Source organism: Camelus dromedarius, chromosome 8, assembly GCF_036321535.1.
Source record: "Camelus dromedarius isolate mCamDro1 chromosome 8, mCamDro1.pat, whole genome shotgun sequence".
Taxonomy (NCBI): domain Eukaryota; kingdom Metazoa; phylum Chordata; class Mammalia; order Artiodactyla; family Camelidae; genus Camelus; species Camelus dromedarius.
The window spans coordinates 65,852,638-65,913,585 of NC_087443.1; the positions used below are offsets into that span (position 1 = coordinate 65,852,638).

The window sequence follows — 60,948 nt, forward strand, 5'->3', positions numbered from 1 at the left end:
TGTCTTTTCATTTATTTAGGTTTTCTTTAATTTATTTCAACAATGCTTTGCAGTTTTCAGTGTACACTTCCTGCACTTCTATTGTTAAGTGTATTCCCAAGTATTTTTTTAAACCATTGCAAATGGAGTTGTTTTCTTAAGTTCATTACATGGATTGATTTTTGAGTGTTGATCAAACCTTGCATTTCTGGGATTAACCTCACTTTACCATGATGTATGATCTTTATTATATGTTGCTGGGTTTGATTTTCTAGTATTTCATTTAGGATTTTTACATCTATGTTTATGAGGGATATGGTCTCTAGTCTTTTCTTGTGTATTTGTCTGGTTTTGATATCAGGAAAATTCTGCCCTCATAAAATGATTGGGGATGAGTTCCTTCCTCTTCCAATTTCTGCAAGAGATTGTATAGAATTGGTTTATTTCTTCTCTAAATGTTTGGTAGCACTTACCAGTGAAGTCACCGGGGCCTGAGGTTTTCTTTTTGTGAAGCTTTTTAGCTACCCATTCCATTTCTTGAGTAGATATAGAGCTGTTTCAGTTACTTATTTCTTCCTGAATGAGCTTTGGTGGTTTGTGTCTTTCAAATAATTTGTTTGTTCTATCAAAGTTGCTGAATTCTTTAGCATAAAGTTGTCAATCATATTTCCTTATCATTTTAAGGCCTTGGGATCTATAATAGTGTTCCCTCTCTCATTCCTGATATTAGCAATTTTTGCCTTTTCTTGCTTTTTGCTGATCAGTCTGGTTGGAAATTTATCAACATCATTTGTATTTTCTAAGAACTAGCTTTTCATTTTCATTGATTTTTCCGTACTATTTGTCCATTTTCTACTTCATTGATTTCCACCCTTATCATTATCTTCTCTTCCTCCTGTTTACTTTGCGTTCAATTTACTTTTCTTTTTCTAGTTTCCTAAGGTGAAAATCAATCACTGATTTTATACTTCCTTCTTTTACTAATAGAAACCTTGAAAAGTATGAATTTCCCTCTAAGCATTCTACACTTCTTGATATGCTGTATTTTCATTTTCATTCAGTTCAAGATGTGTTTTGCTTTCCCTTGTAGTTTCTTTTTTTGATCTGTTTGATTAATTTCCAAAATTTGGGGGATTTTTCTAGATATCCTTCTGTGACTGATTTCTAGTTCACTTCTGTGGTAGTCAGAGAACATACTTTGTATGATTTCAGTTCCTTTAATTTATTGAGACTGATCCCAAATACAGTCTGTCTTGGAGAATGTTTCATGTGCACTTGGAAAACAAGTGTGTATTCTGCTGGTTTTGAGTGGAGTGTTCTGAAATGTCAGTTGGGTCAAGGTGATTGAAATGTTGTTCAAGTCTTCTATATCCTTAGCGATTTTCTGTCTACTCTTCTACCAGTTATTGAGAAAGGAGTGTTAAAGTCTTCAACTAAAATTGGAATTTACCTATCTCTCCTTTCAGTTCCCTTAGTTTTTGCTTCGTGTATTCTGAAGTTCTGTGAGGTGCAGCAATGTTTAGATTGGTGTGTCCTCTTGATGAATAGACCCCTTTTTTGTTATGAAATGTCCCTCTTTGTCTCTTGTTCTAGTCCTTGTTCTGTTGTCTGCATTGCCTCATATTAATACTGCTACTCTACCTTCCTTTCAATTACTGTTTGCTTGGTATCTTTCTATTTTACTTTTAACCTACCTGTGCATGTACACTTGGAGTTGTTTTCTTGTATGCAGCATGTAGTAGTGTCTTGCTTTTCTTATCCAATCTGACCATCTCAGTCTTTTAAATTACCTTTAATGTAATTACTGATATGGTTAAGGTTAAATTTACTATTTCACTGTTTGTGTTCTATTTGTTCCCTCTGTTTTTATACCTTTTTTTCTCTTTTCCTTCCTTTGAACAAATTGAATATTTTCTATAATTTCATAGTTTCTCCACTGTTGGCTTATTGGTTATACTTATTTTGTTGTTGTTGTTAATGATAGTACTGAGGTTTAAAATATACATCTTGAACTTACCATTACCTTTAAATAGTACTATTACTATTGTGTGCAGACAGGAAGAACTTCTAACAGTATATTTAGATGTCCTCTTTCCCAGTCTTTGTGTTATTGTTGTAATGACTTTAGTCCTACATTTGTCATAAACCTCATAATAACTTGTTTTTCTTTTTGCTCTAAACAGTTGATTAATTTTAAATAGATTGAAAAATGAGGAATACATTTCTTTCTAAGCCCTCTGTCCCTACAGATGCTGCAGCCAAAGATGGGTTGTGATGTACCCTTAAGCTCTTTTGAAAGTTTGCAAGGACACTGACCTTCATGCCAGAGCTCTTTATTTTACTGAGCTCTTTCCATATGCAGAACACCTTGCTAAACCCCTTGTGTGCATTCTCTCTTAAACTCTCACTGCAATCTGATGAGGTAACTACTGCTACCCTTTTTATAGATGAAGAAATGGAAGGAAGAAGACTTAAGTAAATTGCCTAAAGTTATACAGGAAGATCAACTAGGGAACCACGATTTGGTTCTCAGTGGTCTGGTATCAGAGGCAACCACCCTCAATTACTGTGCTCTACGTTTCCCCAGTGTTCTGCCCAGGGACACTTTGCTCTTAATACACATACTTCCATCAATATTATACACCTGGGTAATCACGGGTCTGGGGCCTCATATCACCTATTCCATTCTGCATGCCAGTGCTTGTGGTTGAAGAGTACATACACTGTTGATCTGTGTGGTTTAGTGGAAGAGCACTGGACTGGGAGTCAGGGCACTCTGTCCTCACTCCAGCTCTGTGGATCCCCAGTCCTGTCTCTTAAGCACATTAGTTTATGTCCCTGGGCTTGGAGTCTCTCAATACGTAGGGCAAGGGGGTTGAATTAGATCATCTCAAAGCCTCCTTCAAGAACTGACATCCTATGAGTATATGACTTGGTGGCCTTGCTGATAGAGAGATAATAATTACCTAACTTGGCAGGACATCTAAGATTTATTTACTTTAATGATATTTATCAAAACCCAGAGCTTAACTGCTCACTCACTTTATGCTCATATATCTCCTCTGGTTTCCTGTTTATCCCAAAGGTTATCTTTTCAAACTGCCCTTTGGGCTTATAAAATCTCCTTTGTGTTCAGTATGTATTATTAAGTGAACAAAAGGCAGGTTACAAAACTGTCTGTATCCCATTTAATTTTTTTTAAAACTTCGTGTATACTTGTATACATAAACTATATACACAATATATAATAAAATACATAAGTATATATAATAGATTTATATAAATATGATATGTAAGTATATATACTTGTATTTATATTGATTTTTTTTTTTGGTAGTCTGAACAGATGTGCATCAAAATGTTAGAATGACTTTTTCTGGATGCTGAGATAACTAATGATTTTCATTTTATTTTTTCTTTATGTATTTCTCTCCTTTGCAATTTTTGTCCTGTAGGATTGCTTATATTTTTAATACTTACTGCTTACACACACAGTAGCTCACAAACCAATAACTTATATCTCCTTTTGAATTTAAAGTCTCCCTACCCCTTTAACTTGGTCTCTGGCGTCTTCTCCCAGGTTGGCTACATGTCTTTCTGTTTTAAATAATAATATAATGGAGGAGGGGGTACATGACACAAGGGACTGAGTCATCTAACCTCTGAGGAGCCAGCCCTTTCCAGCCCCAGCTTTTTGGCTACCCCCCTGCATCCCCAACCCCCTCTCCACTCTCTCTCTTTTTGTGTCAATATATTAAGGACCAGCATTTTCCCCAACAGGTCTTCCTAATTCCAATTTCTTCCTCCATAACTGATCTTTAGCATTTCTAGCATTCTTTCACTCACTCACTCATTCATTCATCAAAATTGTGCATAAATCAGAACAATAATGGAATAAGTGTGTTGTCTAGAGTTGAGGACTGAGGTTCCAGTCTCAACCTGCCCCAGGTACACCACGATCATGTGAAAAGCACTTGGAAAACTGTAAAAGCTGGATCAGTGGGAATTGTCATTGCCCAGGCCCTGTGCTGACCTCCGTGGGGGAAATAAGGAGGAAGAGGAGCCTCTGTCCTCCAGAGATGTAGAATTATCTGAGAGGGTCCAGGCATAAATGCAAAGTTGAAGGGGGAGGGTGGTGAGGGGTGAAGAGATAATATCCATACACATGCAGATGAATGACCGGATTCTGCAGAGAGGAAGAAGGATGAGTCAATGGTCACCATGGGGTTTGGAGCTGGGGTGGCTGAGAAAATAGTGGTGCCATTAACTTATTTATCAATCCATCTACTCATTCATTCCACAAATACACACTGAGCATCTGCCACCAGCCTGGTACTGTCATAGTTGCTAGGAATGCAACAGCAAACAACAGATAACAATCCCCCACCTACCCCATCTCGCTGACCTTCCATGGGACAACAGAGAAAAAGGAAGTAAACAAGTCCATAAACAAGATCATTTCCAAAGGTGATAAGTGCTATGGGTAGTGTGTCAGAGAGCAACCAGGGGAGGTGACATTCATGCTAACGTGTCATTAGCCGAAATAGAAGTCAGGGGCTGGACTGCGGAGGGAGGTGGTGAATTTCATGGTAGGGCTGCTGACTCAAAGATGCTAAGATTTGCCACCTGGGTGAAAATGTTTAACCTCCTATTAAATTCTGCATTGTATCATTCTCCAGCTCAGAAACATTCAGTGGATTCCCATTGCCCTTTGGACAAAATCCTAATTCTTTAGCTTGACATTCTAGGGCCTTCACAACCTCACCCAGCCTGCCTGTCTGCCCGCCTCCATCCTCACGTGAACCTTCCATTCTGGCCTCAGTGGCTCTTTGCTGTCTCCACTTAGGCTGTGTCCCTCTGCACCTCCATACTCAGGTCACTGGAAAGTCTCCCCAGTTATCTAGTCCACAACTGTCCTGCTGTTCTTGGGGCTCAGGCCTTTTCTCTGCCTGCCTGGCTTCTTAGATTATTTAAATGTTTCATAAGCAAGGGCTGGATAAGAATTCTTTCCAATAAGAATGCAGACTCCTTGAGGGAGGGGCTGGCCCCTTCATGATCCTCTCACCATTGGATTTGCTCTGTACAGCTATCTGGAAACACATTAAGCAGCTTTACAGATCAATTATCTTTGTCTATAAAATGAAGAAGGAAAGACAGAATGAGAAGAGTCCAAAAAACTAAAGAGTTTCCCAGCCAAATTCACGGACTCATGAAAGGACAGAATTCAGCCATGGTCAAGTATTCAGAAGCAATCAACAAAGAAATGATTCAGTTTGCTAGAGAAATTAGAAGTTGGAATAAACTCCATCTACTTTGTGCATCTAGGGATGAACCTGGTTGGCACTGCATTCTCTGAGCCAGAGAATTCTGGGATTCCTCCCATCCCTCAATCCACAAGAGAGGCAGAGTCTTAGGCTCTGGGCCGGAGTCATCCATAGTTCTTTCTTTCCAAGGCTTCCTCAGTTTCCAAGGCTTTGTCATAATTTCCTCCTTTTAACCTGTGAGGGGATAGAGCACCTCAGTTTACCTATCTGAAATCAAAGATCACGGTGGGTCAGCTGTGCTCTGCTCTTCCCTCCTTCCCTTCAGCAGCATTTGATACTGATGCTCAACTTCTGTGCTTTGAGGCCGTGATGTTAGGGCAGTGGGAGGTTAGGGGAGAGACATGTGATTGTCATGACGGATGTTTGGGATGAAAGTCAGTACTGTAAACACGTATTCATCGTGACACTCTGTCTGCTGTGTCTTTCATCTGGGGAATCTCAAAGCCCTGGACAAATGGTAATTAATTTTCACAGCAGCTTCCACAGGAGGATGCATTGCTGTCTGCCAGAGGCCAGAGGGCCATGTCCCAGTTCCCCGCCCCCAACCCTCCCTGCTCACTCCCAACTGTTGCCTGTCCCAAGGTAACAATGCCAGGTGGTTAGGATGCCTAGGTCTGAGACTCCTTTGGGGGATCTCTCTGCCTAAAATATTCCAGGGGCTGATGGAGACACCCAACCAGCCCTCTGCCCCCACCCCTACCCTGCTTTCCCAGAGGATGACTAAGAGTAAACCAGGGCACGAGTGGGAGCATTTCCTGCCTCCACTGGCAAGCTGGGGCCAAACAACTAGTTAGTTGACTCAACAGGAACCACATGGCTCCAAAAATACAGCTGCCTCTGCCCAGATGCACCTCACGCTCCCTTGGCCCTTTGGACAGAGTCACCTGCTGGTGCTCCTTCCTCCCCCCACCCCAGGGGAGCTACTCAAAGCGATGCTTCCTTAACTCTGATTATAGAAGAACCATATGCTCATCATAGAACACTTGGAACACATAGAAAAGTATAAAGGAGAGAATTACTTTAATAATCTCATTAATTCCACCACTCCCCAAATAACCACTGTGGAAACCTTGTTATATTTCCTTTCTATTTTTTTCTACAGTTTTTGGCATTTATTTAAAAATTATTATATAATCATGGCATATGATCTATTCCTACCCAAGAGGAAACCACTGTTAAGAGTTTTCTTGTGTATCCTTCCAGAAATTGCCTGTTGCACATCCCAGCATGCATATGCATACTCATTTTACATGGCTGAGGTCACATGGTATGAATAATTTAGCCTTATCTTCATTTCACGTGAATACCTGAGCATTATTTCTAGTCCGTTAAAAATTACTGGTTAAACAACGTTTTTATTGACTGCCTAGCATTTTATCTTTTTGGTATGCCATAGTTTGTTTAACCTTTTCCCTATCGTTGGGTATTTACTCAGGTGAGGGGCAGGGAGGAGGAAGTGAATCAGAATGAAGTGTTGGGAGGAGGAGGCAAGATAGGAGAGACTGCGGGCCTACTGTGTGCAACTCCTTTTCCTATATATTGGGTGTGAGCATATAATGGCTTGGTATGAGACTTAGGCATTGTTCCCATACTGCAGAGGAGGAAACTGAGGTTCAGAGAGATTAAGGATGAATTTGTTTGTAGGTAAAAGAGTAAGATTTGTCAACTCCAAAGCCCAGGGCTGTTCTGTTTTGCCAAGGTGCCTCAGAAGAGCCTGAGGGTATAAGATTCCCCACTGCTTAGCATGGGGATGGGGAGAGCCCTTCATTCACTCATTCTCTCACTCATTCCAATAACCTTGATGCACCAGGCATGAGGGACTTGGGATGGGAAAGAGCCAGTCCTTATCTTCTAGAAGCCCACAGTTGCATGGGGGTGGACATGTAAACGAGTTTTCAACCTGGCCTGGGAGAGGAACCTACAAGGTGCCGTGGAGTCAAACTAGGGTTCCTCTCCCATTCTCCAAAGCTCAAAGAAGGCTTCCAGGGGGGGGAGACGGTCTGCTGAGTCAGTCCTCCGGCACCAGTCAGGAAGTGCCAGTGAGTCCTGAGATGCCTCCACTTCCTCTCCTCCCGAGTCCCAGGCACCCCAGTCACTGGAGGCTGGAGTTGGCTCCTCCCTGACCTGGCTTTTGTCTGGAGCTTCCTGCCCTTCATAAAACAGCTTGCCAGGCTCCCATGGCCATAGAGTGGGTGGTGGGCTGCCAATTTCTGAGAAGATTTTCAAAATGATGTTTCTGCTTTGTTTTTCTAGAAGTTTGGGAAATGTTTATCGTCCTCTGGGGAAGAGTGAGCAGCACAAAAGGACTAGTTAAAGGCTTGGGCTCTGGATGGATGGATCTGGATTGGAGTCCTGCTTCCACCATTTGTCCTGAGATTGCTGGAAAATCACTGATATCAGTCAGAACTCTTAGTTTTAAGCCACAGAGATGGACGCTGACTATCTTAAACAAAGAAGGGAATCCAATGCAGTAGAACTGGCAGGGGTTGAATAGGGACAGTCTCGGAAAAGGAGCAGGAATTAAGGCTGCCCTCAAGGCCCAGAGCAGCAGAAGGCACAAGACCATCCCTTGGCCTGGAAGCATCTAGTCAGGACGCTGATGCCACTGCAGCCAGAAGTCACAGCAAACAGAGTTCTAACTCTCCAGCGCTCGGGCCCAGGCCTCAGGCAGGAGCATCTGACTGGCTGGGCCTTGGTCATGTGCCCACACCCATTGCCAGCAAGCTGGAAGGGGGTGGATTTGCCCTTGAACCTCAGCAGCAGAAGGTGGGGTGCGTCCTTCCTCCAAGGGCAAGTACTGCACACTAGCCAGGGGGCTCTGGAGTTTGGACAGCCAAAAACTCAACGCCCAGGACATGCCCGAACATCTCAGAGCCTTTGTCAAATAGAGACATTAATAATGTCCACCTCACAGGATTGCTATGAGGATTTAACAACAACAAAAAAGCAAATACAGTGCTTAGCACAGTGCCAGATACCCAGTAAATGCTGTTAGATGTCAGTTTACTATTACTGTTTTTAAATTATTATTATTATTATTTACTATTACAATCCACTTTTTTTAAAGTAAAATACAGTAGTTTTGACTGTAAAGGTATATACACCATAGATAGAAAAGTTTGAAAATACTGAAAAGAAGAAAATGAAATCTCCTACCACCCACAGAAAACCACTGTCAACATCTTGGTGTTCCCTGCCAGTCTGTTTTCTATGTATTGGTTTGGGTTCTTTCGTTCGTTCTTCCTTTCTTCCTTTCGAACATCTGTGATCATCCTGTGTGTACAGTTTCGTCTCCAACCTTACAGCTTCTGCATTTCCTTATGTTATTAAAGACTCCTTGTAATCTTAAGAGCTGCAAAATACCTTGTGGAGTGGATTGAATCATTCCCCAAGTATTGTCTCCATTGTTTGTGGGGGAAGGGTGGAGGAAGGGGGTGGTATGCATTTATAAATTATGAATGTTTTTTCAAAAACTGTTTCTGATTCTGGAATGCTTTTTTGGAATACGAACTGATGCTTCATTGACATCAGTTAAGCAATTTGTTCTAAGAAACTTTCACAAGACTATTTCCTAAAATTTCCACAAATCTGATGCAGGTCAGGACACAGGACCCTACTGGATAAACACCACTTCATTGAATTTTGACAGGACATTTTCGCTGCCACCAAGAGTATGAGACCCATGGCCCCACAGCCACCTTGACAGGACTGGCCTGCCCACTGCTTTCTCACGTTCCCAATATGCTCAACCACTGATTAGACTGGAGTGGTTTGTCCTGCCTGGAAAATTATCTGCCATTAGTGCAGTGAAAAGTGCACAGCACTGCCTTTCGGCAACTTGGGACTTGGGGTGATTTTCTTACATCTCTCAACCTTTTCTGGAAAATGAAGAGAATCATGTGTAAATTCACTTAGTGTTTCTTCTTTCTTCTTCAAGAGCTCAACATTCTCCTCTTTTTCTCCCTTACACGCTGTCCCCACCCCGAATCTCCCCCCCCAGCCCTTACCAGCCTCTAGGCACTTGTGGGTCTCACTTAGGCTGGGCTCCAGAAGTGGCTAGCGCCCTAGGAGCAGATGGGGTTCACGTGATTCGGCTCCCCACCGGGGGTGACTAAAATGCCAGTGATGTTGATTATTCGGACTTCCTGGGCAGGACCAGGCATCCACCGGTGGTGGGGCTTTGGAAGCAACAATAATTAGTATTTTGCTGAGTGCAATTCTGATTGCCCCGCCAAGGAGAGTGTCCCACCCTAAGCTGGAAGCCTCCCTTGTGGGAACTGCCCTGGCCGCATTCCGGGGCAGTGATTGTGCAATGGGCACCCGCTCCCAGCCAGGTCAGGCTCCGAGGATGGGGCAGGCCAGCAGGCAGAGGATGTGCCCCAACCCACCCGGGCTCAAACACGTGCTGGCTTTGCCCTGACCACCAGTGTGAGAGTAAAGCGACCAGAAAGGGTATCTGAGGAGGGCAAAAAGAAATGAAATTGTCCTTTCCCCTCCCACTCACAACTCCCGCCCTTGAAAAACATCATTAGAATCTGAAAGAAGCAGGAGGTCCAGAGATCTTCTTGTCCAACGCTCTCCTTTCATGGGATTGGCGACCAAGGTCCAAGCAGAAGTGATTGCTCTACTTGAAGTTTCTGCAAGAAATGTCCACATGAGGAGAGTGGGGAGTATTTGGAAGTGCTTTCCATGATATTGTTTATTGGATGCGATTTCAATGATTCAGAAAGTCTCTCTGACCCCCAAAGTCTCCTTCCACTCCCCAGCACCTGAAATTCCACTTCACTTCCTTTACTTTAAGGCTTTGATGCCAGTTAAAAGTTAAGCTCCCCCTGGCAGGGATCACTTCCCGTGTTAGTAAGCAGGAGTTTCTGTTCCTTTTCTGAGAGCAGGTGTGATGGAGGGAGGGAAGGAGGACAAAAAACTTCAGTGTGGCAGGAGGAGTCCTCAGATGTCTTCCCAAATATGGTGTTTTCAGTTTTCCATGCACTTGCAATGATAATCTCTAGTCACCTTCGAGACAATGCTGCGAGGTGGGAGAACCTTGAACTATCACTCCCACTCATCAGATGAGGAACCAGAGGCTCTGAGAGGTTCAATAACTCGTCCAAGGACACGCAGATAGTAAGTGGCCAGGCAGGGCTGAAATCGTGGCACTCAGCTGCTCCCCACAGCCCAGTACCAGGGTGCAATATTAGTATTTTTGTCCACTGGTTTATAGAAAAGTATGAAACAAGTTCTGGGGCTCAAGATGGGAGAGGGCTTGGAGTAATCCAATGAAGAATGCCTGCCTTTTCTCACTTGCCTCACAACAGTCCTAGGCAAACATCTCCCCTCTTCCAGAGGAAAAACCTAAGGCTCAGAGATTTACTAAATTCATTCAACTGTGAGTACCTCCAGGGCAAGGAACTGGTCATGTCCATCTATTTATGTTTGATCCATAACTTATCTATAAAAGTTTGTTGAGTGTTTGCGTAAAGAATCCTGCCAGATCATGTAACACGGTCTGTGCATTTTACAGGTGAGAAAACTGAGGTCTGCAGTGTTAAGGAATATGCCTGGATCACATAATTAGTGGCAGAGCCTGGGCCTCAGAGCTCTCAGTCCCCCGTCTGCTGTTCTTTCCGCTTAGTTCATTAGTTCATTTGTTCATCTGTTCATTTATGCAACTGTGAGAACTGATCCCCAGGTGCTGTTCTGGGCTCTGGGGACACAAACAGGACAGGAATAGTGCAAGGAGAGCGGTGTACTTGCTTTCAATACAAAAACCTAAGGGGGGGGGTGCCAAAAAATAATATTTTAATGCAATATATTTTTTTAAATCTCACGGCAAACTATGGCCCATAGGCCCTGTATATAAATACAGTTTTGTTAAGACTAAATCGCAGCCCCAGTTTTGGGAAGCCCACAGTTTCATCACGGGAGACAGGCACAAATGGAGTATTTATTTAGTTCTCCATGAATATCCTCAGGCAGCAAGCAAAGGGTAAGGAGGAGTGTTCAGGGCAGGGAAGGAAATGTCTAGAAGTCCAGATGAGTGACAGCTGGGTTTATTGGGGTAAATTTCAGCAAAGTTGTTTGGTGTAGAAGGGCAGGACCAGGAGCCAGCGGAAGGAGTGGTGAGTGGCCAGGCCTCAGAGATAAGAGAGTGAGGACACAGCAGTGCAGGGCACACCAGGCTGACAGTGTCCTCTAAGGCTTTTTGAACTTTACAGTGTAGACCTGGCGAACTATGCTTAGGCTGACAATGGAACCGGGAGAATCGGAAACCAAACAAACCAGAGGGGACACATCTTCCCTCGGAAATATGTTCAAACCATGATGAATGTTTGGACTGTTGTTCCTAGATGTACCTGGGGGTATTTGCCCACTTCCAGTCCTTGTCCTCCATCCTGGAACTCTGCAGCCTCATCTGTGCCTGGACCTCTCCTGAGGGCAGAAGGAGCCCATAAGCTGCTACTAAGGCTGCTGGGAGCCAGGGAACACTTTGGAAGACCAGAAGCTGCCAAGGAATTCTCCTCACTTGCTGAGAATATTATAAATGCAAATTTAAAGTTATTCCATGTAAATCACACAGAAGAGAGCCTTCCATAAAATAAATACCCAAAAAAATGATGGTTATTACTATATGTTTATTATAAAAGTACTTTAGACAATTTTTCTGTCTTGAAATACCCATATTTGTCCTTCATATATTTGTCCTCCCTCATATGTTTGCATTGATTGTTGATAGTTGCAAGATATACCTGCTGGATCAGGCTGTTGGCTAACAGCTGAGAGGACAAGGTTTTTGGGAAAGACTAGAGTCCTGGGGGAAACTTAATCCAGGAGGACTTCCTGGAAGCAGAGGAGCAGGGCTTGGTGAGAGTTTTAAAGGAATTGATAAGATGGGTGGAAGCATTCTGAACGACGTGGCATCTGAATGATGGAACAATTTTGCCTACCTTCTCTGAGAATTAACTGATTTCACATATATAAAATGGTTGGCATATAACAAGGACCCAGTGAATGTGCAATGAAGAAAAAGGAGTGCGGGAGAGGGGGAAAAAAGAGCAAAACGGGCTGAGAAGCAGGAGACCTCAGTTCTAGGCACAGCTGGTTAGCAGTGTGAGACTTTGGAGAACTGCCCCTCTTGACAGCTCAGATTTCTTTTTCCCTAAAATGTATAAGGCTAAGATTTCCACCTCTGAGAGTCTCTGAGTATAATAAACATAAAATAATAACAGCTATTGTTTATTACCACCTACCTGATACCAATCTTTTTTCTAAATGATAAATATAACATCTCATTTGATTTTCAGAACAAAGCTGTTAGTGGACTCCGTTATTATTCCCATTGTATTGTGGATAAAGAAAAAGAGGCTCAGAGAAGTAAAGTAACCTGTCCAAATGGTAGCTCTAGTAAACAGAGTCTCGGTCTCCAGGAAGGCAGAGAGTTGCTCCCTCCTGGGAGCCGACCACCTTCACGGAGAAGCGTCTTCCCACGTGGCTGGGATTGGTGCTGGCCGCGGTTTCCTGGAGATGCCAATTCTGCTGGAATCTGCTCTCCTTCTTGGTTTCACTGCCCAGTTTCTGCAGCAACACCAGTCCCTAACTTGAACATCTTCCCACCCACCCACACCCCCACCTCAGCCCAGTGACTTTCCCCTAAAGCTGTGTCACTCCCAAGAGATGACACTCAGGGAGAAGCTCTGTGGCTGAATCACAGTGACCACTTCCTGTTCCAGTAAGGGTCCCCTGTTCTCCGGAGCCCTCACTCTGCCGTGTCCGGTTTAGTAATAAGAGCCATGGTATGTATGACCGCCGGGCTGCGAGGGAGGCTTACTCACCCCTTCCTCTGCCCTTATCCTACCAGGCTGAGGGGCCCCAACTCTCACCTTCAGCCCCACTCCAAAAGCCTGCCATGGAAAGCCTGGTGGGGGACACCCTGGTTGTCCTGGAGGCAAATGTACAATGACCCCATCCCTCCAGGCTGGTGATGGAAGGCTGCTGGGGACAGGTAGGCGGATGTTCGAGCTTCAGCCATGAAGTCAGGAGTAGTCACTGACCCTGTGGGTGCCTCATGGGCACCCACTCAAGGGATATTGTCTCTAAGCACATGGGTCAGGACACTGAGTGGAAACAGAAATACAACCAGGATTGTGTGTCTTGGGGAAAACCCCAGTTCTCTTCCAGTTGCTCAGAAAGGGCTTCCTGGAGGTTGGCAAACACCAAAAAACATTGAGTGTGAGAGCAGAAGAAGTCATCAGATATTTGAGGGGCTGTCTGGAGAGGGACACTTCCTCTGAGGAAAGGCAGAGAGCAGACTCTAGGAACACTGTTTAAGATCTTTAAAGTCTTAAGCCTACTCTCCCACCATAGTTGATAAAAGTAAAGCACTCTAATTCCTAAAACAAGTATAAGGAAATCCAATAAAGTTCTGATTTTTCTCATGATGACCATTTCAGTGCTTTTATTTTTTCCTCTCCTTTTCTTTCCTTTCTTTTCCTTTTTAAAAACAAATAGTATCAAATATCAATGCCCTCTAAAAAAATTTTATGCATCCACTTTGCTGATTCCATCAGCCCTGTTTGGTCTGCCTATTGGATAATTTTGTAATGGGGACAGTGGATGGTATAACTTGGTCAGATGTGTTGTCTAATATAGGGATGATCTTTCTACCCACTTGTGTGTGCCCACTGGGTGGGCTTCCCAGGGAGGGAGTGCCTGGTCCTTGGTGCGTCCCCATCCCACCAAGACCAGAAGCTACCATGACGGGGATGGGGTGTGTGGGGGGAGAAGGAGTCTGGAAAGGGGGTGGGTCACTGTCTAAAATCCCTTCCATTCCAGCGATGTGAGAGTGGGAACTCTGAGCACTTTGGAAAGAGAACATTCATGAGGCTTGCTCCAGGCTGGAGGTCACCAGCTGTGGGGGTGGCCTCTGGGGTCCTACTGGGGACTTTGAGAAGAATTTCCTTTTCCACAGGGAAGGCAAGCTTTACCCTGCCTTGGAGGCCTTGCAGCTACATCTGGAAAACCAGCCACTGCCACAAGATGGCACCAGTGGTGGATGGGTCAAGACCAAATGGGTGAGACTAAGGGCAACTGGGCCACCAATCCAAGCACTCTGTGTTTCATCCTGTTTACACAAATGCTGCCCCCAACCTCTCTGCTTTATGAAGAGTTCCTTGAAAGTCACAACTACATTATTGGTCCTTGTATGCCTGGTACCAGCCCTCAGTTAAATTAATTTAATGGATTGAGTCAGGAGAAATGGGATGGCATATTTCTTTGAAGCGATACATGAACATACATTCTACAGACAATGAGTAAAATGCCTTCTCATTGTTTAGTGACTTTCCAAAGGGTACACAGAACACTAGTCATAGAGTTTGCCCCTGGAAGGGAGACCAAGGGACTAGATCTGGGGGTGGGTTACCAGGAGCATTTATTAGTTATACAAACAAATATAAAAACACTGGGTTAAAAGGTTTCCCAAGTGCTTTCAGCAACCACAGTAGGTGATTTAAGAAGTGGAACAGAAGTACTGGATGTTGAAAGTCCCAAGAGGTGCTCTTGACCTTTTCCTCAAATTTACTGACTTTCAATTACAATTTTCACAACACTGAAATGTTTATTTTCCAAGACAGAACTCATTAACCACATCAGGTTAAAAGCAGGCTTGTGGTGAAGGCAGCAAGCACACTTTCTCCAAGAGAGGAGTCAGGAAAAGGAGTGTTTCATCTTGTGTATGCCAGTCGACAGTCACCAAGGTGACCAGGAGTTACTAACAAAAGATTACCTTGTGGTCGTATTTTTTTTTAAAGAAAGTGAGTCAAAATACTTCTATGTTAAAATCAGTTACTCCACACAAGCTGTACACCTTGAGAATAAACTGCTGGACCTAGCTAAATTGTCAATTCTCAGAAGTCTTTCTTAAAGTCCACAAGTAGATTTCACTGACACCAAGAAGTGTGCAACCATCCATGAAAAAGAGCGGATTTCCACTTCAAGAACAAATGGCAGGGCCACAGAGCCCTTCCTGGGCCTCTTGCTGACTCCACACAGAAACCTGCACTTCCTTCCGTCACCTGTGTTAGTATGGAGCACCTTGACCTTGGAGAATTGCTCAAACTCTGGACTTAATTGCCACAACAGCCAGTTGGAAATTAAAATTCTTGCACTTCGCTCTGTATTCTGATTGTTATGCTATCTGCAAGAGTCCACCCATGTTAATAATGCAGAGAACCGTATACCGGAAGGAGTCAACTTTACAGTATAATCATTTTAAAACGAAAAAATTTTTTTCTTAACCCTATGCTTTAAGTAAGATGCTCTTTCAGTGGCTCCCTTTTTACCTGTTTATTCTCTCTGGCATCCAATGCAAGGTCTAGCTCACAGCAGACATCCAACAAGCTGTATATTTGTCGAATGAATGAATATCAGAAAGAGCAGCATGCTGAGGGCAGGCAGGCACTCAACAGTTGTTTGTTCCTGTCAGCTTTCCTTTAGCCATTTCACATAACAGGGCACAGTGAGGGTCTTCAGAAAATACGAATGGCTTGATCAGTTCTCCGCCACTTGGGCAGTGTTTGACCAAAGCGGAGAGGAAAGGCGGCCACTGGCAAAAGAGTAACCTGCTTGATCTCCTGTGGCCATGGATACATTCTATACTGACTAAGTGACTTCTTCATGCAAGCACCATGGTGTGGATACAGAATCAACTTAGACACATCCCTCTCCTTGGTCCAGTTACACAATGGAAACTGAGTGTTAACCTCAATGCCCTGGCTTAACACACACTGGAGGATCACCCAGTTTCTACTATTACAGAAGCCATAGCATATTTCAAACAACCCCCTGAGAGCTAGAGTGAAGGGGGCTGGGCAGTAGCCAGAGCCTGCCAGCATGGACCCTGGGCCTGATCCACCAGTACCCCCACCCTTACTCAGACCTGGAGGGACCAATTTATTCTAAGTAATAACAAGAGTTGGAATAATGAACCAGGAAGCTAATGTGTTGGTTTATAAGGCCATTCCTTGAGTCCAGTGGTAGCGTCCTTTGCTGCAGACAAGGCAAGAAGAGGCCACTATATACACAGAAGATTGCTCAGAACATAGAAAGAGCACAGGGGGATCTGGAAACTCTTTACAAGGAAGGAGGTGATGTAGTAGGCAGACGGTGGCCTTAGAGTGTGAAGGAATTGGTTTGGAACCTCGAGTCCAGCATTTACTGTGTGACTTCAAGCTAGGTACTTAAAAGTCTCTGTGTCGGTTTCCCTGTCATTAAAATGGTCACAGTAACACCTAACTCATTCTGTTTCAAGGTGTGAATGAGATAACACATAGGGAAGATCCAAGCACAAACTAGATATCAGCCAGTGGTCACTTTCTTTTAATTATTGTTTACAGATAACCTTCCTTTGCAAAGGTAATATATATGCTAATTATTGAATATGGAAAACATTCAAGAAGCCAAAAGAAAAAAAATAAAAACCTACCATAATTCCCTCATCCAGAGGGAACTGTTAGTAGTATTTTAGTATTTGTCCTTCCAAGCTTTTTATGGGTTTTTTTTGTATTATTATTTTTTAAAACAAAGATGAGATCCTACATCCATGCCATCTTACAACCTGCTCTTTTCACGTATGTGTGTTTATTAACATCAGCTCATGTCTTTAAATGGTCTTCTACAACATCACTAAAAAAAAAAAAAAAAAAAGTCTGGCATAGTGTCCTACCAGATGGCCATATCATCATTTGCTTAACCAATCCCATATTGTGAACATTTTCACCATCATAAACAATGCTGAAATGAACATCTTAGCAGCTGAACATCTTTCATTACTCCCCTATGACAGATTTCCTAAGGGAGAATGGTTGGTCCGTGCTGACAGACAGCCTTCCAAAAACTTCATGTCAGTTTATGTTCCCACCTACCAAGTCCAGCAGTGTCACCTACCTTGACAGCAGGCAATCTCGTTTTTTGTTTGTTTATTTATTTATTTTCCCTCTCTCCAGTAGTGGTAATCTGATCACATTCTCTTCTCTGCTCTAGGGAAGTTATTTCTGTCCAAATACAATAAATTTGGTCTCCCAGACTCACAAGGTCTCTTCCGCACTGTCTAGAGACACATGTTGTGACTATTGTTTCTTGCCAATTTTCCATCCCAGCCACCAAGTCTTGCCTCACAGAGGACCCGTGATAATCAGCTAGAGGGCTGCTTACCTGCTATTGGGTCCATTTCCCAAATCTCATCAGCCTTGTTCACAAATTTCACCTTGAGTGAGTTCTTTCCCGAAGATTTCTACAGATAGCTAGTATCACTCATTTTCTGTTGACACTTCTGAGAAGGAGGCTCTGGTCTTTTCTCTATAAGCAAGGGTGGGGAGGAGGGCATTTTATCAAAGCTGAAAGTAGCATATTTGGGGCAAATAACAGGAAGTGAGGGCTCAGATCAGTGTAAGGGGACCCAAGGGGTACTGGGGCGTGGGGGAAGCAGAGGTCCTGGTTCACACACTCCCTGGCTTGTCAGCCCCACATCACTCCAACCTGCCTCTATCATCACGTCTACTTCCTGACTCTCCTGCCTCCTTCCTTCCCTTCCAAGGACCCCTGTGATTACACTGGGCCCACCAGATAATCCAAGAGACTTTCCCAACTCAAAATCCTTAATTTAATCACACCAACAAAGTCCTTTTTGCCATGTAAGGTCACATAATTACAGATTCTCTGGATTAGGACTTGGACATATTTGGGGTCATTATTCTGCCTACCTTACCTGAGCAAGCCATTTTCTCTGTCTGGCCTGAGTTTTCTCATCTGCAAAGTGTGAGTCTTTGACAAAAAGCTCTATAGGGTTCCCTCCAGGTTTGGCTGGAGGGAATATTTTGAAATGTGAAATGTAGGGAAGCTGAGGTGTAGAAACTGCACTGAATTTCTCCTGGGTTTGCCTATTTCTTCCTCTAGGACTCCACTCTCTCCCTTAAATGCTACTGATATCGTTTTTGCTTATGCTTCTATTGATGGAACAAGCCCACAGAGTATGTGCCAGGCTCTTTCTAAGAACTTTGCAGCTATGAAATCATTTAACCTTTGTAACAACCCCATGAACAAATGGGAGTGGTAATCCCTATTTTACAGAGGCACAGAGAGGTTAAGTAACTTGCACAGGATCACAGAGTGACAGGCTGAGGTCCAACTTCAGCTGTCTGACTGCAGGGTCTGTACTCTTAACTGCTGGTGACCAAGCCTCTCAAAGCCTTTCATCCACAGTCACGTAGCCACTGTTTAAGCCTTCTAGACTGTGAGCAACTCAGAGAAGGAGCCTTGTCTAATTCTGTGAATCCCAGCTCTGATAACAGCCTGGCCCACAAGTGAACAACAAAAAAGACTGAATGACCAACTGAATGAATGAATGAATGAATGAATGAATATGGACATTACCGCTTATCTAACCGAGAGTCTCTTATAGATCAGAGCCATGGTTGCAGGACATAGAAATAAACATTGACGGACACTTCCAAAGAGAGCATGATTCTCTCACCAGCTTTGGGTGGTAAGTACTGTTACTAACCTCATTTTATAGACAAGATAAATGCAACAGAAAGAGGTTAAATCACTTGCCCAAGGTTAAGAACTGGATTTGAGTTGAGATCTGCTTGACTCCCACATTTGTGTCATGAAGGTTAGCATGAAATCCCTGAGGTCTACATTTTCAGAGTTAGGACCTTGTATGACTCTGGATAACCAAAGAGAAGGAAGGAAGCAAAGGAACATTTTATTGGGCAACTATTTTTGCCAGGCCCTTGTGCCAGGTGCTTTGAATCATATACCCCATTTAGTCCTCAGAACAACTTTATTGTCCCATTTCACAGATAAGGATACTGAGGTTTAGAAAAATTAAGTGAACTTCAAGTCTATTGGTAGAGCCAGGATTTAAAATCAGATCTGTCTAACTCCAAATTCATGATCCTCCACTATTACTATGTTGCCAGGCCTCAGTTCTCTCATTTGTAGAATGAAGGCATTGGGTGAGATGATGTCTGAGCTCCAGCTCAGCTTTTTCTTTTTTCTTTTAATCCAGCATTAACTGTGTTCTTATTGTATGCCGGGCATTGGGCTAAGAACTTCACGTACCTTATGTGATTTCATCCTCACAACATCTTCTAAAGTGCTACTATGATTATTTCCACTTTCAAATGGGGAAAATGGGGTTCAGACATGTAGACATTACACAGCCATCACGAGGCCCAGCCTGTTTTAACTGAGGCGTCTTTGATTCGTAAGCCAAACTCTCACCCATATGCTATACTGCCTCTAGCCGTCCCAGACAGCCTTTGGAGTGCGAACATCCTGTGTCCCTACAGAGTCGGAACCAGGCTGGGGTAGGTGTGGGATGAGTTCCTTGATGCGTGGGCCCCTTTTCCTCTGGATTTCAAAAACTCACTTCAGTGAAGTTCTGTTAGAGTCAAAAGGTGACATTCTTCCTTGGACCATTGGCCAAGGCTGAGTCCAGCCCTGGCACCTCAAGGGCTTGGCTGTTTTCCTGTCTTGTTGTCAAGGCAACCTTCTGTCACTCAGTGGTTCTATAGTTATTCTCCCTCCTCCTTCCTTGTCTCCCACCTTTTCAAGAGAACACTCAACAGACAGCAGCTCCATGTGGCCCACTCGTCAAGGACTGAAGGAGATGCTGACTTGAAATAAAAACAGTTCCTGGGAACTTCAAGACCTCAAACAGAAAGAGCTCTGTGCTCTAAACTCCTTGAGAGCAGACGCTCCTTCACAGCTGTACCCCAGAGCCTTATAAGGTACCAGGGAAAAGGTGGTACTCAGTAAACGTTGAATGAACTGACTAATTATGGAAAGAGGTTCCCTAAAGAAGTCAGCTAGAAAACCATGACAGAGCAATGGGCTAAGATTTGTTAGGACAATCAGAATAAAAGTACAGGGGTGTGTGTGTGTGTGTGTGTGTGCACGTGTGCACCCCAGAGCAAAGGCTCAACATCCCCTGTGATGTGCTGGCCCGCTGGCCCTCCCCTTCTCTCCACGTCTTGTGAGCTGGTGCCATCAGTGTTTCCTGACCACGCAGGCTTCTGGCCTGAAGCATGAATCAATCTCTCTCTCTCAACTGTGGTAAAAATATATATAATATGAAATTCACCATCTTAACCAATTTTAGGTGTAAGGTTCAGTGGTGTGAAGTATTATCAAACTGCTGTGCAGCCAGTCTCCAGAGCTCTTCATCTTGCAAAACTGTCTCTTTGGCCTGTGTTGTCCAACTTTCACCCACTATGCTGGGTTTTAGCTACAAATACATAGACACTGGGTTTCAGACTCTTCACTGAGTCTTAGTGTGGTAAAGGACCAGTAAATAAATGTTCACTGGGTAGTTGATCTTGCTCTGTTTGATCTTTTCCTGCCTGCTTCAGTCTCTTAGTTTAAGGAGCAGTGTTGGCTTTACCATGTGCTGGACAATTATAAGTATTTCTTGACTGCCCTCTAGTGGGCAAGATGAAGAATGAAGTGGCCCTTTTTCCCCTGACTCACTGGACTTCACATCATTCAAAATTGTGATCAATCCAAAGTTAGCAGTTTATCCTCACCTTACAGATACAGTTGATGTGTAGAATGGTGTTTCTCAAACTAAATGTGGTGAAGGGACAGTTTTTATTTTTTTAATCTGTTGAAAATCAATCCATTTGTAAAATACAATAAAAATGAATTACTAGATAAATTACATTAAAAAAAGACATGCAAAGTAAAAACCTAATTGTTATTATCAGATTCAACAGACAAAATTACATTTTAATAAACATAATTTGAACAAACATAACATAGGAAAAAGTAAAATAATTGCATAATTTGTATGTGGTGTTCATTAAGGTGATCAATATAGAGAATTGCTATTATGCCAATAATTTTTATGGCTCTGTGTTCATAACTAAACAAAAATTATAAGTAGAATATGTTTCCCCACTTTGAATAAAAACTATATATATCAGTATTAGAGTTTTTAATGAACAAATACATATGCTTATGGCTTGTTAATCTCTCTAACCCAGGCAGAATAGAATATAATGCTACTCACAAGGTACAATGTCTGTTGAAACTATTTCTGTGGGGTTTTTTTTTCTGTGTTTTGTTTTAATAAGAGTTCTAGTGGGGAAACCAGTCTCACAGAGGTTTGTTAACGGGAATGCAAGAAGACATTTTAAAGCCATTTCAGGAAGCTCAAGATTTTCATCTTTCACTTTTATCCAAAATGAAGCAAATGATTCTGATTTTCAAAATCTATCTCCAACTCTCCATTCATTGCCATTTCCACCAGTTGATCCTGTAAGATTACATAGTTAAATCATCTTTCAGGGAAAGTGATAGTTTCCAGATCTGTGAATTTCCCATGTGTGGATCTTCTTTGGATGGAAATAAAATTTAAACAATTCTGTCAAATCTCTAAGGCACTTGGCCATAAAATTTCCCAGGGGGGCAATATCAAGATCATTACTTTACTAGTCATTGTTGGTAAATTATGGAGCATGTTGTAAGTGTTATAACAGTCCGGAAACTCCGTCCTTCCAAGCTTCTCACTTTGATTTTGCTCTTCGATCCTATCTGCCATTGAAAATCATACTGCATTCTTTCCTTGCTTAGAAGTCGTAAGATCATCAAAAATAACACACAAATAAACAAGTCTGTTGCCCAAATCACATTTTCAAACCATCAAGTCCTTCTAAAGGTGTGTTTTCTGCCTCCTAGGAACATTGAAAGTTTGTTTCATATTCAGACATTGCTAATAGAAACTTCCCCTTCAGTCAGCATGGAATCTGCTGGATCATATCGTAGGCGACAACAGCTGTTTATGACCAGCTTCCAAATTATCACATAATAAAGAGAATAACCTCAGATTTGATGCATTAGCATTTGCATAATTCACATTTATTTTACTATGAAACTAGACACTGTTTAGTTCAGCTAAATTTTTTTATTGCAAAACTTTCTTGATGAGGGAAGCAGTGTGTTGATTTACATGCTCATGCAAGCTCTTTAATTTAGGTAATAACTTCAGAACGTTTTTCTGTCAATGCAGCTGCGCCATTAGAACACATTCCTACACCAAACCTAAACTCAAACCGCATTCCTTAGCAGTGTGATCCTTCATAGTTTTTATGCAGTGCAGAGCTAGTTGTGTTTGTCATCCATGAAGCTGAAAAATAACTCTCCCTCATCTCTTCACCGTGTTGCATAAATTGCATATACATGTATATGCGTAAATTGCATGTACATGTTTCAAATTAATGGTTACGTTAGCAGTATGGGTGCATTCAACAACCTGCAGTGAAAGATACTTGGCTACTTGTATTTGTTTTGAGTTAATCTGCCATGTTATTAGCTAGTTGCTGAATCTGTCCAGCTGTGAAAAATAGTTGACCTATGTTCTTTACTACAGATTCACCCATGATTTACAAGATTTTTGGTTCAGTCTTCCCACTAATGTATATTTTTTTTACTTTCAGCATCCCAAAGTGCTACTTTATGAGACACAATTACCATAATGTTTATATGGGAAATCTTGAACTTCTGCTTCTATCAGTTTTTAAAAATTCAAGTCTTTATTTCAAAGTGTTCTTTAAACTTTGAATGTATTCTTTTGTTTTCTATGTAAATGCTCCTTGAATTAGATGACTTTCTTATTCATTTATACAACTTTTAAAGGTTACACTCCATTTACATTACAAAATATTGGCTATATTCCCTGTGTTGTACATCTTTGTAGCCTACCTCACACCCCAAAATTTGTACCTCCCACGATCCTACCCCTAAATTGCCCCTTCCCCAACTCCTCACTAGTAATTAGTTTTTCTCTATGAGTCTGCTTCTTTTTTGTGAGAATTTGGTGCTTACGGAGGTTTACCAAAGTTTATTCAGGCAATTATTTTTCCAATGACCAGTTTTTCATAGGAGTTGTGATTACAGTTGATCCAAGACATTGCCAAGATTTAGTGTATCATTATTTTAAATTTTAGTCATTCTCATCAGTGTATAGTGGTATAAAAACAAATCTTAAGTGTGTTGAATTTTGAAATGTTCAGAGATTTCAGGGTCTTGAGAATTGTCTCTTTGGAAAGGCACCAAACAATCGGCTAAAATCTATATGGTGAAAACTATAAAATGTGAAGTTGCTTTTGAGAAAACTGATTGACTGAGGGGTTCTTTGTTCTTTAGCCAGAAAAACAGATAATACAATGTCTGCAGTAAATGGTTTTTAAATCAATAAATCAATAATCCTTTTTTTCTAGCTGAGTTTCAACCTAGAAAAAGAAATTTAACTTTGGGCTGCAGGCCAAAAAATAGGAAAGACCCTGAGGTTAGGGTCTTCATATCTGGCCTATAGCAAAAACTCTGGCTCCAGAAAAGGTGCGTGGGGAGATGTACTCTTCTTAGTAAATAACTCATTTTTGCATTTTGTTGACTCCCCTCCCCTCAAAAAACATTAATACTAAATTTGATGATTCTGTATTATAAATACCTTTTAATTATAGAAGATAATTTAAAAATATCAATTCAATTGGAAAATATATCATCTTACCTTATTTGTTAGAGAATATAATTTTGTGTTTAACTCTGTATTGATACAGTTATTACAGAATGCAAAATTAAGAATTTAGAACATGGCGTATTTGATTCCATGCCAGAATTTGAATTTCTGCACTAATCTAAATAGCTAAAGCATTGCATAAAGATGATATAAACAATGAGATTTCAAAGCATATTTGCAATTACAATGTATTTAGTCATATATATTACTGTTGTCTTTTATGAAGTGGTTCCAGAATGACCCAGATAATCTGTGCATTATAGAAATCTGCACATGATCTAAATCCGGGTATAGTTTGAAGATTTATAGTTGAAAATTTTTCTAGTTTTTCCCCCAACTTTATTGAGATATATTTCACATGCAATAAAATGTACCCATTTAAAGTATACAGTTTATTGTTTTATACTACATTCAAAAAGTTGTGCAACCATCATTACAATCTAATTTTAGAATAGTTTCAAAACTGTTCGCAAAACCTATTTCCCAAGCTTCCCATCCAATCTCTAACCCCAGGCAACTACTAATCTATTTTATGTGTCTATGAATTTGTCTAATTTGGACGTTTCATAGAAATGGAATCATACAATATATGCTCTTTTGTGCCCGGATTCTTCCACTTAGCTTAATGTTTATAAGATTCATCCCCATATTGGTATTCTTAAATGTGTCAGTACATTCTTTTGGGATTGGTATTATTTTCTATTGCTGAATCATATTTCATTTTATGGCTAGAGCACATTTTATCCATCCATCAGCTGATGGACATTTAGGTTATTTCTATTTCTTTGCTATTATGTATGAATAATGCTGCTATGGACATTCATATACAAATTTTTGTGTGGAAGCTTTCATTTCTCTTTGGCATATACCTAAGAATGGAATTGCTCGGTCACATGGAAATTCTGTGTCTAACTTTTTGAGGAACAGCCAAAGTGGCTGAACCATTTTACATTCCCACCAGCAATAATATAAGAGGGTTCCAATTTCCCCATATCCTAGCTAACACCTGTTATTGTCTGTCTTTTTTATTTTTGCTATCCTAGTGGATGTGAAGTGGTATCTGATTGTGACTAATGATAGTGAGAATCTTTTCGTAAGTTTACTGACCATTTGGGAAAATGTGTACTAAAATCCCTTTGCCCATTTTTAAATTGAGTTATGTCTTTTTGTTGTTATTGTTGTTATTGTAAGAATCTTTATATATTTTGGATATAAGTCCCTTGTCAAATATATAATTCACAAATATTTTCTGTCAGTCTGTGGCTTCTAGTTTTACTTCTTTTGATGCATAAAAGGTTTTGATAAAGTATAATTTATCTACTTTTTCTTTTGTCACTTGTACTTCTAGTGTCATATTTATGAAACCATTGCCTAATCCATGGTCACAAAGATTTACTCCTGTGTTTTCACCTAGGATTTTCTACTTTCAGCTCTTATGTTTAAGTCTATGAACACAGCGGTCTGTGGCTATAGCCATTAGAGCATGTTGTTCCTAGGAGTGAGACAGATGAGCAGCCAGTGATGGCAGAGCTTCACTTACAAACGAGTGAACAATGGAACATCACAACCCCTCACCCAGTTTCTAGAAGTTAGCCAAGTCTCACACCACCACCCATCAACTGAATAGGGGGCTGGGTCCTGAGCAAGGTACATTCCTCCCTTAAGTATATTCAGTATCTATTCCTCCAATCTAACCTGGAAAGTTATCAGAGTCACTGAATCTCGGAAAAAGGCAAGAGCCAGATCTTTTGAAGGCTATTAAAACCAGGCAGGACCCTGTGAGTCTTTCCATGTCCCTAGTTTCTTGTTTGTAGGAAAAAGGCTTAGACCTTGTAGACATATGAGTTCCAAAGGGCAGATTCAAACAGTTACTAATTAGGGGAGTGAGAAAATGCAGAAACAAAGGAAGAGTAGTCAAGAAACAATAGTGCAGCCATGGGGCAGGGTCCTGGGTCCTTCTCAAGGGATCTACACAATAATCTGATATACATCTGAGTTCTATACGAACTAAGGCTCCCACTCAGGTCGAGAATGATAATTTAAGACTAAGCACAAGCAATGGACCCCAAATTGGCTGGAACCGGAAGGGTGATGATTTGAGATTCCTGGAACACCACTCTGTTACCACATCACTAACCAATCAGAGGAAGGTCACACACCCTGCAGCCCTCCCCCCATATTTTTCTATAAAAACTCTTCCCAGAAAACCACTGAGGAGTTTGAATTTTTGAGCACAAGCTGCCCCGTTCTTCTTGCTCAGCCCTTACAAATAAACCTTTCTGTGCTCCAAATACCAACATTTTGTTTGTTTGGCCTCCCTGGGGTTCCACAACACCATTAGACAGGATCTGAGTTGACACTGATGTCTGAGAGCTCAAACATGTTTCTGGCTCCCCTGATAGAGTTGAGTGTACAGAGACCAGCTGATAAATGAAGTCCTGGTCCATGTTTGTTTAACATGGGTTGCAATGGGTCTACAAACTCACCCTTTTGGTCATTTCCCTGGCCCATGAGTGCACGATCACGAAAGATATCCTTAGCAACTGACAGAAATCCTGTAAGCAGACAGGGTACGGGGCCCCCAAAGGAAAAGAACCTGATAAAGAGATGCCATTTTAGGCCTAAGCTGTTTTTGATCTAAGCCTGGCCACAAAGCTTGCCCTTGAACAGGTCCCAGTAACAATGTTCTTAAGGGAACAAAAGAACAAAAGACTGTTATCCAACAAGAGAAGTAATAGCAAGGATAATAAATCAGCTGTAAAGACTACCAGTTCTGCTTCAATGGTAAAGATTAGAAGTACTTTCTTGAGCTGTTTTGCAAAACTTAAGCTCTCTTCAAAGCCTCAACCACCAGATCAACTGGACCCTAACGGATGATGATGCTGACTTTTTCTAACGCTCGTGACTTCAATCAACTAACGCTTGGACTCTGTTGTCTTTTGCCCCAATTCTATGCTGAATTTTCCCCTGAGTAAGCCCCTTCTTGAATATGCATACACTGCCCAAGCCCTTTTATAAATAAACATGTACCCTCACCTTAAAACTTCCCCAGTTTTGCTGTTTGGGGAGACACTACTTTGGGAAAGATCCCCGGTGTTCTCCTTACTTGCTGCAAGTAATAAGTCCCTCCTTCTCTCGATCTTTGCCTTGGTTGTGCCTTTTGGCTTGACACCCATCAAGTGGCAAGCCCAGTTTTCAGGTAACAATCCCACACTGGTTTCCAGATCTGTGAATGAAGAGCCATTACACTAAGAGAGGGCAAGTGGAATTCCCTAAAATTGCCTTAAGTCCAACCAAGATAGTAAACTAGAGGCAGTACCACATCTTGCGCTGGATGGTGGAGATGAGTGCCAGTCTCAAAACGTTTAAAGGATGAGAGGTGGTGGTCCTTATTAAATCCTCATTTAATTCACCAGTTAGGTCCTTGCAAAAACCAGATTGATCCCAACAGACAGTGGACTAACAGCACTTAAGCAAGAGGTAACTCAGCTGCAGGGCTGGATGTGGGATCCTTAATAGAAGAGATCAACTCAGATTGGCACTTATTGTAGACCTATTATCCGGCAAAATGCATTCTTTCTAATCTTCTTCTGGAAGGAGTAGAGCATCCCATGGTGCCTGCAGCAATTCACACTCAAGGTCTTAATACCCTAGCGCCATGTTATCTCTTCTGCTCCCTATCATAATATAATGTGGAGTCTTCAATCCTCTCATCACTGAGCAGAATATGATGCTGGTCCATGTCCCTCAGACCTGGGTCAGAGGAAGCAGCAAGTGTACTCTGGATGCCCTCCTGAAGGGGTCCAGAATCCGCCACTATGGCATAAAAGTTATTTTGACCTTTGAGTACTTGAGTTCCTGAAATCTCTTATCTGCCTCCCAAGAGCTCAAAATAACTCAGTTGTCAGTCCACTCCCTGAGAATATCCAAAGAAATCTGATTCTCCTCACTGAGGTTAACACCCAAACAATGTCACAAAAACTAGCATATCTCCTCCCACCAGTTCTCCTAAAGGCCCAAAAAGTCATTTGTTTTCCCTTGAAGTGCTCTTTCTCTCCCTCTTACCCACTTCTAATAATTTGTTTTCCCTTTAGTGTCCTTCTCCCCTTCATCTATTAAAGTGGTATATCAACTCCAAATTCTAACCACCCCCTTGAATCAAATTTCTTTGTGAACTCCTGTACATACGTGATTGAAATGTTTGTTGTTGTTGTTGTTGTTGTTGTTGTTGTTGTTGTTAATCTGTTCAATTCCAAGATCCCCTATTTCTTAAGAGAGTATAGGAAAAGTTTTATTTCTTCCTGACACTGGTAAGACATACTCATGCCAGAGATGCTCAGTAAACATCCATTCAGTGAATGATGAGGGGGTCCCAGAAACATTGGTCAGTTCTCCTCTGGTGTTTTGACCTTTCAGTTTAACTGTTTGTTGTCTTTTCCCAGGGACATGCTGGATACGAGCTTGGATATCAACTATGAACCAGAATAGCTAATATTATCTCTTGTTTCACATAAATCATCTTAATTTATCTGCACAGAAGTTTTAGTATGTAACTTTATCACCCCCATTTTATAGATGAGGAAACAGGGGTTCCAAAATATTAATCTTTCCCAGGTCATATAATTAGCAAATGGAAGAGCTGGGATGTGACAAGGGACTCCTGAAGTCCAGCATATTCATGCACAACACTGGTTTTTCTGTTGCTGTTTAAAATTTATTTATTTTTTGTTTGTTTGCTTGTTCACTACTCTCTGTTGAAGCAGTCTTTGTACCTGGAGGGCAAAAGTGCTACCATTTTAATTACAGGAAAACTAAGGTCATGCAATAAAATGGTGTGTCCCCAAGTTGCAAAATTTGTAACATGGAGTCAGCATAAGACCCCTGAGCTTCTAGCCTAATGTGAAGTAATAAGCACTCTTGTTCCTCACAACTTCATAGTGAGAAAAATGCAAGGGAGATCATACTCACAGCCTTTGAACCTGGTAAAAAGTTACACAAACGTAAAGGATTATGATTGTTGTGTGTCTATGTTTTGATACTGCCATAACGGGAGGTGGGTGAGATGGGGCCATGGGAAGTCTTTAAGTACCAGTAGTGAGCATAAATGAGCCAGGAACTGTAATAAGTAGTTTGCTTTCCTGAATTTTTCATTAAGTAATTATTAAGTACTTTCTAGGGACAAGTTACTAAAGAAATAGAATCAAGATAAAATCCCTTCTGTTAGATTTATATTGTAGTAGAGACAGACAATAAATACATAAATATAATTAAGACAGGCATGTTAAACTCTCAAAATCACCTTTTTTATATTTTAGGTTTTTGTCAATCTTTACTTTTTTTTTTTTTTGCCTGTATAAATTATACAAACTGTATAATATTCATTTAATACGTCTGAGAAAGTAAGAATCTCATCACTGCGAAGACCATCATAAACGTTCTGGTGACCATACTTTCATCTACATACCTATACAATTTAGGTAAATTGAATTGTCTTATACATTGGTTTTTAATTCTAAATATGAAGTAGTTCCATCACCGTCATTTTATAGGCTAGTAAATGGAGGCTTAAAACTTCAATATTAATAATCCAATAATTAATCCAAATAGGAATGAACAGCAAGGAAATGCTAATCCCAGAGAAACGTTCAAAGAGTCTTGTTTTTTAAGCCAAGACTGAATAGAATTTGATTGGGGTTTGATAAAGAATTCTGCCAGCACTAAGAGGTGCTGACAGAGAAGTTAGGAGGCTATTAGAAAGAGTTTAGTGCAGGAATAATTAAGGATGGAACTGCCCATGGCAGCGGGAAGAGTGGCGACGATCCACCAACTTGAATGCTATTGAATGGCAGGTATTTTTACAGCGGTCCAGAGCTGCGATCTCTAACCAAATGCTTTTCCCCTACGACTGAAAGCAGATCAGATACACCCAGGGCTACCACTAGCACCTAGTTTATCTTTTAGGTTGTTATTAAAAACGGGGGGGAGGGGTGTAGGGAGCTATTAATCTTATCTAAATCTTTTTGTTGCAGTTGTCCAAGTCTGCCTAGCTTTATAGCAAACCGCAGAACAGTAACAGCTCCCAGGGTATTAATTATGACATTATTAAAACTAATTTTCGAGCATCAAGTCCATCTGGGGCTGTCCTGCGAGTGCGCGGTCCGGAGCCAGTGGGGGCCGTTCTAAATTTCTAATAGTCCCTAAACAGAGAGAAAATAATGGAGGAACAGGGATTCCGCACACCGAATTCCTCCAGCAGGCCCAGTATTCCGCGGGTTCGCAGACAGACGCCGCCCGCGCGGGCTCCGCAATTTTAAACAGCCCGAGACCACGTGACTCCCGGCCCGCACCACTACTGGCCCTTAGCCTCTCACTCTTGGCTTTGGCGCCGAACCTACCCCACCTTGTGGCCGCAACCATTGGCTCCGCACTCGGAGGGAATACGGGCCAACCTCACGGTCAAGGCTTTTCTGAATGAAGCTTCAGACTAAGTCTCAGGAAAAGTTCATGTAAAAATTGAGGAATCAAGTGAAATTCACCTAAAGATATCGTAGGGGCTCCTTTCGCCCAAAACAATGAGCAAACCGTCCCCTGACTCCCCCTACGCTCCTCGGGGCCGCGAGGGTGGTTCCGTCCGAGGCGCGGACTCCGCCTCCACGGGCGCCGCCATTTTGTTTGGCTGGAGGGGAGCGAGCGGCGCTTTGGGGGGAGGGGTCTCCTAGGCGCCTCACCTGACCCCGCGGCCGCTCTGTTGCTTCTCGCGGGGGAGGCCTTCTCCCGGCTAGTGGCGCGGAACCATGTACATAAAGCAGGTAAGGCCTATGCGTCCCTTCCACGCGTCACAGGCCCGCGAGGACCGCTCCCTGAGGCAGGGGTGTCGCGGCGCGCCCCGCGGCCTCTTCTCGCCGCAGGGTGGGCGCGGGGCTGGCCGGGGGTGTGGGGGAGGGGAGAGGCCCCGGTCCGCGAGCGCGGGCGCCGCAGAGAATTGGGACGCCTCTCTGCACCCGGGCACCTCCGCAGGGCGCCAGTCTGAGGGGAGAGGGGTGGAGGGGCCGGCGGGGCGTACCTTTTGGAGGGGCCGGGCCTTCCCGGGTGGGTCGAGGCAGGAGAGGCCGGAGGCGCGGGGGCCCGGCGGGGCAGGAGCGGCGTTGGCCTGCCTGGCTGGGGACCCTCGTGCAGGCCTTCTGCGTGGAGTGTGCCGGGATAGGGGGTCTCCCCGGCCCGGGGGCGCCCTGGGGATACAGCCTGGGGTGTCAGCCTAACCGGGGGCCGCCTCCTTTCTGACTTACCGGAGAAGTGAAAGGGCTCCTCCTTCCAGCAGTGTGTAGCGCCTCCTCGTTCCGTTGTTTATGTCTGTCAAAATGGTCTTCCCGCGCTGGAGTCCGCCCCAAAGATGAGCCCATTCACGCTCTTTGCGAAGTTTCTGTGCTCGAAGTGTGGGACTCTAAGCACTCCTCTCCTGGAACGGCAGCTCTTTTTGGCTGGCCGGAGGTGACTGAAAGGGGCGCCCAGGAAAGCTGCGGCCATTCTGCACACTTAATACACTTTTACTATAGCCCTGAAATGGTTAGTGTTCCAACGAACGTTGTACAGTGTACTTGATTTTTGAGAATTCCCTAACAGCTTACTAATTAGGACTTCTAAAAAAAAAAAAAAGGAACACTGGCAATGGTTGTTGATAAACGGGCTAGTTTTAGAAGATTTTTTAGTCACCCCTTTCCAAAATAAGTTTTTCTTCTATGAAGTGGACACTTTTTTTATCTTGCATTAAATGAGAAACCAGAAAAGGAAGGAGTGCTAAAGGAAAATGTTAGTTTGGAAGTTATTTATTTTTGGGTGTGTTCTGAAAAGTCTCTTTTATTTATTAGGTTATTATCCAGGGTTTTCGAAGTTACAGAGATCAAACAATTGTAGACCCCTTCAGTTCAAAACATAATGTTATTGGTAAGTGTTCTTGGTTTAGTAGTCAGACTTATGTCTATGCAGCCTTTTAAATTCTGCCTGTATTTAGGCTTAAGGAGACAGGAATTGTTTTTTAATATTACATAAGTTTATGTGTATTTTTTATATAAAATTACTTTTCTGCCTTTTATCTGCACTGATGAAATTGCTTGCTTTATACATTTAAAATACTTGGATAAGATAATCGTAAATTACTCATTTTTATTTGAGTAGCCTTGTATGTGTTTTAATAGCTCTAAGTTTATAGTGAATGACACTGAATTTAGCACTTCAGTTATTCTTGGTATGCCATTTCCTAGTTAAAATGGTCACTATTGCCTAATTTCAAAGATGACCATTTTTTATTCACAAATTAGATTGTTCTCAGATTTTTTTGTCCTATCATAATGTCTAAGGACAGACCACACAGCTTGGTGGGAAGAGCATAAACGAGCATAGTGGAATGGGGTTCAAATCCCAGTTTTGCCATGTAATCTTTTCCAAACTTTACTGCCTTAGGTGCTTCAGTTTTCTCATTTGTAAAGTGGAGATAATGATACACATCTCAGCTGTTGGAAAGGTTAAATGAGAAAGCAATTGTGTTAGGATAAGGGGGTAGTGGTGATTGCCTTACAATATAATATTTCATTTATGGGCTTCCATTTTGCTGATGCAACCAGTAAAATTGTTTTCTGACATTCTGCTGAGTTTTTAAAGGATAGATGAAGCGAGTGCTTCTAGACATCAGAAAAGCATAGAATGTGCTATTTACATAGAGTTATGCTGCACAGTGTGCTCCTTAGAGGGTATATTGGTATTAGTCAGCTAGGTCTGTTGTAACAAAATGTCAGACTAGGTGGCTTAAACAACAGGGATTTATTTTTTCACTATTCTGGAGGCCTCCCTCTCCATCATGCGCACAAGACCTTTGTTTGAGCCTCTTCCTTTCCCTCTTATGAGAGCATTAATCCCACCCTGGAGCCCCACCCTCCTAACCTCCTGTTCGTTACCTCTCAAAGGCCCCCATCTCTAAAAAGCTTCACATAGGAGTTTAGGGCTTCAACATAAGAATTTGGGGGGTGGAACACAATCCAGTCCATGGCATGGAGTGAGGTAAGATTCATACAGAAATCAGTAAAAGCTGAACACTGAATGCTGATGGTCCCAGAGAACTTTCCAGAGGTGTACTTTATTATGAAATAAATAATAAAAATTTTAAATTGAGGGCAAGAAAAAAACCTGCCATCTGTACATCAGTTGCAACCTTGTAGTTGGGAATAAATAAAACACTTTTCCCTTGCCTTACCTACTTAAGAATCATTAATTGAATTGGTGTGCCGTTAGGTAGCTTGATTGTACTGGAGTTTTCTTTTTTATCAAGAAGAAAATCTTTAGAAATGAAGAAAAATGAATAATTACTAGATTTATATTATTTCCTTAACTTACAAGTTAAAAGTGGATAAATATCTTAATGTATCAGTTGTATACAAGTGTCCCTGGGTATCTGGGGAATGCTCCTTCCCTTGTATAAAACTTGTTATAAAAGCTTAGTCTTTTGCGTATAACCTGAGCATGTCTCTAGATGGCTGATAATACTACATAAATGATATGTAAATAGTTACAAGTACAATGTAAATGTTGCCCACTTGTGTCTGGCACAGTGTTCCAGTTTTGCTTTTTGGAACTTTCTGGAAATCTCCCCCTCCCCCCAAATATTTTCAGCCTTTGGTTGATTAAATCCCGGGTATGGAACCCAGGGGATTTGCGATTGAGAGGACTGACTGTCATTTTATAAATAAGCTGTAAAATGATGGCCATTATTACCTAGGATGGTTAAATTATTTATGTAGGTCCTATCAAGTATTTTTGTTTTAGCTGTTTTACTACTTTGGTCGCAACATTAGGATTGTTAATATTCACAGTTTCAAAGGAAGTTGTGTTCTTTCTTTTGTTTAACGGAAAAACAAAACATAAAATGATTTTATTAGTTTAACATGTTTTAAAAACAGGTCCCTTAATCATGTAAGAAAGAGCAAAAGTAGTATAGACTGAGATTGATCCTAAAAATATCGTGAGAAAGAGTACCACTTTGAGTGATTTTGACCCTTAAAAAAAAATAAGATTTGAAGGCAGATATCTCATGTGCTGATATTTGGATGTTTGAATGATATTTAAATGTCAAAACTGTTGTGGGCACAACAAGGCAGCTGGTCGGTGAGCCAGTGACATAAGGATTGGTAAAACAATTTACCAGACATAAAGTACGAGACTAGAAAAGAAGTTTATTAGGGGTACACTGCCATAGACAACAGCGGGCCAGTCAGATGAGGGGTGCCTATGTGACCACCCAGGTGAAGAACAAGGGAAAAGTTACACTTGCTATAGGCCACAGTGGGCCCATATACTTTTTTAAAGTTACCTTTTTTCTAGTCTTCGAGCAAAAGAAATAAATACGAAGTTATAGAACATTATGGAAGAGCATAAAACATAAAAGGAACAAAAATTAAAATACTCAGAGATACCCATTCTTAATATTAACTTGTATTAGCCCTAGTTTCCTAGAAAACAGAGCCCGAGGCCTGTTTAGCTGCTACAGCTTTAATAGGAGGGTGCAGTCTGAGGGCAAGGGTGAGGGGAAAGTCATAGCTTTATAAAGAAGATACAGCTGGTTTGTGGTCACACTGAGTAACATCCAGACAGACTTTGTGAACCCACCACACCCTTGAAAGCTCAAATGGGAGAGGAATGGAGAGGGTTTTATATTCTGGTCCTTGTCTCTCTTTGGTGAACATTTACCACATAGGGCATTGGTTTCTCCCATGCTTTTGAATTGTGTTACTCTGGGGACTAACCCCCTAGAAGTGGTTGGGAAACTATAATCTTATTTGGGTTTTCACAGATCTGAATGCACCCCAGGATAGGCTGAAACAACCTGAGGTATTGGGAGACCAGCCTCTATATTGACAGGCAGCCAAAGCCTGGGTTGGGGTAGGTGAATCTGGGGACATGTATAAACTGGGTCTATCTCAATAATTCTCCAGTTTTTGTGTATGTCAATATAAGTATGCCTTTTTAAATAAAAATTGATTTGTACTAATCTGTTGATAATCAGCTATTTTTTTCCTCCTTCAGAATAAACTTGACTATCTTTATCATTAAATATTCAACATCCTTAAAATTGCTATGTAGTATTCCACTATGTGGGTAGGAGTAATTCTTAAAGGGAAATTATAAATTTTTCAGTTATTTATGAGTGGATTATGGTTTGAACTATTTCCATCATTCTTTTAATGATAAATTATGTTTTTAAACTTTTATTTAGTGATAATTTTAAGTTTACAGAATAGTTGCATGGATAAGAACAGTACAGAGAATACCCATATCTTTTATACATATCTACTTACTATTAACATTTCCCCACTTGCTTTATCATTTGCACTCACTGTCACTTTTTTTAGAGTTAGTTATGTACATCGTGTTCCTTTACTTATGACTTCAATGTGTACTTTCTAAGAATGAGATATTTTTTATAATTACATTATAGTTACCAATTTCAGTAAATTTAACATCCAAGAAAATAATCTGTTATTTATTTTCCAGTTATGTTCATTGACCCAGAAATGTTCTTTGGAGCATTTTTCTCCATTAATACAGGATCTAATTTAGGATTAGGTATTGCATTTAGTTGTCTTGTCTCTTTAGTCTCCTTTAATCTGGGTCATTTCCATAGCCTTTCTTTTTCTTTTGTCTTTTATAATGTTATTTTTGGAAAATACTATGTAAATGATGTGTCCTTGTCAGAGTTTTACATTTGGAGGCAGATGATATCCATCTACTTCTTATTGATGATGTTACTTCTGATCAGCCAGTAAAGGTTGTGTCCAATTTTTCCACTGTATAGTTAGTGTTTTTTTCCTTTGCAATTAGTAAATATGTGGATAGGGAGACACTTTTGGACCATGCAAATATTGTGCTCCTTATTAAAATTCCTCCCTAGGTTTAGCATCCATTGATAATTCTTGCCTTTATTCTGATAGTTACAGAATGATAATTTTCCATTCCAGCATTCCTTTCACATTTATCACTTGGTATTCTACTGTAAGCAAGAGCTATCCCTCCTTGGCTGTTTGTTTATCTTTTTATTATTAGGATGGATGCATGGATTATCCACCCCCAGCACTAATTTATAATTCATCTAATTATTTTAGTGCTCAGATTGTCCTAAATTTAGCCAGTGGAAGCCCCCTTCAAGCTGGCCTCTTTGTCTGTATATCCCTTTTTTTTTTTTTTTTTAAAGCACTTGATTACTGTTTCATCTCTTTAGAATTTACTTTGGATTAAAGGTGATAGCTTTGGGGCTAATTTGTTAAGGATATTGGCCAAGACTGAGAGAGATTGGCATGGTTACTCATTACTCAACAATGAAATTTTTGCTAAATGAGAAAGTTCAAATGAATTCATTAAATCTGAAACATCTGATATCCTTTTATGTATAGAATTGTTTATTTCTGAATTCACATAGTAAAAACAAGTGCCTTATAGTTGTCTATATTTTTGTGATTATAAGAGACTATACGTGATGTATAGGGCTGATCAGAAACATTTTAACATGGAAATGGTTTGCGAATTTAAAATGGTTATTTAAGTATTTTAAAATTTTAGCATATACGAATCTTTAAATTGTTAAAAATACTATATACAATTAATATAGAATTACATGTTCATTGTAGTGATTATAAATTATGAAAACCAGGTAGTATAGTTATACCTATTAACTAAACTATTGGGAAAGAACAGAAGAAGAATAAATTTCTTTAAGAAAAAGGCTATCTGAAGTCTATATAAAAATTGTACTCATTTACTAATTAAAGCTGTCTATGTTTTTTTGTTCACTGTTCTGTTGTATTTAATTTCAGTTTTTAAGATGTTATGTTAGAAAACTGGATTTTATTTTTTTTAATACTTTCAGTAAAGTTTTATTTTATTGTTTTTTATACAAAATAACATGTACTTTTGGATATTTTATAGTGGGCAGAAATGGATCTGGAAAAAGTAACTTTTTTTATGGTAGGTATTGTTTTTTGAATTCTAAATATAGTAAGCCCTAGATATCTTAAGGCAGTTTATCTGAGGTTGTGTCTGCATGAAGCACAAGAAATACTTCTTCAAACAGGGTTGCAGTTTAATGGAGAGGATTTAGAGTGTAAGAATCAAATGAAATAATATATATGGAAGTACTTTCTAAACTTGAGTGCAGTATATAAATGTTGTAAATGCGAACAGATGGGAGTGGAGGGGAGGGGAATAGTTAATATTATTTTGGAAAATGGCTTATTGGCTTTATTTAAATCAATTATTTTAATAAAAGATGAAGGAGTATAAAAACTTTATAGACTCCATGGAGACCGTTGTCAGTTTGAAGATAGTAAATAGGGCTTTGAAAATTGTCTTTAAAGATAAAATGCATTTAAGAATAGAAATGCCTCTTAACAAATCCTTTGGGGAGAAAAAATATTTTAACAGTATTGGACCATAGAAGGAGTAGGTTGAAAAAATTTTGAACCTCTTAGTTGAGTAGTGCTTGAGGGAAAGCGGGGTTTAGTAATAGCAAAGGTTCTATTCCTTATGTGCTCACAGATCAAAAGGATCCTCTGTACCCCATCAGTGATTGTAATTTGGGAATAGTGAGACAGTAGGATTGGAGTGGAAGTATTTCATAATCTCTGGGGGTGATGAGGGCAGCTTGAATTTGTCCCCTCCAAGGTGATAATAAAAGAAAACCAATCCCCACCTCCACCCTCAGCAAACACATTCATATACACACACTCTTAAAGTATCAAAGGTCTCTTGGGTGGACTGGAAATAGAACAGTTGAGTAAAGAGTTCCTCTTCTAGGGCACGGTTGTCCACTTAGGCACTCTATATGAAAGTAGGAATGGCTGCTGCTTACGGAAGACAGGTAGTGTAAATTCTGCAGGAGAAAGTGGAAATCTGAAACATTGTCCATTACTCCTACTTAGTTCTGTTTCTTTTGATGAAGTATCCAATTAAGGATATTATAGGAATATATCCTATTTTGTTAAATATTTTAATTCATATCATTTATGTGTAGTGGGTAAAAGCAAATACGGTGTGAAACCTAACCAGTGTATACTTTGACCAAAAGGTAGACCTTAGTACTGCTTGCCTCTTCATGTAACTCAGTGTTTTGGTTTTTTTTTTTTTTTTATTTTCTTACCTTAAATGTTTCAGTGGAAACAAGAGTTTTCTAATATCATTTCTTAGCTGATTAGTCTAAAGTACAGGCAAATTTTCTTCATTCTTTTTTCTATATGGAACAGGTAATCTACTTTATCTGCATTGTTCATTACCTGATATACTATATTCTGTGAAGGTATGGGAAATTATGAAAAAGGCATAAATACTTTTTTAAATTGTACTAATAATTGTTTTTGTATTTCTAGCAATTCAGTTTGTTCTCAGTGATGAATTTAGTCATCTTCGTCCAGAACAGCGATTGGCTTTGTTGCATGTGAGTGAGACTGCTCTAAGATGTTATTGATAGTATATACTTCTGAAAATACATTGTCAGTTCTGGTAAAATTATTTGTTCAAGTTTCAGATTAAGTTGTGAACACGACAGTCTATCTCTTACGTGTGTTCTGCTTTGAAATTTATCATACTATATTAATGCAGGATAAAGGCTTACTTTTTATATAATGGTAAGAAATTTGTAGGATTTCCCTATAGATGTATATGTCTTCCATATAAATATAAATTCATTATTAAGAGTATGGGCTGGTCAGGTACTAGAAGCAGGTTTGCTGAGGAGAAAGAAGAGTTAGGTTGGGGATTAGAAACTTTGAGACTCAGAATCAGAAGTTAATTGGCAGCATAGAAAAGCAAGCATTACAAACTAATCAACATTAAGTTATTTTTAGCCATATTTGTACTTAAATGGTTACATCATTTTCCATATGAAAGACAGTGTATTTGTAGTAGTGAAAGTTAGTAGACTTTATCATTAGATAATTATGAAAGATAAACTAGTTTTAGGATAAGAAATTATAAAAAGCTATGATAAAATGATAGAGTTTATCTTTCTTAGGTTTAAATATGGCTCGTAATTAAGCCCAGACAGTGAGATTCCTCAATGTATTTCAGAAATGTCTCTTACACTTAGAAAGTTCTTTTTTTAAGCATTATCTTCGTTTTTCCCACCACTCTTAGATTTGAATTTTTAGTCCAGTAATCAGGATTGATTCCCTATAGAAAAATCTCCTTTTAGATTTCTCAGATTGGCATGGAAAGAGTAATTTCTTTAAGTATCATTCTTCATTGTATTGAACTACTACATAATAACATTTTTCAGAATCTAGAAATTATTTGGGCTTGGTGTGTAAGTTGTGTCACACATTGGTCAAATGTGACACATATTAAATGTATATGTTTTCACAGCAGATTTAAAACTACATAGAGTTTTGTAGTTTAAAAAGACAGTTTCAGCAATTACATGATTTGTTAGGGTTTCTTTCTAGCATTAAGATGGGTCTATAAGAGAAAAGCCTCAGAATGTTTTTTATATTAGCAAATAGGTAGAATTGGGTGCTGTGGAGTCTTGTGTTCTAATACAGTGGTCTGCAGAACAAGACCTAAGTACATCTAACGTTGATATCACTTGTATAGTTCTCATTTTTTAAATTCAGAATCAAATATTATTGATTGCATAGTGTTATCCTAATCTAGTGTCTGCTGTTTTGCCAAAAGAATATATACTAGTATGACAAATTTTTCTCTGTTGAATCAGACTTGTTACTGTGGACTTAACTTTAAAAGTAGGTAAAGAATATGAAAATACCACTTAAATGACACATTTATTTTTCTCATGTTTTAGGAGGGTACTGGTCCTCGTGTTATTTCTGCTTTTGTGGAGATTATTTTTGACAATTCAGACAACCGGTTGCCAGTGAGTAACTGCTTTTTCTTTTCAGTAATAATGTTGAGAGTTTAGTGGTGCAGCTGATTTTTTTCCTGCTTTGAAACATTTATTTATAGCTGTACTTAGGCTTTTATAATTTATACTAAAATAGCTATACGGCTTACATGGTAATTTTGTCTTAAAGTTATAATGAATATTCTGGTAAAGAAATGAGAATATGCAAAGTATTGTGGAAAGAATATTTTTGTCATAGAATTGAGTATTCATGGCATATTTTTAGTGAGATAATTGAAATTTCAAAATAATTGCTTTGGTGGGGACTCTAAGGTGACCTTATTAACTAAAAAGTTTCCACTTTTACTATTAAATTTAACTTTGATCTTTTACATTTTTTTCTTAGATTGATAAAGAAGAAGTTTCACTTCGAAGAGTTATTGGTGCCAAAAAGGATCAGTATTTCTTAGACAAGAAAATGGTCACGTAAGCATTTTTCTTTATGTTTGTAGTTTCTTTACAAAAGAGTAAAAGTATTCTTTTAACTTGCCTCATATGAGGCATATTTGCCTCATGTTCAACAAGTCTATATTGAGAGACTAAATACGAGAATCAGAAGAGTCTCTGAGACTGATAAAACAGATGATCAATGACTGTTCTACTCCATTGTGCTCCTTAACTCAGGAGTTAGTGTACTTTTTTTGCTAATTGTTGGATTGTTACTTATTTGAAAAAAATTATAATTGTCTATCAACAGGAAAAATGATGTGATGAATCTCCTTGAAAGTGCTGGTTTTTCTCGAAGCAATCCTTATTATATTGTTAAACAAGGAAAGGTAAAAAAAAATATTGTTGATCTTTCTTTAATGGAGTTTATTTTCTGAGTTTCATTGAATGATGAATTTGGTGTGAGTCTAGTGGTTAAGTCAGAGCAAAAATGGATCTTACTGTCTTCTGTTTTCATTGATTTATTTTGCAGTGAAGTTTGTATTACCTTTTATGTGCCGTAAAGTACAAAACAGATCCATTCCGTAGTGGGATAAAAGTATTTCAGCAGAGTTGTCTAAGTGGATCTTGTTTTCTTAGTAATCTGTATCACTTACCAAAGTGCACCGTACTGGAAGGCATTTTTGGTTTGTAGAAATCATGATCCTTTTTAAAAATATAGAAACATAAAAATCACGTTTGAAAAAGTTACTTTCTAAAATTAATACTCTTGTTAGTATATCACAGAATTAAAACGACCAAAAAATGTGCATTACCAGAAATCTACCATAATGCTACATATTATTTTCCTGTAATACAGATTATATTCTTAAAAGTTTTTAGGAGTTACATACTTTACCTGATTGTTCTACTCTTTCCTAATATACTTTAAACTATATACATCTAAAATAATTTGTTTCTCTTAGCACATACCATGCAGTGTCCTAATAGCTTTCTGTTGCACTGTTTTGGACTGGGGAGATATTTTTTTAAAATGTCCCCTAGTTATTTAATATTGGAGGCTTTTTTAGATACGCGTTGGAAAGTTTGCATTCAGAAGAATTAATTAGGAAGAATATAGTGTTTCACTTTAAGAACAAGATTTTGAAAAGATTGTCTTTATAAGAGAAATTTATTTAAAGGAGACTGGTTTGAAAGAACAATTAAACTGACGCAAATTCCATATAGATCCCTTTACATCATTTCAGTTTTTGCTCGTGTGTCACTTCAAATGAGCTATCTATGACTGCCTCTTCTACAAGAGCATTGTCGTCACCCCAACTCTTTATGCTTTATTTTCTTATTCTACATGGGTTTTTCTCATAGCAGTTACACTGAAATGGTATGCTTACTTCTGGTTTTTTCCCCCACTAGAATGTAGGCTTTTTGCAGGCAAGACCTGTCTTGTTCATTGCTCTTTTCCTAGTGCAAACTCATACTTTTCTTAAAACTGAGCATGTGAATACTTTTCAAGGTAGAGTTCTTAAAGAGCAGTCTGCAGCTCTGTAATAATTAGTTTTCTAAAACTTAGATCAACCAGATGGCAACAGCACCAGATTCTCAGAGACTAAAACTATTAAGAGAAGTAGCTGGTACTAGAGTATATGATGAACGAAAGGAAGAAAGCATCTCTTTAATGAAGGAAACAGGTAAAATAAATGTGATTCTACCTTATTTATTCTTCTTGTGAATTACTTTTTTATTGTGTTATGATACTTGAAAGGAGTTGTCTACTCTCGGGAGTATATTGTATGATACTTTGCCTATGTACTGAATGGAGAGAAAATTAGTTTCAGGCAGTTCAAGGTTTGAGATTTCCGTAATTTATATCTTTGAATAAAGAAATTGTCAGTGTGAGATAATAGTGCTTTTCTAGGTCATCTCTTTGGTGCTTCTAATGTCCTCCTCCTTGTTCGGATAACAAATTTGGATGTATTCCTCAAAAAAAATTTTTTTGGAATATCAGTTGGCATTAGGTTTTAAGTTGTTCAGGAGCAAGTAATGTAATACTTTGAACTTAGAATCTTCCTTAGTACGTTTATTATGGAAACTCTACTTTGCTTTTCAAGTGCTACGTCCTCTCATGGCTTACAGTCAGACAGTCCTGGGGTCCAAAATCTGAGTAATAATTACCTGATATTGTGACTTTAGACTTGATCTCTGGTCCAAAGCTTCCCCATCTGTAAAATCCTTTTTTATGGTTCGTAGTGGTGAATAGGGGAGCAAAATAGCACCACAATTGGACTATAGTAGGTATTTAGTATATAATAGCTATAGAATAATGCTGTTATAAAAATTGAGAATCAGTGACATCAGTGGTATTAAGTAGGTTTTGTTTTTTTGTTTTTTTGTTATTAGAAGGCACACTGGCTTTTTAAAGGAAGCTTCAATTGAGGCCTTTACTTAAAGGTGTATAGTAAAAGAATCAGTGTAACCATGTGTAAGTCTGTTCTTTGATGCTTTTCGTAATGAAGCATCTTAATTGCCATTTTAGTATCTTAGATTTAGTTACCACGTAATATCAAAGAAATAATGATGTAGTTCTTAAGGTTAACTCATGGTATATTTGAGAAGTGATACTACATAAAAATTTTATTGAACTCCTTCACGCCTTTTCCATTTTTTTTAAGAGGGCAAACGGGAAAAAATCAATGAGTTGTTAAAATACATTGAAGAGAGATTACATACCTTAGAGGAAGAAAAGGAAGAACTAGCTCAGTATCAGAAGTGGGATAAAATGAGACGAGCCCTGGAATATACCATTTACAATCAGGAACTTAACGAGACTCGTGCTAAACTTGATGAGGTAAAATATTTACCTTTGCCACTTCAGATAAATTTTATTTTTAGGAATGTGTTAAATTCACACTGTATTTATACTTTTCAGTGATTTTTATATACAAACTTCTAAGTTTTTAAACCTCTTTGTGAATTAAATTACTCAGCAAATTTGCTCTTTCAGTTTACTCCAAAGAGCGTGCCTAGACCCACCTGGTCCTTGCTGTAGTTACATCTGAAATACAATCAGGTGGTGGTGTCAGGCAGACCAGGGTGAGAGGAAACCACCTTTAAAGTTTTATGAACTTCTTTTCTAGCTTTTTAAAGTGTATTTTGTAGTTAGTATTGCTGACATTTTGTACAAAAATTTGTTCTAGGTGATGCTGAAAACTTTAGGCATTTTCTGTTTAAAACCAGTAAAATTATTTTTGGAAAAACTTTTTTAAATGAGTGCTTATTTTAGCAGATACTAAAAATTTTTGCTAGATACTACAAAATATGAAACAAATACAAAATGGGTTAGAAATCATAGCTTGGTTTTTTTTTTTCCAGCTTTCTGCTAAGCGAGAGACTAGTGGAGAAAAATCCAGACAATTAAGAGATGCCCAGCAGGATGCAAGAGATAAAATGGAGGTAAGGTTATAAACTAGCCTTAGATTAACTCATCTTTTTGATCCCAGTAAACTTTCTGTATCAGAATTATGGATTGGTAACTTCAAGTGGGGCATCACTGAGATTGAGTATTAGAAAAAATAGTACTGAAAGTATAAGTGAAAGGAAAAGAGACAGACCAGTGGTGTTTTGATTTTGCTGTTGTACATCTAATTGTCTGACTTGTTTTTGTCTGATACTTTTTGAATAGGATATTGAGCGTCAAGTTAGAGAACTGAAAACTAAAATTTCAGCCATGAAAGAAGAAAAGGAGCAGCTCAGTGCTGAAAGACAAGAACAAATTAAGCAGAGGACTAAGTTAGAGCTTAAAGCCAAGGATTTACAAGATGAATTGGCAGGCAATAGTGAACAGAGGGTAAGTTAAAATGCTAAAAATGAAAGACATACATGTTCAAGTGAGTGGGAACTGCAGAGGACAGTCCTGTGAGAGGGGTGCATGTTTGAATTTTTGTAAAAAAATCTGACGTATTAAAATAATTTGCATTCAAGTTGCAACTCAGTACTGTCTTTGTTACTTACATTTAAAAGTTTTGTGTTGCAGATCAGTTTTCTCATGGATTTTTTTAACAAAATATTTTATGCTAGACTTATAAATTAAGCAAAAGTTTTTAAGTGGATTGCATTTTTACTTATCTTGCTTTATTTACAGAAACGCTTACTAAAAGAAAGGCAGAAGCTGCTTGAAAAAATAGAAGAAAAGCAGAAAGAACTGGCAGAAACAGAACCTAAATTCAACAGTGTAAAAGAAAAAGAAGAGCGAGGAATTGCTAGGTCTGGGATTTGTTTTCACCAACAATTCTAACTTTCTCCATGGTTCCTCTGTAGAACCTTAAGTAGTTGTAGGTTAAAAAGGTACAGTAATTAAGGGCATAAGTTTAATGCCCATTGTAATAGCCAATGTTAAGCAACTAGTGTGGGCCAAGCATTACTGTATGCATTACTGCCTATTTTTTCTACTCAAAAGCCATGGGAGAGCCACATTATCCCCACTATAAATTCAACAAACTTGAAACTCTAAGAAGTTCAATAACTTGTCTAAGATAACACAGCTAAGTGTTGTTGGGCTTTTAAAAACATGCTCGATGATTGTTCTTTTTTTACCCAAATCATATCCTCCTGTATGTTCATTCTGCCACTTTCTTCTTTAAGTAAGTGTTTTTCTAACATATAGACATTAGTATCTATTTGCAGATTGTACTTGCTAACATTTGCTGACTTTACAATTTAGTACATTATGTTTTTATGCCACTTAAATTCGTTTTAATGAATTGCCTGTTTATATCCTTTGCCCATTTGTTTTCTGATTTTTTTCTTACTGTTTATAGGGTTGTTTTATGTTACCTGGGCATTAATATTTGTTCTGTATGTTTTAAGTGTTTTCTCTGTCTTTGTCTTGCCTTTTAATTTTTATAGTGTCTTACTGTGAGGAGTTGAAAATATTTATATGGTTAAATATAGTTGGAGAATTTCTTAAAATTCCTGAGATGGGGTAGCAGAACTGTCTAGATTTACTGAGTAACCCAACCTGGAATGACCTTAAATCCTTAGGGGATGGGCTGTTTTACCTGACTTTAACTGATTTTGAAGTTAAATTAATGTTATATAGAACTAGTCCTAGGAGCTCTATTAGATAATAGTTACTTTTGATACTTAATTCCCTTTTTTTGAATTTTAAAAATGGCTCTTGTCTCTATGTACTCTTGATGTATTGGTTACAATTAAACTTGATTGTTTCCTATTCTCCTTTTCAATCCCTTCTCTTCTATCTTGTGTAGATTGGCCCAAGCTACCCAGGAAAGAACAGACCTTTATGCAAAACAGGGTCGAGGAAGCCAGTTTACATCAAAAGAAGAAAGGGATAAGTGGATTAAAAAGGAACTCAAATCTTTAGATCAGGCTATTAATGACAAGAAGAGACAGATTGCTGCTATACATAAGGATTTGGAGGACACTGAGGCAAATAAAGAGAAAAATCTGGAGCAGTATAATGTAAGAACTTTTATAGCTGCTTTGTGAAATCCTTCAGAAAAGTGTGAACATGTGCAGTTTCTTTAAGTTTTATTTTTAAATAGTTTACATGCTACTCTTAAAATATTCAAGACAGATACTTGATTGGAAAAGACCAGGGCAATCTAATATTATACATATGGTAGTCCTCTTTTTTAAAGGAGACTTTTTTCTGTGTTGTTGAGTATCCATGTAGATTGAATATATTTTAAAATACATTTTTTTGAATTAGTAGTATGTATCTGAACTCTGTCCTTAACTTTAATGTGATGCAAGTCTAAAACATGACTTTTTGGTAACTTAAAATTTTTCCATTCTTATATTCTAATGTAATTTCCTGTCAATTTAATAATTTACTGCAGAATTTTTATTACTGCATTTTTTAATTAAAGCATAGGTGATTTTTAACATTTTCTAAATAAAACATTTACCATGCACGTTTAGTTAGCATTTTCTTAAAAAATGAAGTAGAAGATAAAATCATCACTTACAGGGTAAGAGATTTTTACATTATTTAAAATGAAAAAGGGAGAAAAATGGTTTCTTAAGTGATGTGTGTGGGAATATATAGGTGATTACAGGATGATGGAAGTGATGAGAAGGGAGTGAGTAGGGCAGGTATAGGGTAAGGAGAATATATATATATATATACCTGCCCAGAGGGAACCTTCTTACCCGATGAAAGCTGCACCAGTTGGTATCGTTGGTTTATCCAAAAAAAACACTAAAAGCGTAAAATCTTAAGCATGTATACTTATATATGTTTTACATTTAATATTTATATGTATTATTTATACGTATATAAACATACATATATATATCTTAAGTATTTAATTTTAAATAGATAAATGTATGCTTATATACCAGACCTTTATATTTTAGACTCTTTTTTTAGAGCAGCTTTGGGTTCACAGCAAAATTGAGCGGAAGATTAAAAGATATCCCATATACCCCAAGCCCCTACACATGCATAGCCTCGCTTATTAGCATTCTCCACCAGATTGTGTACCAATCTTTTGATGTAAAGTGTTTTGAATATGAGTAGTGATCGGAGTTCCCAGGGGACTTTCTTCTTATGAGCCACACTTGTAAATACAGTTCTCCTTAAAGTTGGATGAGAACAGAATTCAGGATTCAGTCTAAGATCATGTATTGCATTTAGTTGTCATGTGTCTGTTATCTCCTTTAATCTAGACCAGCTTTTCAGTGTTTACTTGACTTTGTGATTTGACATTTTGAATTACTATTATAAAATATTTTTTATTAATATATGCACTTATGTATTAATTATTACATATTATTTCCCCTAATCTTTTAGAGTTGATTTGCCCATTTAATCCAATTTTTAGTGACTTACCTAGAATGTATCCAAAACTAAGTCAGTTTTTTAAAGAAACAACTCTTCCTTGTACTCATATCATCAGTTTATCTAATATTTAATGTAATCACAGTTTCTCCAAAAGAAAAACATAGTGGGGAGAAAACAGAACTGACTGTAACCATAAGCAACTCAACTGGTAGGAAAAGTTACCAGGAGTAACAGACAGCATATTGGCCTTGAGAGTCCAATGTGCTTTGGGCTTTGGTCAGGATATTTTATGGAGGAAATGGGAAACAAGAAGTTGAACCAAGTAGTCAGTTATTTGGGAATTTGTTAGTGTAGTTTTCTCTGAGATAGCTATAGTCCTGTCTTGAATTAAATAAAAAGCATTTTGTCTTGAATTCATGGAAATACCGATTTCAACAGATGCCCTTTTTGAAAGAGCTTGGTGACTGGCCAAGATTTTCCAGTGAGAGGTTTTGTTTGTTGTTTCTCAAGTTGAAGTTATTTTTTTAATATTTCAGTCACACTTAAGGGTATAAAAATGACCACTTGTTAAGATGAACTCTGTCCTTTATAAACTGGATAGAAATGATTTTACAGTGCTAATTATATTGTGCAAAACAACCTTTTGCTTCTCAGTATATTCCTAAATCTTCTGTGTTCTGTACTTACCTTCTGGGGAGAGGGCAGTACGAAAAGTATGCACTGCAGTGTTTTGAGAACTTACTAATGTATTTTTTTCTTCTGAAATTCTAAAGTATGTATTATAGAAGTAAGTTTTAGATCATTAGTGAACAAATTATTTTGACATATGTATATACCTGTTAAACCATTACCACAATTAAGATAAGCCTGTTCATCACCCCAAAATGTTTCCCATACCCACCTTAGTAATTTCTCCCTCCCTCTTCTCCTTCCCTCTCCTCCTCCCCCATCCCTTGGCAACATCTGGTCTGCTTTCTGTCATTGTGGGTTAGTTTGTGGGTTAGTTTACATGAAATTGGATTTTAAATTTGAATTTGAATTATTTTTTGTTTCCATAGAAACTGGATCAGGATCTTAATGAAGTCAAAGCTCGAGTAGAAGAACTGGACAGAAAATACTATGAAGTAAAAAATAAGAAAGATGAATTACAGAGTGAGAGAAAGTTAGTATAGGCTAAAATGTGCCTTAATATTTTTGAATAATGCTAGTTACTGGCTGTTAGATGGTCTTTAAGTTATAAATTAGCTGTTGAAGTTTAATTTCAGTAGTCAAAATTGTGTACTGTTAGTGTATTATCTTAATGTTTTTCAAATTAAAGAGTCTAATTTTTATTGATTAGCTACTTGTGGAGAGAGGAGAATGCAGAACAGCAAGCACTTGCTGCTAAGAGAGAAGATCTTGAAAAGAAACAGCAGCTTCTTAGAGCGGCAACAGGAAAGGTGGGCAGGTTCTTTTCATTACTTCAGTTTGCATTGAGTCGATTATTATTGCACAAGAATTTATTAGTTTTCAAGAGTGCAGTCAAATTACTTGTCTTATAAATATGAAACAGTGGTTATCATTTAAGCACCCATGCTATTAGAGATAGCACTTTTGATTTTTAGATGGAGAGTCCATTTTTAATGCTGATGTCATAGAACAGAACCCATAATGTAAGGTGTTGCATGTTAGTGACGTATTTCAAAGGGAGTGACCTGTTGTTGGAGAGGATGTTTAATCGCTGGTATAGAGTAATGGGCTCATTTCTTACCAGCAGGAGCGCCATTGGCAGTATTTTAATAATTTTCACTTCTGAACAGGCCATTTTAAATGGAATAGACAGCATAAACAAAGTGCTAGACCACTTTCGTCGAAAAGGAATAAACCAGCATGTTCAAAATGGCTATCATGGTATTGTGATGAATAACTTTGAATGTGAGCCTGCTTTCTACACATGTGTGGAAGTCACTGCTGGGAACAGGTGAGGGTTTGTTTTTTTTTTGTTTGTTCTTTTTGCTTGATATTTTGAGTTTTTAAGGGAAAGAAGGAATAAGTAACCCAAGGAACAATTTTTTTTATGGTTCTAATACAATATGTCTCTCGTTATTATCCCATATCCTTAGTTACTTAATTTTCTAATTAAAGATGTAAATGCTAAGTGTTTGTTTTTAATTGTAGAAGGCAGAACTTTCTCCTTTTTGTACTTTGCCTCCCTCCCTTAGAAGTTTCTAAGTAGCCCTCCCCCATACAAATTGGATTGCATAGAATAAAAGTGAATTGTTTGCTTAAATGTTTATAGCACTTTAGATGGTCTTGTTCTGTTTCCCTGTAGGTTATTTTATCACATTGTTGATTCAGATGAAGTCAGCACAAAGATTTTGATGGAGTTTAATAAAATGAACCTTCCCGGAGAGGTTACTTTTCTGCCTCTTAACAAGTTAGATGTAAGGGACACTGCCTACCCTGAAACCAATGTGAGTTGATGTGTGTTAAGGTCTGTCTTTCTTTCATAGGTTACCTTTTTTTTGTGATTAGCATGTGCTAGTGCACAGGCACTGTACATTGGGAATCATACAATCTTTGAGATAAATATGCCTTTTGTACCATAGAGCATAGTCAGTGCTGGGTGAGTGAGGATGGGAAGGGAGACAGAGGTCACAGCCAAGACATAAAACAAATCATTGCAAAATGTGCAAAGTGTTAAAATACATACGTATGGAATACTTTGAGAGTGTATTCCAGGGAGACAAACTTAAGATTTAATGGTTGGAGAACAATTCCCTGAGGAACTATCATTTAAAGTAAATATTTTAAAGTTTTCTGAAAATGCTTTTTTAAGTGGCTTATAAATTAGATTAAAAATATCTAGCAAGGCAATGGGCTCTGAAAGCAGTATGTGGCTTTTGTTATTAGCTGGTATACTTTTAAATAGGTTAGAAATATTCCCTAGACATCATTCTTGAAAAAAAAAAAACATGTATTGCTTTGAGATGTTCGGCTTCAGAATGTTGATAGTAGTAGCAACTATTTCACTGTTTTTTAAGGTTAAAGCTGAAACCCCATGAGAATGATCTACAATTTAAGAGGAACAGTGAGAACCTTATAAGCTTTTCAAATGGTCTAGCTTTTTCTTCTTTTAAATATATACAAATTACCTTTGAAGTTTGGAGGAGAAATTGAGAAATAAATGTGATGTTTGAATGAAGCAAAACACAAAAATGCATGTAGTGTGGTTCCCTTTACATTACCTAAGCAAAACTAAATTTAGAGGACAGCTAGAAAGAAGTGCAAAGGAGTGATTACCACAAAAGTCACAACAGTGGTTCACCCCCAGCAGGTAACCATTAGAGGTAACCACTACAATTAGGAAAGGGGTACAATCTTGACTTCTGGGTGTCAGTAGTAGTTTGTTTCTTGCCTTGTCCGGTGGTTATGTTGGTGTTCGCTTTGTAATTATTAACTTAAGCTTAACATACTGCATTTTTCTGTATGTAGGATGTATTTCCTAATTTTAACATTCTGTTCTGACAGTTTAAGAGAAAAAAGGGAAAAAAATTTATCTGAAAAAATGTTTTTCTGAATATCAAACTTAGATATATGCATCTGTACTTAGGTAGGTAGGTAGATGGATGGATAGATAGATAAAACTAAAATGAAAATATTTTGAGGAAATACTATTAGTTTACAGTTAGCAGTTCTATGTGACAGATGCTATCGTAAGTGTTTCACATATATAACTCGCCTAGTTTTAACAGCTTTGTCAGGAAGGTATTGTTGTTACTACAGTTTTGTAGAGGAAGTAACTGTTACTCAGAGAAGTTACGCACCTTTGTCTAGAGCACACATCAGGTGAGTGGTGGAGCTGGGATTTGAACTTGAGCAGTCTGGCTCCAGAGCCACTAAGGTCTTTATCACTGTGCTCTAGCATTGAAACTCTGGATAGTTTATGTGAACACAATTTCCAGGATATTGAAGTACAATGCGTTTTGTAACATTTTCAGTATAAAAACTAATAGTTTTGAAATATAAAGTCATTTGTGTTTATATTTCATGAAGATGTAATCCATAATTCTGCTAAGACATTATAAATAATTGTGTTGTGATCTCTTTGCTTGCTAACAAGATATTCATTTTTAGGATGCTATTCCTATGATAAGTAAATTGAGGTACAATCCCAGGTTTGACAAAGCTTTCAAACATGTGTTTGGAAAAACACTTATTTGTCGTAGTATGGAAGTTTCAACCCAGCTGGCCCGTGCTTTCACTATGGACTGCATTACTCTGGAAGGTTTGTAATAGTAATTCTTAGCTTTGAATAAATAAATTCCATTTTAATTTTAAGAATATTTGAAAATTCATGTCCAGTTATCTTTCATTTTTAAAATAGTTGGTTTATTGAAGTCAGAATCTAAACAGGGTCCACACTTTCTATTTAGTTGATATCTCATATAATTATTTGCTCTATGGTAGGGTTTCTTTTTTGCACCATGGACTTCTTTGGTTCTTTGGTGAAGCCTATGGATCCTTTCTCAAAATGTTTTTAAATGGATAAAATGAAAATACTTTAAATCTCAAAAGAAACCAGTTATGTTGGCATGGTTATCACAGTATTTTTTAAAATATGACTTAGTAATTTATTCTTTAAGGTATTCAGAAATAAGATTTTGCCATGGAGCTCCTGAATTTATCTGGAATCCAGGTTAAGAATCTCAGGTATTACAGGTTCACCTGCCCTCATTTTTCGTTTTTTTCCTTCTCTTTATAATTTGTTGATGAAAGAAGCTTTACCTCCGTATGTTTACAGTTTTTTGTTGTTTTGCCATCTGAGAATAAGTTGTAAAAATCATGCAACTTCATCTCTACAAGTTAAGCATTATCTCCTGATAATAAGGGCATTCTCCTTTATAACCGCAGCATCATTGTTATACCTAAAAAGTTTAATATTAACCGAATAATATCATCTAAAGAGTATCTATAAACATTCTTAATTATCCCCAAATATTTTTCTATCCAGGATCCAGTCAAGGATGCATGCAATTTAGATTCCTTCAGTTTCAGTATAGAAAGTTCCTCCTGTTCCCTCCTACCCCTAGTTGACTTTCTCGAAGAAAGTCATGTTTTTTGGATTTGTCTCACTGCTTCCTCTTCATTAGGTTTAGGTTAAGCATTCTTGGCATGAGTGATGTGTACTTACTGTATCACACAATGTGTCCCACTGTTAACTGGTGCCAAGTTGGACCACTAGCTCGTCTTGGTTGTAAAGATGCCCTTTCCCCTTTGTAATTAATAAGTGATATCTTTTAAGAGTACATAAATATAAGAATCTCTCCCAAACTTTTTTTTACCAAGTGTTTAACATCCTTTGGTGACCTTTGACTTTTATTTAAGCCCAGGAGCTTATGTTGTATGTCAGTTTAACTTCTGAAGACAGGGAGAAAGTTAAAAACTGTTTTAACGTCCTTTGCTTATACATTGGGAGTTTCAAAACTGTGATTCTTAAATTCTGTGATTGCTTCTATAGTTATTAGCTATCGTTATTCTGTAAAGATGAGTCCTCTCCTTTTTTAAAACTTACTATTTGTGATTCATGGGTTTTTTTCTCATTACATGTGTTACCACATTGTCATTATTATTTCTGATTTTCAAATTTTCCCAAATAATGGCCAGTGGGAATTCCAAGCCAGGGCCCATATCTTGTTGACATGTTCCTATTAGTCTTCAGCACTTCTTTCCTTTCTGGCAGATGTTCAGGCTCACCTAGAAGGTACATTCTTTTAAATACAAATTTTAATACTGGAAAGCAAAATTTTTTCCAGACTAGCTTAAACTCTTAACTTTTTAATTCTCATTAAATAGGTAAAGCCTTTAGTTGCTTGATTATTAGTCAGTTTATCAGTGAATAAAGGAATTGTTATACAGAATTACTACCTTATGTTTTGTTTATAGGTGACCAAGTTAGTCATCGTGGTGCTTTAACTGGAGGTTATTATGACACAAGAAAGTCTAGACTTGAATTACAGAAAGATGTTAGAAAAGCAGAAGAAGAACTTGGTGAGCTTGAGGCAAAGCTCAATGAAAACCTGCGCAGAAACATTGAAAATATCTTTTTGTCTTTGCTGTTGTGGAGAAAGAACTGTGTTTTGGTTGGGATATAGAATCTTGCATGTTAAGATGTGTTTTTTCACATACAATGGGGAAGAATATCCCATGTGTTTGACTTTGACTTTTATTTAAGCACAGGAGCTTGTGTTGTATGTCTGTTCAACTTCTTAAGACAGGTAGAGAACTGAAAACTATTTGAACATCCTTTGCCAATCTGTTAAATAGTTGATAGCAGTGTGAGTCTACTGAGAGATACGAACCTGGGGAACACTAAAATTTAAAGTTATAGGGGGAGCTGAGGAGGATTGGTCAAATAATTATAGAAAGAAAACCAAGATAGTGTTTCAGTGGAAGAAGGATGGGGAGTATCAGGAATGGCACGTACTGCATAAAGTTAAATATATAAGGATTGAAAAATGTCCTTTAGATTTTACTATCTTGAGGTCGTTTAGTTTAGATTTAGTATTAGTAGAAGAAATGGCCATCAAAATCCAAGCCTTAGTAACAATAGTTCTCTTAGTTCTTTCAAATAAAAGTGTTCCGTGAAGAGTGGCTAGTTTGGCTCACAACTGAAACAGTTGTGCATGTGCATTTTCTTTTTTCTTTCTTTTTTTTTTTTTTTTACTGAAGTATAGTCAGTTAAAATGTGTCAGTTTTTAGTGTACAGCACAATGTCCCATTCATGCATATGCATACATATATTTGTTTTCATATTATTCATTAAAGGTTATTACAAGATATTGAATGTAGTTCCCTGTGCTACACAGAAATTTTTTTAATCTGTTTTTATATATAGTGGCTAATATTTGCAAATCTCAAACTCCCAAATTTATCCCTTCCCACCCCCTTTCCCCCAGTAACCATAGGATTGTTTACTATGTCTGTGAGTCTGTTTGTTTTGTAGCTGAGTTCATTAGTGTCCTCTTTTTTTCTTTTTTTTTAGATTCACATTTTCTTAAAATAGCTGTGGTAAAAGGCAAAAGTGCTTTATGTGTTCTTTGTATTATGTCACACAATATTAAAAATACAGGTACTTGAGCAGCAAAAGTAATTATTTTTACTGTTTCATTAGGATACTCTTTATTGAAACAAGCATTTTTTCAAAATAGGAGTTTATAGCTTTTGTGTCATCACTTACAAGCAAGAACACAGAGAAAAAGATAAAACATACCAGTTTTGACTTTGCAGTGGTCTGCATAGCATACTTTGAGAACTGCCCAAATTTGGCAAGATGTGAGCATGAAGAAAGTAGGGGAGAGTACAAAGAAAAAGGAGGATATTGACAGCATGCATCCTGCCTTCCTGTATTTGATAATCCAGCTAGGAGGAGTTATTCAAGGCTTCCTCTTCATATATAACTCCCTTATAAGCATAGTAGGTTACACAGTAAATATTAGTTGAGTGAAAAGATATTAAAATATACATATATATGTTTTATTTAGCTTCCTTTAGGGCTTACCAGGATTTTATTATTTTTTGTGTAGCAATTAGTAAAATTGTATGTTATTTTGAGAGAGAAGTAGTGGGGTGAGATGTTTCAAGCTTCTTTTATGACTGAACACATTTAGTGTAGTATTTAATTCAACATGGTTATGGTCCACAAATATGTCGAAGTAGCTTTTATTTAGGAGTGAAGAAAAGGAAGGGGATACACAATGTTGTGTTAATAGGCACTGAAGAGAATTTTCCTTAGCCTTGTATATGGATTAATAATGAAATTGATCAGCTAATGAACCAAATGCAACAGATTGAGACCCAGCAAAGGAAATTTAAAGCATCTCGAGATAGCATATTATCAGAAATGAAGATGCTAAAAGAGAAGAGGCAGCAGTCAGAGAAAACTTTTATGCCAAAGGTTCGTAAATATGCTTTTTTAATAGATTTGTTTTAATTATAGAGATTTGGATGGACCATGTTATATAGGTTATTTGACATATATATTATGTTCCATTTTCATTTTGGCCCATAGTTTTGGATATCTACATGTATCTTTCCCATACTTTTACCCAATGCATACCCCAAGTCTCCTTTGGTAGGCGACATTCAAACTTTCCAACTTCATTAAACAAATAGGCATTTTAAGCTGTGATACAATAGTACTGTCTGATAGTAGTCAAACATATTCTTCTCATAAACATGAAGCAGTTTTGACAAAAACTTAATTTAGCACATCAAAAGTGCTGAAACAGCAAAGTTTAAGAAATACGTATCACCCACAATTGTATCATCCTAACATTCTAGCAACTTCTTTTTGTTCTTATGAATATGCATAAAGATTTTTGTACATTCTGACCATGAAATATGTGTTCACACATCTTGAATGGTATTGTGTCATAAATCTTTTTCTGGTTGCTACATAGTTCTGATTATCAAATTTAATGGATACTTGATAATTAATTGAGTTAATATGATTATTTAGCTCACTTTAATGTTATATATAGACTACATCCAATTTTTCACTATTATAGCTAATACACTAATACCTTTATTAATAAATGGATAATCTGTCATATAGCAACGTAGCTTACAAAGTTTGGAGGCAAGTTTGCATGCTATGGAGTCCACCAGAGAATCATTGAAAGCAGAACTGGGAACTGATTTGCTTTCTCAACTTAGTCTGGAAGATCAGAAGAGAGTTGATGCACTGAATGATGAAATTCGTCAACTTCAGCAGGCAAGTACAGTTAACAAAAAAAAGTTTTTGTTGATAGTTGGCTGGTGTGAAAAGTGTCTGTCTTGGAATGTGAAATAGAAGGAATTTCATGAAAGAGAATATTGAGAAAATAGACTTAGGCTTCTGATAGTCAAAAGTGAATGAGGCTTTAGGGTTATATAAGAAATCTTTATTTCATCTTATTTAATGTACATTTATCATAAAAATTGAGATTGTTAGCTTTGCTATATTTATTGATCTGACCACCTTTACATATTTAATAATACTGTTTTGATTAAACATTTTAGTAACATTTCAGTTTTAAATAAGAGTGATAAACAACCAACACTAAGTGTAAAGAAACGAAAATCAGGAAGAGATATTTTTGGTACCATGCCTTATAAAAAGAAACAGGCACAAAAACCAGCATTCTGAATAGATAAGAGAGAAAATAAAATACAGGGCTTTTTGGAAAGGTATAAAACTCCATCTAAGCTCATTTGAACACAAGTAATGGAGGAAACAGCAGATTAACAGCATTCCTGAGTGTGAAATGTGCATATCTGTGTAGACAAATAACTGGGTTTTTTCTTGTAGGAAAACAGACAGCTGCTGAATGAAAGAATTAAATTAGAAGGTATTATTACTCGAGTAGAGACTTACCTCAATGAGAATTTGAGAAAGCGCTTGGACCAAGTAGAACAGGTATGTCTTTTTGAGGGTTCCTTCATGACCATAACCTTTTGAAAGAGCTTATATAAGAGGCTCTGATTGACTTGGGGGACAGAGACTAGCAGTCTGACTACTTGCCCTGGCTTGGAGTTTTAGCACTGCCACCTAGTGTACAGTATTGGGTAAGTCATTTGATATTTCTAAGCTTCAGTTTCATCCTATGCAAAATAAGCATAGCAGTAGTACCTATTTTGTATGATTATATGTCACAATCTAGGTTCTTGGTAAATATCAGGAATAGTTTCTCAGTAGTAATCAGATGCTGAGAGATTTTCTGATAATTGTATCATTACTTTTTTCCTTTAATGGATACATTAAGTACTTAACAATTATTTGAAGTTTGTTTTTTGTTTTATTAAGCGTTTATTCAAACATATCAGCAGTTACATAAACTTGTAGCAGTTTTAACACTTTGAAACTAACAAAATTCATATTTCGTGGTTTAACACTCTTAGTTCTTTTTATGTTATAGGAACTCAATGAACTGAGAGAGACTGAAGGGGGTACTGTTCTCACTGCTACAACTTCAGAACTTGAAGCCATCAATAAAAGAGTGAAAGATACCATGGCACGATCAGAAGGTAAAATTTAGCTTATTCATTTTATGAAATTGTTTACTACAAAATGAAATATCAATATTGGCAAAAAAAGGTACCACTAGTTTTATATAGTTTTCCATCATCATAAACAATTTATAGGAAACAGTTGAAGGGGTTGGTTATAATTAGTAACCTTTGTTTTGTTGAAATGTATGTGACAATTTTATGAGAGACTATAAATTATTAGTTTCATTGACGAAAGTATGAAATAGCTGAATCAAGTTTCTTATCACTTAGTTGCTGAGAAGAAAATTATTTTAGTTTTTTATAAACATAAGCATTAAACAATAAAACTATATATACTTGAGTAACTTGTGTACACTCCTAATTTTGTCCTGATTTCTTTCATAAATTTTCACAATAAAATTTAAACCTGCTTTGATAGATTTGACCATAATATCTTTGGTCAAGTAACACTCTGGCTTTAAAATAGGTTATATGGCCTAATTTGGCTTTCCCTTCCATTTTAGATTTGGACAATTCCATTGATAAAACAGAAGCTGGAATTAAGGAGTTGCAGAAGAGTATGGAACGCTGGAAAAATATGGAAAAAGAACACATGGATGCTATAAATCATGATACTAAAGAACTAGAAAAGATGACAAATCGACAAGGCATGTTACTAAAGAAGAAAGAAGAGTGTATGAAGAAAATTCGAGAACTTGGGTCACTTCCCCAGGAAGCATTTGAAAAATACCAGACACTGAGCCTCAAACAGGTAGATCTTGTTGGTATTAAATTTGAAATCTCCTTGCAGATTTCTCTATATGCAAACTTACTTGTACTTTTTTCTCTTTACAGTTGTTTCGAAAACTTGAACAGTGCAACACAGAACTGAAGAAGTACAGTCATGTTAATAAAAAAGCTTTAGATCAGTTTGTAAATTTCTCTGAGCAGAAAGAAAAGTTAATAAAGCGACAGGAAGAGTTGGATAGGGGGTACAAATCAATCATGGAACTGATGAATGTCCTTGAACTTCGAAAATATGAAGCTATTCAGCTAACTTTCAAACAGGTATGTTTCTATTTGTAGTTAATACACACACAAGGTAACATCTTCAGATACTATTCAGTTTATTCAATCTGTAAAGATTTTAAAGCTTTTTTCCCACTGATAGTTGGATCTAATATATGCAAATAAATCCAGTATATAGATTGCTAATGTAGTAACTAGAATGTTTTACACAGCTCTTGAAAGGATCCAATCTGTTACTCTTGTTCTTAAGATTAGATAATGAAAATACTTTTCGTTGTTTTTAAATATTTGTCCTTGTTTTAAGCAGTAATACGTATGTATAATCCCACTAAGCAAAATACATATTCCAGTTGACACCCGACTTATTTATTTTAAGGTATCCAAAAACTTCAGTGAAGTATTCCAGAAGTTGGTACCCGGTGGCAAAGCTACTCTGGTGATGAAGAAAGGAGATGTGGAGGGCAGTCAGTCTCAGGATGAAGGAGAAGGGAGTGGTGAAAGTGAGAGGGGCTCTGGGTCACAAAGCAGTGTCCCATCAGTTGACCAGTTCACTGGAGTTGGAATTAGGGTAATATACCTTTACATTTCAATTTTCTTCAGAATATTATAGTAGAATTTGTAGAACATTTTGCTAGTATAAATTGGTACATTGTATGCAATTTAATGTTAAGAGATGATGGCAATTTTTACCCCGTTAAGATATTAACCCATCAGATGTTTTCTTAGGTGTCATTTACAGGAAAACAAGGTGAAATGAGAGAAATGCAGCAGCTTTCAGGTGGACAGAAATCTTTGGTAGCTCTTGCTCTGATTTTCGCCATTCAGAAATGTGACCCAGCTCCTTTTTACTTATTTGATGAGATTGACCAGGCTCTGGATGCTCAGCACAGAAAGGCTGTGTCAGGTACAGTTGTGGTTTCATGGTTAACAGTAACTTGCTAAAAATAATAGCTTACCTCTTTCATAGTGTATTACTTGTTGCCTAAGGTTGTCTGGAGGGACTAGACAGGTTATGCATTCAGTAAATAATTTCTCTTTTAACAGGTTTTTTAAACTTTAGTATTAGACCACAAAGTTTAGTTCTGTGATAAATGGATATAATAATTGAAAATCCTACTCCAATTACAGTTTTATACAAAAGTTTCTCCTTTTAAAACTTGTTTTTCTGAATACTTGAATAGCTCATCATAAACAGTGTTGATTCTGTTAATAATCTATACCTCATCTTTAGTAAGTTCAAAAGACCTTGGGAGAGTGGGTAGCAGGGAAAAAATTTTTCAGTTTTTTTGTGTGAGAAAATTTACTTTGCTCTGACATTATTTCCAATGCTGTATTAGACGGTGCTGCTTCTTTCTATTCTGTAACTTTAAGATACTGATGTTGAAGATTTATCCCTAATTTAAGAAATCAAGTTGATAATTTTTACAGATACATGCATGAAAAATTAAAGAGTTACAGGCAGTTTTAAATTTTAGGTGAGAGTAGAGACAGTTGCTTTTTAAATTTTCAGTCCTACTGAGAACGAGATTTTATTAAATTACTATTTCTTCTTACAGATATGATTATGGAACTTGCTGTACATGCTCAGTTTATTACAACTACTTTTAGGCCTGAACTGCTTGAGTCGGCTGACAAATTCTATGGCGTAAAATTCAGAAATAAGGTAATTTCTTTTTACATGAAGTTTAATCCATGTAGTATTTATTTAATACATTGTATTTGTTGAATTCTTGTTTTATGTTACTTAAATAATGAAAGAAAATTTAGAAAGTTGTTTATCTGATGATGATGTCTTTGTAAAGAAAGGAACTTCAAATGCCTATGAAGGTTAGCAAATTTTTTGTGTGGCATTCATTGCATTGATTTTATTTTCATTGGCATTAAGAGATACTGTCTTCTTGTCTACTCTATTTAGTGCTTATTAATGCACAGTTGTTAACAGTTACATATATTCATTTATATTTGGCTAGACCACACAGTTCTTTCTGCTGTTTTCAGCCTTAGATTCTTTGAAATAGCAGAGTAATAAAAACCAAACAAAAATGTAGTTCAAGTATTTAGACGTTATCTGTATCTTCAGAGTATCAAAATGCAGAATATTTTTTAAACTCATGCATTGAACAAATAGCATCATAAAGGTTTTTATCAGTCAGTGTTTTAGAATCATTTGACTTGATACATAAAATTTATAGGTGATGGGTTGTGTTTTAAAAATATGACCCTGTTCAGGGGGGACACTGATGTATTTCTTTATAATTTAACAGGCTTTGTTTTTAACATTTATTCTTCAGGTTAGTCATATTGATGTGATCACAGCAGAGATGGCCAAAGACTTTGTAGAAGATGATACCACTCATGGTTAATTGGAAAATATTGCCCACTGGTTTGGAAGATGTGTATAGTAATATGATTCTCATACCCAGGAACTGTAAATTTAAACCTAAATATTGGTCATTATTAGTAGTTTTCAGTCTTAGAGCATACATAGTTTCCTTTTATATTTCTGTCATTGTATTTTATAAGATACTCTGTAATGTTACATTTCTACTTACAGTTCAAGAATTTTATTTCCCACACAACTTTTTGTAAAGTGTCCTCCTATTTTAAATCTTTTAAAACATGCTAAAAATTCTTTCCTAATTATTTTATCAGTTATATTGCCTCTTTTTTATAGCTTGAATTAAATAATTGGTTTTATGGCTAATTTTGTGTTTTATGTGGCTTTTTATTTATAGCTGTATGATTAGAAACAAATTTTTCTTAAATACTTACTTTTTATTTTGGGTGTTTACCTAAAATACCTTCACCCAGAAGATTTTTAAAATATAGTTTACTATTCTGTTGAATTACATCAGTAATTCCCAATCCTGGCTACATGTGTAAATCCATGGAGAAGCTTTTAAAA

The 60,948-nt window shown here is 37.9% G+C and overlaps 1 protein-coding gene across 1 annotated transcript; it reads left to right on the forward strand.

Moving 5' to 3' along the window:
• Positions 1-30,547: 30,547 nt before the first annotated feature.
• Positions 30,548-60,747, forward strand: SMC3 (structural maintenance of chromosomes 3). Its single transcript, XM_010983271.3, has 29 exons — positions 30,548-30,689; positions 31,746-31,821; positions 36,847-36,885; positions 38,283-38,350; positions 39,713-39,784; positions 40,158-40,237; positions 40,509-40,587; positions 41,769-41,886; positions 42,868-43,043; positions 43,568-43,648; positions 43,878-44,042; positions 44,337-44,458; positions 45,463-45,676; positions 48,062-48,165; positions 48,343-48,442; positions 48,803-48,963; positions 49,315-49,456; positions 51,120-51,270; positions 52,929-53,081; positions 54,788-54,939; positions 55,600-55,758; positions 56,335-56,442; positions 56,942-57,050; positions 57,539-57,786; positions 57,870-58,082; positions 58,420-58,611; positions 58,770-58,947; positions 59,600-59,706; positions 60,335-60,747. The coding sequence occupies exons 1-29, from the start codon at positions 30,675-30,677 to the stop codon at positions 60,404-60,406; spliced, it is 3,654 nt and encodes a 1,217-aa protein (XP_010981573.1). The 5' UTR covers positions 30,548-30,674; the 3' UTR covers positions 60,407-60,747.
• The last annotated feature ends 201 nt before the right edge of the window (positions 60,748-60,948 follow it).

Excerpts from the sequence above, each read along its gene's own strand:
- SMC3 (XM_010983271.3), top strand. Across the intron at positions 39,785-40,157 it reads ATTCAGACAACCGGTTGCCA|ATTGATAAAGAAGAAGTTTC; the intron begins GTGAGTAACTGC and ends TTTTTTTCTTAG. Across the intron at positions 58,083-58,419 it reads TTCAGCTAACTTTCAAACAG|GTATCCAAAAACTTCAGTGA; the intron begins GTATGTTTCTAT and ends ATTTATTTTAAG.